General features: G+C 34.8%; 3 protein-coding genes across 3 annotated transcripts; all 3 read left to right on the top strand.

Moving 5' to 3' along the window:
- Positions 1–5078: 5078 nt before the first annotated feature.
- On the top strand, positions 5079–33427 carry LOC112491790 (disease resistance protein RPV1-like). The gene is made up of 8 exons (XM_060815090.1): positions 5079–5569; positions 6434–7143; positions 20024–20491; positions 20666–21102; positions 30804–31060; positions 31282–31576; positions 32128–32651; positions 33088–33427. The coding sequence occupies exons 1-8, from the start codon at positions 5079–5081 to the stop codon at positions 33425–33427; spliced, it is 3522 nt and encodes a 1173-aa protein (XP_060671073.1).
- A 1771-nt stretch (positions 33428–35198) lies between these two features.
- LOC125422734 (uncharacterized) lies at positions 35199–38493 on the top strand. Its single transcript, XM_048474857.2, has 6 exons — positions 35199–35412; positions 35524–35698; positions 35866–36007; positions 36894–37095; positions 37225–37541; positions 37789–38493. The coding sequence occupies exons 1-6, from the start codon at positions 35199–35201 to the stop codon at positions 38491–38493; spliced, it is 1755 nt and encodes a 584-aa protein (XP_048330814.2).
- A 139-nt stretch (positions 38494–38632) lies between these two features.
- Positions 38633–43674, top strand: LOC107419516 (disease resistance protein RRS1). The gene is made up of 2 exons (XM_016028257.1): positions 38633–38765; positions 43316–43674. The coding sequence occupies exons 1-2, from the start codon at positions 38633–38635 to the stop codon at positions 43672–43674; spliced, it is 492 nt and encodes a 163-aa protein (XP_015883743.1).
- The last annotated feature ends 7495 nt before the right edge of the window (positions 43675–51169 follow it).

Below are 51169 nucleotides of genomic sequence, written 5' to 3'. Positions count from 1 at the left end.
TTATTAATTATTGTTATGGTTTCAGGTTCATTATAGTTACAAAGTAATTGGATTTGGCATAGGTTGATGGTGTTTTAATTGTTATTTTCATTGTAGTTGGTTTGGAGGACCTTTTGGGAGTAGACGTTTATTTTTGTTCATTTTTTTTTTTTTTATGGAGAAGTTTAAGATATTATTTATTAATGATGTTTTGAGATTTTTTATGTTCTACATTATAAATTTTATTAAGTATTTTAAGTAAGATTTTTATCATATTTTGAGTATATAGACTTGGGTTGTGACACTGCAGTGGCATTTTGTTATTATGTCCTATTTGTTTTTTAATAGACTAGGTCAGTTCCATGGACTCCTGGTACTTCGGTGACTACACCTCTTGCAACTCCGGCTTCATCTCTATCCTTGAAATTTTAACATATTAGACACACGTTGTAGATGGATGTTGATAATTGTGTTTGCGGTCCTGATATGTTCAGCAGTTAGGCAAAGCTAATATATTTGCTGATGGCTTACATGGTGAAGCAGATATAGTTTCTCGAGGAAAGTGCTTAATCATTGAGGGAGAAAAGTTTTAAGTTTTCAAAAGGATGGCGAAAATACAAGTAAATCTACATCTATATTCTGAATTGTTTGAGTTTATGAAGGATTAAAAACTTTCTCTTTCTGGTTATGGTAAAGGACCGAGACGAGGGATATGATGGGATCCATGAGAAGTTGCATTTGCAAGTTCTCCAGCAAATTCTTTATGGGGAATAAAGAACAAGATTGCATATGCGTGCTGTGATAAGACTTGTAAATAAGGATATACAGGTTGTTTAGGAATTTATTCCATAAGGTTATGTCTGCTTTTGTAGGCTCTTCAAAGATGTTAGAGAATGTTGGATGTCATCTCATGATGTTTAGGAATCCTGAGAAGCTACCTTTATGTGTGGGATCCACATACCATGGGATTAAGACGAGCTCATGATCGATCAAACACTGATCGAAGTCTTCCATCCTTGTCAGAATTTAGACAGATTTGCTCGTAATTTTCCACTAATTAAGAGAGGAGTTGTTGAGTAGACAGATGGAGATGCAGAATCTAGTTATAGATAAATGGGATTGACGATCATTGGGGATCAAAATAGCAGAAATAGAGAATATGCTAGGAAAGCAACCTCCTTCAGCAGACCCAAACTTGATATGGAGAAAGGAAGAGTCACAATGAAAGATAAAAAAACAATAATAGTACTTTAAAAATTAAAATATTGAAAACAAACAGAAAAGGTATTATTGGGCATAGAGTGATACAAGAAAGCAATAAGGTTTTGATGGGTCTTTGTCAGAAATATGAACATACAAAGATGAATATACAAATCATAATGATATATTTCTCCAATTTTTTTTTTTTTTCAAGACAATATGAGTGATGTAAAAACATGGTGAATTTGGTTGGTCGTTGCTCCCGGGAAATCACTCGTGTTCGGCGAGACTCATTGTAATAATTTATTGGATAATTCTAACTAGTATTCCTTACACTATATGGTGAATTTCATTCAGGTCATCAAATTGTTTTTTAAAATTTTAATTAATTGATTTATTAGTTAATTTATATTTTATATTGATCTTTTTAATGGGATTGGGATGGAAAGCTCACCGTTAGTCTCTACACCGAAGTGGCATGGGCTCCGTTAATAAGATCTTTTTATTTATTTATTTATTTATAATCCTAAATTTATTATAACTGGGTGGTTGGGGAATGACACACATATCAAGGTTTAAATTTGTTTCAAACAGTGAACAAATGAACGAAGTAAAAAAAATATGTAGAAATTAATTTTATGCACTAGGGAAAACAATATAAAAGTTGTTTTTCGTACATATGACAAAAAATACTAGCTTAAACATTTGAAAATAAAAATTGGTACGTGTTATGAATAAAGTTTACTAAAATACCCAAACGAATATGATTTATTATGTACAAATATTTTTAAAAAAATTTCTTCCCGAAAATAATTATATGAGAAATTTTAAATATTATTATACAATAACAAATTATTAAGATAAATAATAAAATCAATACAAATTTTAAAAAGTCTAAATATTCAAAAATATGAAAAGAACATTTTTTTTCGTAATTATTCACGAAATCAAAAACATTTTTCATGTAATAAATGAAAACAAAAAAATAGGAAACAAATTTTAATACTTCTTTACACTTTTATTTTTTGAAAATAATAAAATAAATTTAAAAAATTGGCCATAAGTAATAAATAAATAGACTAGTAAAGTAATTTTTTTTTTTGGGGGGGATATGATAGTGAAGTATGATTTAAATATTAGATTTATTGTTCATTTTAATTTAGAACTCATAAAAATAATTTTTTTATTTTATTTATTGAAAAATAGATTAAGACGTATTATTTGAAATCGATAAAATTTATCAATACATACCCAAAACAAAATTACACATAATCCTAAGCCTACAAGTACTATATATATATATATATATTAACTTCATTTCGTAACAAAAATAGATACTTCTCTATTTATTTAATATTTATTCATATTTTTATAAAAATATATTTTAAAATTTTTTCAAAGTATAATATTTAAACTTTCTAAGACAATTTGTATTGGAAATAAATTATTTAATATAATGTATTTTTACAATGATACATGAAACATATATTGGTATTTTTATGATATTTAATTTATCGTGTATGACAAATTTTATCTTTTTCTCTATTTTATAATAAGAAACATTTTTTTTTCATATATATGCATACATATTTTTCAAAATTTACAATTAACAGTATTTAACTATATTAACTATCGAAGAAATGAAGGAAAAAAACTAAAATATTTTTATTATGATTAAATTTATATATATATATATATATATATATATATATTTTTTTTTTTTTCTAGTTCCTTTACTTATTGCTTTTTTCTTTTTTTTTTATATAGGTGGATTAATATTTCTGTTACTTTTTTACTATTTATTTAGATTTTTTTGGCATTTAAAAAGTAAACTTATAAAATATCATATATGGTCATATGAAATGACCAGTCATACCCTTGGCTAACAGAGCAAATGATATGAACAGTCCACTTTCTTTTGCCAAATGGACGAAAATTAAAAATTAAAAATTAAAAAAAAAAAAAAAAAGAGAGAGAGACTAACAACGGACTTTTAATTGTATCGGAGGATCAAAATGAGAGGGAAAAAAAAAACAAAATGGTTCACGGATTAGATTCACTTAGAGACTAACAACAAAAATTATCCTAATTTATTTGTTAAACATTTTTTAAAACATAAAATTGCAATATTAATCTCTCATTTATTTTTTGCATAAAAAAATATAAACATTTTTTTCCATTTTCGTTCTCTTTTACTAATTCTCTGAATTATCCTTTCTTTAAAAAAAAAAAGAAAAGGAAAAATTATAATTAGTTAAAAAAATAACGAAAAGTATAAGTATAAATATATAAAGCAAATAAAAGAGTGAAAATTAGAAAATAATGTAATTTTAACAAGTTATGCAAAAGAAAAGGGAAAATTTACCAAATACTTGGCAATTGGCCAAGGTAATTTGGAATGATTTGCATGTAGAAAAAAATAATACTTAAAGTTATTAAAATATTTATCAAAATTATTAATTAAAAAATATGATAAAATTTAATTAGTTTATTCTGTAATGTATTTATTCATTTTAAAATATAATTATTTATATTTAAATTACATAAATATATTGATCAATAATATCTTAATATATATCGTATGGTAAATAAATTTAATAAATATTTTTGCACCTATATTATCACTTGGTAGAAAAATCATTTTGTATGATTTTAAAATACTGAAAATATTTCACATATCTTCAAAGAGGATACGAAAACAAAATTTACCAGAATAAGAAGACCCAACACCCTAAAATTTAAAGCAGAAAGTTCATAGCGGCCTCAAACTGAAAACTAAGGTTCCCAAACACTGTTCACAAACAATGCCTTCAAATATATATATATATATATATATATATATATATCTGGTGATTTTGAAGGTCGATTCGAGATATTCAGAAAATCATAATTGAAAAAAAGAAAATTTTCAGAATGTCGGTGTAAATGGAAGACGACTCTTACCCTGAGAAATAGTAGAGAAATAAGAACGAAATCCAGCTCCATAAAACTTAAACGCTTTCACTTATTGCTTCTGAGCAGCTTGTAATTTTGTGGTCCAAAGACAAAGAAGAAACAGGGGAAGGCATAGAGTCAGTGTATTAGAAGAGAGAAAAAAGAAGAGCCAGAGAGAGTTTGCAAAGTGATAGTAGTTCAACGAGATTCGTTGTAATAATTTATTTGTTAAAACTTAAATTTCCTAGAAAATTAAAAGTAAAACAAATCTCTCTTTCGTTTTTATTTTTATTTTATTTTTTTTCATATAAAAGATTACCACTTCTCTGTTAGAGCATTTCTCTGTTTTCATTCTCTTTTTCTAATTTTTTGAATGTAAGTCAATTTTTTTAAAAAGAGAAAATACAAATATACAAAAATTTTAATAACATATTACATCTAGAATAAAAATTTCAAAATGTAGCTACTGCCTCCGCGTTGGCTCTGCTATGTATGTGGCTTCTTTTATCTCTTTTCTAGAACTATTGTTGGAAAAGTCAGGGTCACATATATTTTCATCAGCAAGAGGATCAAAATTCCTGAAAACCGGCTCATTACGTGTCAGAACCGTGTTAATTTTAGAACTTTTTCTTTTTTCCCCCCCTAAACAATACAAATGTGAATATAACTTAAAAAAGATTCAAACCATGATGACGACAATTTAGTACAGGTAAGAAACATTATATTAAAAGAAAGCCGTATAAACAGACGATATTATATTATTTGCTAGTTAAACAAAAGCAATAAATCCAACAGGTGGTCTACTTTTGTTGGACGATGATGAGAAAAGAAATTCACTTTGCATCTTCATGGAACGTACCAAAAGTTTGCTGCTATGTATATATATATATATATATGTGTGTGTGTGTGTGTGTGTGTGTGTATCTATGTGCATAATATATGAAACTGAATTGCAATAGCTCATTATGGCTCTCTTTGCTTCTACCTCTTCTTCCAGTGTCACTGAAAAGCAACATGATGTTTTCTTGAGTTTCAGAGGCATAGATACTCGCAACAGTTTCACAGGCCATCTTTACAGTGCTTTGCAGAACAAGGGAATTAAGACTTTCATCGACAGGGAGGAGCTCGGTAGGGGGGAAAACATTTCTTCATCACTTATCAAGGCAATTACAGAATCAAAAATCTGCATCATCGTCTTCTCCAAAAACTACGCATCTTCAACATGGTGTTTGGATGAACTACTTAAGATCCTTGAGTGCCGAGAATCACTGGGACAATTGGTTTGGCCAGTGTTTTTCAATGTTAAGCCCTCGGAAGTAAGAAATTGTGCGGGCAGTTATGAAGAAGCAATGGCTAGATATGAACAAACTTTGAGTCATGACAAGGAAAAGCTGTGCAAGTGGAAGGTTGCTCTGAATAAAGCTTCCAATCTATCTGGATGGCATTTAGCCCATGGGTATGTATACCTTCTTGTATTTTTATGCACTTTACAACCTCAAAATATATAAATTATACTTGTTTATATATAGGGAAATTTTATCCTCCACGAATGTAGCCCAAGATATTCCAGAGCAAACCATGCATATCCTTTTCAAAATACGTATTGATCCATTTCAAAATACTGGTTGAAATTTATTGAGATGCATATTTTCAAAAGGATACGTGTGTTTCATTTAAAATATTCTAGACTCTACAGCCTAGGAGAATAGAGCTCTCTCTCTCTCTCTCTCTCTCTCTCTCTATATATATATATATATATATAAATGGTGTCGTATGTAAGCCAGCTCACACTTTCATCTCACTAATTAGCCATACATTAAACTGGTTGTCATTGCATATTAAATAAGCGTAAACCTTCCCTTGTGTTGCATTTGTTAATGGATTAAACAAATAGCATGTGATTGCTTCAGCAATTTTTTATCCCAAAGCTAGTACTTGTCACAAATAATTGAGTAATATCATACCACCATTTTGTTTACCAGCTTTATTAGCAAATGATATTGCAACATATTAATCATTAAAAAATTAATATATAACTAATTATGAATAAGTAAAAGTTGGTAAACAAGTTGGTATTTATTGTTGTTAATCTATGAATGCAAATTGTAATCCCATTTTAAACTTTTTAGAGGCTTTATCTTTAAATATCTCACAATTAGCATAACAGTTTTACATCAGTGAAAATTTTCAAACATCAGGAATTCATTAATAACCCAACATGCGGAAAAATTCATGTATATATTTTTGAGTTAATAATTCTATCTTCTAGTATATAGTCTAGTGTATCAAGTATGTTAAATGGTATTTTTCAAGTGGGCAGGGATGAATCTCAACTAATCAAAACAATTGTTAAATCCGCGTTGAGAAAATTAAATCGTACACCTCTACATGTTGCCAAATACCCAGTAGGGATGGAAGATCGTTTACATGAATTGAGTCCAATAATAGATGTTGGAAAGAACAATGTGAGAATCATAGGGATCTACGGAATTGGTGGTATAGGAAAGACCACCATTGCTAAAGCTATTTACAACAAATTCGCAGATGAATTTGAATGTTCCAGCTTCCTTGCAGATGTTAAAGAAATATCAAAGCAGCATCTGGGTCTTGCTCATTTACAAGAAATGCTTCTGTTTGACATATTGGGAAACAAAAATTTGAAGATTGGAAATATTCACAGAGGAGTCAACATCATAAAGGAAAGACTTTGCCACAAAAGAGTTCTTCTAGTTCTTGATGATGTTGATGAACTAGATCAATTGGAGAAATTAGCAGGAGGGCTCGAGTGGTTTGGCTCGGGAAGTAGAATCATAATAACTACTAGAAACAAGCAAATTCTAACCTCTCATGGAGCTGATGAAATATATGAGGTCCAAAGGTTGGACAATCAAACAGCTATTGAACTTTTAAGTTGGAATGCTTTTAAGAAAAAACAACCCGTAGAAGATTACCTTTTGCTCTCAAATTGTCTCGTAGATCTCGCAGGTGGAATTCCATTAGATATAGAGATATTGGGTACCTTCCTAAGCGGTAAGAAAAAACATCAATGGCAAATTATGATACATAATTTGGAAAAGAAACCCAACAAGAAGTTATATGAAATACTCCATCATGCTTTCCAAAACGATGACGAGTGCTCAATTTTCCTTGATACCGCACGTTTGATTGTAAAAAATGCGACCATTTGTTTGGCTACATTTTTTAAAAATATTGCCAAAAGTATTATTTACTGTATTTTTTTAAATTTGCTGTTGAATTTCCTCATTTTTAATAAAATTATTGCACCCATTTAATACATCATTTTTAAATGTGCCATAAAATTTCAACATTTTCTTTTTCCATATGTCATTGATTAACATTATTTTAATTAATATTCACACAAAAAAATCTTTAATTTTAGATTACAACATTTTATATTTAAGTCATTAAATCTTGATTTAAGTAGTAAAACTATTGAAAATATAAGTAGTAAAACTATTGGAAATTTATGTTTTGATTTACGTTCAAAGCCTCAGGTGAAAATCCACCCACCCCGCCCCAAAAATTCTTAGGAAATGAAAGAAAAAATAATAAATTGAAATGAATTAAAAATAAATACTGACTTTAGAAATGTAAGTTTAGGCCCCTGTGTAGCCTGTTGGTCCTAATTGTAGGTCCATAGCCTGGCCCTAAAAGCTTTGGGCTCAGACTCTGAACTGAATTTTAAGAAATGGAGAAAAAACAGAATGTCTATCCCTCATCCAAAATGAAGAAGAATGCTCACCTTTGTCATTATTAACAATTTTGGTCATACTACATTTATCTCAACCAATAAATTACCCATTATACCATTCATTCAACAAGTAAGCTGCTGTTGGAACATCTCTCCCAATTGTTCAATCTAAGCTCTGGTTACTTTGATAGGACGAAGTATCATAAGATCTGTTATAAATGGTGAATTGGTAGGTCTTGTCCTTCCTCGAGTTGTCGGCTTTTCTTCTCCATTCATGATTTATATCGCTAACAGGAGTAGAAAGATTGAAGAACATAGAACATGTTATGTGAACAAACCCACATGAAGCCGAAGCGACTTAATGATTGAAATTGAACAATCTGTTTCAAAAACCTGATTTTAACCTATTCCCTCTTAGAGATGGGTTTGAATTTGGCTATTGGTTGAATTCAAAACCTGAGGCTTTTTATTTCTTTAAACTGGGTATATATGGTTACAATTTACATAGGAAGTAAGATCAAAATATATAGCAATATAGATTTTCTCTGAACTCCTTTATATTGTTCGAAATTCATACAAAATGTTCGATATCCCACAGCTATTTCGTCGAGGACCTCTACCATGGAATGAAATACGATTGGACGGGACCCTTTACTATAGGACTATTGTTCCAAAATCTCAGACAAAGTTTCGTTATATTTGGCACCCTTTTCGTTTCCCAAATGCTTGGTACATACCCCTCCTCATTTGGGTGGGGGCACCTACTATGGGGCAGGGTACATACTGCTACAAAATCTCAAATAGAGTGTTTTAATGTTTTAATATCCCTCTCCATTATGGCGGGTCCCCTGACTGTGAGATGGGGTACAATCCCAGCTCAAGTTCCCATCTTTTCTTCAACCTCTGGTTTATCACCCACGTTTATTTTTTCAAAGATAATTTTAAAAAATGGAGAAATAATATTAATTATTATATTGATGGTGTAATTTTATAATTGCATTTAATAGTTGCAAAAAATCATTGTATATGTTTTTGATTTTGTCTTTTTTTATGTATGAATTAAGAATTAAAAATTAAAAGTAAGAATTAAGAATTAAAAATTAAAAGTCTTTTCATTTTAATTATTTCTATAGTCTGTGTGGAAACAAAAATGTGAAGATGTTGATGAACCCCTTTTGTGAGATGGCTTTGCACATATTTAAAAGCAACCCATTTCACCAGTTTGTTTACGAACACAGCATTAAGTCCCATCCCCATGCTTCCAAGGATCTGGATCAATTTTTTTTTTTAAAAAAAAAAAAAACAACAATCTCTAGAGGAAATTCAAAATGGCAAAAATTCAAAATATCACATCTACATACCTAATTCGAGCAGTGCTTTGATCATCATCAAACTTAATGCCATCGTTTTCATGATTCTTAATTCTTTGCTCCAATCCAACACTACTCCACCCCTCCTTCACTCTTGTTTCTCTAATGGGTCACTAATATGTTTTGATTTTTAGAAACGAAGTTTCAGACAGAAGAGATAAAGAAATAAACTTCAAGGGAATATAACTGGTAATGTATTAGATAGTGTAAATAAAGCGCGGGTAGACGAGTGTGGTAGCTCAGTTGGTATAAGCATCACCGTCTACGTTTCCTATACTGGATTTGAGTCTACAGGAGAACAAAAGGTGTCTGGGTGCAAATTCAAAAAAAATAAAAAAATAAAAAATGAAGCGTGGGCAAAATTGTTGAAAATAAGAGATGTGATTATTTTTCTTCATTTTGGATGAGAGGTGGACATTTTTGGTTTTTCACATTAAGATTTTTTCTTTTTTTTTTTTTTTTTTTTTGGACAATGTAACACCCCGTCCCGAACCATGTTGGAATTTTTGCATGTTGACCGTTGACCGAAGGGGTCAAAAGTTGACTTTTTGATCCGGTTGGAATTCTAGGTTGACTGAGGTACCGTTACGGAGTACACGTTGGCACGAGTTCGTAGACTGGTAGCACGTTAAAAACGGAGCTACGGTTTGAAAGTTTTGAGCAAAACAAGTTGAGGTCCAAACTGTCCAAGGGGTGCCGGAGTTGACTTTTTATTCATGCAAGGTTGAGTGTTGACTCATGCATGGTTGTGAAGTGCTCGTTGATACGAGTCCATAGACTAGCGGCACGTCCGATTTGGACATGTGGTTTGAAAGTTATGGATCTGTAAAGTTTTTCAAATACTGTATTATTTTAATGTTATTTTACACGCATAACGATGTGCCACGTGTGACTCAATGAAGGTGGCCATGTGTCACCATGGTGAAATGCCACATGTCAACCATGTATAAAATCTAATTATTTTTATTATTATTTTAAATAATAATATTTTTTATTTAATTATTTTTATTTTTCATTTTCCTTTTTCTTTTTCTTTTTCTTTTCTATTTCCCCACGTGGGAAAACACCCTTTTCTTTTTTTCTTTTTCTTTTTCTTTTTTTCCTTTTCTTCCTTCTCTTCCCCGACCCATCAACAAAAAACGCAGAATTTCTCTTCTTCCTTTCTCTCTCATTTGACTCTCTCACCCTCTCCCTGTTTGACCGGTGTTTCGTCGGATTTCAATCCCCAGAATGCTACACGCGCCGGCCACCAAGGAAGCCTGCCACCTCGCGACCTTGGCCACCAAGTTTCCCGGCCAGTCGCCGCCGGACGCGCCCAGATCGGACCGGCGAAGTCACGGCGGCGAGGTGGAATTTTTCCGGCGATTCTGGCCGTTTCCGACCAACCCAGCCCGTCCCATACCTCTATCCCACTATTTTTGACCCCTCTGAGTCTATTTCCGGGGTTAGATTGCCCAAATTCCCCACCGTTTGAAAGATCCCTCAAGATCAAAACTGGCCGAAGCTTTCCGGCCAAATTTCGGCCACCTCCGGCCGAATTGGGGTCGATGGAGACCGGATTTGTGATCCTTGTTCCACGAGCTTCGATTCGGTATATCATTCGCCTATTTTGGTTAACGTTTGCATTTAAGCCTCCGGGTACCGGGTATTATTTACCCGAATAAAATATTAATTTATTTGACTGTCTGTGAATTTTGTTCTAGGAGCACCGGTGAGTCGTAGAATTGATCCCGTGGTGGATCATGGGTTAATTGCGTGCTCCAGGTGAGTGACCCACCTTCAAATTAATTTTGGAGAATTTAATTTGTGAATATAATATGTGTGTGATTTAAATATTTGGAATTTAAATTCTATGTGCCAAATATTTATTCAATTTATTGTGGAATTATTTATGAATTTATTGGATTTAAGAAAATGTGAATTTTATAAAATTATGCCATGTGAAATTATTTTATGGATTTGAGGATTTTGAAATTGGTGTGGTTTTAATAGTAAAATGGGCACGATTTGATTTTCAAATATTTCAAAGAAAATATTTGGTTATGTTGGTGATTTCCATTTTTACAAATATGCCCATGGAATATTATGAGATTTGATTATGATATTTCGAGAAATTATTTATGCTATTGGGAAAATGTGGATATTTGAATTGATGGATTTGGGAGTTGGTGGATTTGAAAATCATGGAATTTATGGTATTAATTATAAAGAAATTGTGGAGAATTTCCCAGTTCAAGCGGATGGATTATGCCCGCTATGCTTATGAAAAATGTGAAATTTTTTTTATAATTTAAATTTGCGGATTTTATGATTTTTAGATGCACCGTGCACGTACTGGTGTTCTGATTATATGTGATATGATATATGTGATATGGATATTGTGCACACGGATATGATTAGCGCGCAAGTGGGTGTGAGTAGCGCGCAGGTGATATTATGAGGGTGTCCTGTGGATGCCATCGGAGAGGGTGGCCACCCCCCTTTGGCCGGGACACCAGGTTAGCAGCGGTGCAGTGGGACGCCATGCGACCGTATGCCGGTTTCTTTCTATAACCTCCTGTTTGGCGGTACCTCGGGACGCTGGGTACTGTTGGCGCCACTGGTATATAGTGGGTGCATCAACTGATTTTTAGAACCGTGTTTTAAAAATAAAATGTTTTAAAACTGTATTGGAGTTAAAAGTAATTATTACTGTTCGGATATTTATTTGATGTCTTGGTTTTCGGGGAATATGAATAAAGGGTTTTGTGATAATGTTTTAAAAGGGGAACCTTTCCAACTGAGAGAATTGTAAGGGTTTTGAGAGAAAATATTATTTCCAAATAATTATTATTTATGTACCTATTACCGTGGTATTATATTGTATAGTAGTAGGGTCGCTCACTGAGATGATTAGCATCTTACACTCTTAAATTCCGTTCCTCTAGGTACCAAGTTGTCGGCGTTCACTCGGAGCGGACTTGACCTTCCTCGCTGTTTTAGTTCGGCAGTACCCGTTTATTCTTTTATTGCAGTTGTAATATTTCTTCACTCTTGTTGTATTTATCTTGCACTGGATTACTGTATTTTTATTTTTGAAGTGCTGCAATTTGCGGAACCAATTTATAGTCTGTGGGAGGAATAAGGGGATGTTGTTAGAAGTGTGTTTTCAGTGCAGGTAATTTGTGGTAAGTAAATCCCTTAAGGGAGGCTCTGCCGGATTTTCTGTTGGAGGGTTCGGTAGGGTTTCCCTGGGATCAGGGCTTGTCTAGGGTTCCGGGGAAGGAATTCTGGACGAGTCCTGACAGACAACGCTATCTCAGTTGGGAAAAACCTAATTTGACAAAAATCTTTAATTTAGTTTGGAGTTTCGCCTCTGGATTTCGATCTCCCTTTATTTTCCATCCAATTTTACTCCATTTTCCTTTGTCTGATTCTATTTCCTAGAATCCCAGTAAATAATTTTTTTCTCAAATTCATTGCTTTTATTTATTTTATGGTTGATTTCTAAATTTTTACTTGCTTTGCATTTGTTTTTTTCAATATTTTTTAAGTTTTTTGTATTTATTATTTTATCTCACAATTTTTAACCTTTTTTTTTTTTTATTGCATTGCATGTTCCCAAATCTGGGTAAGGTTTTATATGCAAATTTGATTTTAGGAAAAAAAAAAAGAAAAAAAGAAAAAAAAAAAAAGACATTCACAAGATGAAACATATTTGAATTCTGGATGTAGGATTGAAAAGAAAAAACTATTAACGAAAAATGAAAAACCATACTATTCTGATGTAGGATAGAGAGAGATAGTGACATTGCAATAATAAAGAAAACGAACTAAAATTTATTAAAAAAAAATCTCGTTTTAAGATTATCTTATTTTTCTACTCGTTTTAAAATTTATTAAACGAATTGTCAGCAAGTCATTTTAGTGGTTCGATAAATTAATTTTTATAGCAATCAATTTTCAAGGGTATAAATGTAATTTAAAATGCCATATAGGGATAAACAACTAACTGATCTTAGAGTCAAAAAGCAAGGGGTGCAGTTGATTTTCCTCAAATTTAAGTGATCTTTTTGTATTTAATCCTAATAATTAATACATTTTATTTTGAAAAAAATACCAAACATTGTAAATTTAAAAAGTATACGGCCAATTTTTGGACAAATGGATTTGATAATTGTTTTTAACAAATAATTGGATAAACCTTATCCAGTGGTTGAAAACTATTTTATACTAAATAGATTGCTTTTTAAAAAAACTGATTTTTTAGTAAAGATAAATATCCATTAATCATTATATAAAGAAAAATCAAAAGGTATGATTATTTATTAAAAATATTTATCAAAATCTCTTTACACAATGAACACTCGTCATATATATATATATATATATAAATACACACTACATAAAACAAAATTGAAATATGAATAGTTAAATTGCAATTTTATAATAAAAAGGCGTATAGACAAAAACTACTAAAAAGAAAGGCTGTTTTAAATTGCTAAAAAGTCATCATATTCCTCCAAAAGAACAAAAATCACTTCTCCGAAGAACTAGAATAATCTCCCAAAAATCTAAATAATAATAATAATAATAACAATATTATTATTATTATTATTATTATTATTATTATTATTATAAAAAAGAGAAAATGGTCCCTTGTGAGAATGGAATAGTTGAAAAAAGCAATTGATTGGCTGTTATAAAAAGGAAACTCTGTTGGATAGTGGCTTTTGCCAATGGCTAGATTATAAGAGGTTTAACATTCGGTTGAAATCTCTACTATCAATTTTTGTTGCCCACAAGAATTTTAATCGGAAAGAAAATTCCATGAAGTTTTTATGATTATTAGTTTTGCCAAAAAACATTCCGAAACATTATCTAATCTTGACTACCAATTTCCATAGAGAGTTATGTGGAGTGGTATTTGATTTATAAACAATTTGTGAAAAAAAAAAATATATATATATATATATATATTTATATTTATATATATTTATATATATTTTTGGATTAATTGGTATTGTATGAATTATGAATATTTTAGATATTAAAAATATTATATAAAGTTATATTATAGTTTTTATATGTTTAAATATTAATGTGTAAAGAATAATATTGTATAAAGTTTTTTTGGAATTGTGAAAAAAACTCTTTTGATAATTTTTGATTTTTTACTTTTCAACAAATTAAATGAGAAAAAATATAAACGTATCAAGCAAATAAAAGATTTTTAAAAAAATAGTTCTTTTAATTAGTCCAACTCTGGATTTGTTAATCGATTTGTAGTCAAAAAGTAAAATGCCATTCCACCATTTAATGACCATTTAACCCATCAGATTAGCGACATCGATTTTAAACACAACAAGGTTAAATGTTCTTTTATAACAATGATAATGGATTTTATTTTTTCCATGTTCAATATATCAAAGTCTTTCTTTTGCATTGATTATAATTTGTTAATGGGCAGAGATGAATCTCAATTGATCCAAAGAATCGTTGAAGCCACATTGAGCAAATCAAATCGTACACTCCTACTGTTGGATATTATATGAAAAAGTGTTTAAAATGAAGGCTTAAATTTGAGGAGATTAAAAAAATACTTGTTTGGTAAAAGAAAAGAGGGTGGCCGAGACGAATTAAAATTGAAGAGAAAAGCTAAAAAATACAGAAGGAATGAACGTTATAATTTCTTTATTTTCCAAAATTAATACAAAACAAGAGTACAAGCCTATATATAGGCTAACAGAGGCAGTTCCAAAGTAACTACCGCCATATGCATGCTTTGCTGTTTTCTTTTCTATGGTAGTAAAAATACAACTCATGAGGACACATGTCAATCTATCAATTATCTAATCAATACATATAAAGCTAGCTTACATGTGGCAACTTGCTATGGCTTTAGCAAACAATTTTGACTCCCTTTCATTAATTGCTATCATCAATTGCAACATTAATTGCAACATAAGTGTAATTTCTTGAATCTTCACCACTCAACCGACTTTGTCAAATTACAAATTATTGTTATTATTATTATTTTATTTTTTTAACACCTTCTTTTAATTTGTAATTTTGACAAAGCTCTTCAAGTATTCTAGCTTTTCTGTTGTTGTTAGTTTTGTAAAAATATCTATCAGTTGCTCAGATGTGTTGATAAATTCAAGTTTAATTTTCAACCAAATATCTGATGAAGTGATGTCGAATTTCTATGTGCTTTGACCTTTTGTGGAACACTGGATTTTTGTCATTGCTATTGCTGACATATTATTGCATCTGATAATTGTTGGAGCAGTTTCCTTATATTGTATATCTAATAAAAGTCTTCTAAGCCATACTGCTTCACTTGCTACATCTGTAGCTGATATATATTCTACTTCTGCCGAAGATAATGACATGATTTTTTGTTTCTTTGATAACCAAGAAATTGGTTTTGTACCTAAGCAAAATAAATATCCTGAGGTGCTTTTGTGGTCATCTATGGAGCCTACCCAATCACTGTCTGTATATCCGATGAGCTTATTATCTGCTTCTTTGGCATACTTAATTCCAAGCTTTCTGGTACCCTGTAGATAGTGAAGGATCCTCTTTGCTGCAGTGTGGTGATTTTTACTTGGCTCGTGCATGAATCTGGAAACATAACTAACAGCAAAGACAATATTTGGCCTGATATTTGTTAGATAAATGAGGCATCCAACTAAGCTTCTGTAATTTGTTGCATCAGCTTTTTCTGCACCATCATCCTCACGCAACTTCTCATTTAACGCCATTGGGATAGACACCGGTTTACAGTTGTCTATGTGAAACCGTTTGAGAAGATCATTTAAATATTTTTCTTGAGAAATAAATATTTCTCCTTTTGCTTGTTGAACTTGGATGCGAAGAAAATATTTCATTAGGCCAAAATCTGTCATATCATATTCTTTCATCATTGCACTTTTGAATTCTTCTACCATTTTTGGATTAGTTCCAGTATAAATCAAATCATCAACATATAAGTAGACAATGAGAATATCTTGCATACCTTCTTTTTTGACTTATAAAGAGGGCTCACTTGGACTCCATTGAAACCCATTTTGTCTGAAGTATGAATCAATTTTGCTATTCCAAGCTCATGGTGCTTGCTTTAACCCATATAATGCCTTCTTTAATCGTAAGACTTTGTTTTCTTTTCCTCGATGGTTTAACCCAAAGGTTGTTCCGCATATACTTTGTCTTTGAGTTCTTTATTAAGGAATGTTGATTTGACGTCTAATTGATCAACAGGTACCTCCATTTGAGCAGCTAATGCGAGAACTATTCTAATATTTTCCATTCGAGCAACTGGTGTGAGTGTCTCATTGAAGTCGACTCCTGGCTGTTATGAATAGCCTTTGGCGACTAGCCATGCTTTGTACTTTTGAATTGTTCTATCTTCTTTGTACTTGGTTTTGTAGACTCATTTGAATCCAATAACATCTTTACCTTTAGGTAGATTCATAAGTTCCCATGTATCATTCTTTTCAATTGCTACAATTTCTTCATCCATTGCTTTAATCCAAATATCTTCTTTTCCTGCTTCTTCAAAATTTTGATTCTCACATGCAAAAAATGCCATATTATTATATTCATAAATATCTACGAGTGAGTGTACCTTTCTTGGTGATGATTCATCATCTGAAGATATATCCATTATTTAGATTGTGCTTGGAGATTCTTGATGACTTGTACTTGGACCAGCATCTTAAATTGGTTGAGAATCTGACTTATCCTGAATAGGAATTTCTTCAAATATTTTTGCTCCTGTTTTGGAAGTGTTTGCCCAATTCCACACTGTAGATTCGTCAAAGATAACATCTCTAGAAATTATCAGCTTAGTTGTTTTTGGATTGTACAGCCGGTAACCTTTTGACTCACTGCTGTATCCAAGAAATATATATTTCTCTCCTTTTTCATCAAATTTTTCTCTATATTGTGAGGGGACATATGCGTAAATTACGCATTCAAATACTTTTAAGAGTTGTACATGGGCCTTTTGTTTGTGCCATGCTTCATATGGAGTCTTATTTAGGACAACTCTTGTTGGAGATCTATTCAAAGTGTAGACGGTAGTGTTGATGGCTTCTGTCAAGTAGTTATTTGGAAGGCCTTTCTCCTTTAGCATACTTTTGGACATTTCTGCAATTGTTCTATTTTTTCGCTCACCTACACCATTTTCCTATGGGGTATGCCGAACTGTGATCTGTCTTTGAATTCCATTTTTCTTGCAATACTCTATAAATGGTTTAGACATGAATTCTCCTCCATGATCTGTTTGAAGAGTCTTCAGTGGCTTTCTATAACGGCCCAGTCCACCCGCATCAAGATATTGTCCTCTTTGGCCCAGGGTTCACTCCCTCTCTCCCCCCTGGCCTCAAGGTTTTGTCAAAACGCGTCTTGAAGGGAGATGTGTCCACAGCCTTATAGAGACCGCTTCGTGCCCCTCTCCAACCGATGTAGGATGTTACACTTTCCAACTTGCTTCTCTACAAGCGCCTTGAATTCTTGAAATACCTAAAAAGCTTCTGACTGTTCTTTTAGAAAATATACCCACATCATTCGGGTGTAATCATCAACAAATAGAAGGAAATATCTTTTTTCATTCAGCAATGGAGTTCGAGTTGGTCCAAAAATATCAGAATGTACCAATTCTAATGGTGCCTTTGCACTCCAAGTATTTTTGGGAAATGACAATCTATGCATTTTTCCATATATGCATCCTTTACAGACTCTATCTATGTGGGCAATAGGAGGTAGGCCTAAAACCATATTTTTGTCTTTTAATAATTTTAGACCATTATAATTTAAATGCCTATATCTTAAATGCCATAAGTATGACTCATCCAATTTTTGACTTTGAAAAGCTAATTCTTCATCACATGGCATAATAAGAGGAAAAACATTATTTTGATTCATTTTTATTTTTACCACCATGATGTTTTTATTTTTATCGATAATTGTACTTTCTTCTCCATCAAAAATTACATAATAATTTTTTCGAAGTAACTAGCCAACACTTAAGAGATTTGATGTTAAGCTAGGAACATAAAGCACATGATGGACAAGTTTAGAATTACCTCCTTTAAAGTTTACTGCTATTACTCATTTTCCTTTGACTTCATGTGACTTTCCATCTCCAAGCTTTATTTTGGATAAAAAGTTTTTATCCATCTTCACAAAGAGTTGTGGATCACTTGTCATATGACTATTGCATCCATTATCCAAAAACCATGTGTGTTTTGATTCTTGTTTAACAGACATACATGAATAAAATACTTGACTATCTTCAACCTTTTCAGAATAATTAACTTCATTCATTTCTGGCATGTCTTTATACCAACAATCTCTTTGTGAATGATTAGAAATCTTACATTTTGTACATTTAAAATGATAATCTTTTGATTGATGCCCTGGTTTTTTGCAGATAATGCAATAAGATTTAGAATTATCCCGGAAATTTCTTTACTCATAATTGTTTCTTCCTCCTTTGCCTCGGCCTTGATTACCACATTCTCTTCTAAAGGAACCTCCTCTTTTTGTTGATTTGCTTGTTGAGGTTGCCGAATTCCTTTCTTTGATGTTACAATTTGATTTGAATGCTTGCTCCACAGGTTGGTTAGAAAACCTGCTCATTCTTTTTTCATGTGCTTTAAGAGAGCCAAATAGTTTATCCAAAGAGTATGTTTTCAAATTTTTGGATTCTTCTATGGCTGCAACAATATGCTCGAATTTTGCTGGCAAACATCTTAATATTTTTTCTACAATTTTTTTATCATCAATAGTCTTCTAATTTGGTTAATAATTCCTGAAACTCTAGAAGAAAATTCTTGGATATTTTCATTTTCTTTCATTGCTAAATTATTGAAATCTCTCTAAAGAGTTTGAAGTTTAATAGATATTACCTTTCCATGGCCTCCAAATTGTTGTTTTAGAATTTCCCATGCACCTTTAGATTTTGTTGCATTTGATAATCTAGGAAAGATACTTTTGGTTACCCTTTGTTGAATGAAAAAAAGTGCTCGTGCATCTTTTTGGATGTTTTGCTTGTACTCCTTCTTTGCTGCTTTTGTCCACGACTGTAGTTGCTCGAGGATTTGCAGGCTCATCATAGCCTTCTTCAATTATATCCCATAAATCTTGTGAGATAAAAAGGGTTTTCATTTGGATGCATGAAAAATCATAATTCTCATAGGTAAAGATGGGAATTAGATTTTGGGCATAACTAAAGGTTGATTGGTTATTGGCTGCCATGGGTATTTTACAAAGGGGGCAAGAACGAGGCTCTGATACCAAATTTGTTGGATATTATATGAAAAAGTGTTTAAAATGAAGGCTTAAATTTGAGGAGATTAAAAAAATACTTGTTTGGTAAAAGAAAAGAGGGTGGCCGAGACTAATTAAAATTGAAGGAAGAAAAGAGCTAAAAAAATATAGAAGGAATGCATGTTATAATTTCTTTATTTTCCAAAATTAATGCAAAACAAGAGTACAAGCCTATATATAAGCTAAAAGAGGCAGTCCCAAAGTAACTACCGCCATATGCATGCTTTGCTGTTTTCTTTTCTATACTAGAAAGAATATAACTCATGAGGACACATGTCAATCTATCAATTATCTAATCAATACATATAAAGCTAGCTTACATGTGGCAAGTTGCTATGGCTTTAGTAAACAATTTTGACTCCCTTTCATTAATTGCTATCATCAATTGCAACATTAATTGCAACATAAATTAATTTCTTGAATCTTCACCACTAAACCGACTTTGCCAAATTACAAATTATTATTATTATTATTTTATTTTTTTAACACCTACATGTTGCCAAATACCCAGTTGGAATTCAATCCCATCTACAGAAGTTGCATCCATTAATAAATGTTCCAAAGAAGGACAAAGTTCGATTCATAGGGATATGTGGAAGTGGTGGAATAGGAAAGACCACTATTGCTAAAGCCTGTTTCAACAAATTTACTGATGAATTTGAAGGTTCTAGCTTCCTTGCCAATGTCAAAGAAACAGCAAAGAACCACTCTAGTTTAGTTAAACAACAAGAAATACCTTTGTTTGACATGTTAGTGGACAAAAATTTAAAGGTTGGCAATACTTATAGAGGTATCAATATTATAAGGGAAAGGCTGTGTCATAAAAGAGTATTTCTCATTCTTGACGATGTTGGTAAACTCAATCAGTTAAAGACATTAGCAGGAGGGCATGAGTGGTTTACCAACATTCTTGACGATGTTGGTAAACTCAATCAGTTGAAGACATTAGCAGGAGGGCATGAATGGCTTGGTTTAGGAAGTAGAATCATCATAACTACTAGAAACAAGCACTTATTAACCACTTAGGAAGCTGATGGAACATACAATGTCTAGGGATTGGGTTATCCGAGAGCTCTTGAACTCTTCAGAAGGAATGCTTTCAAAAGAAATGAACCTATTGAAGAATACCTTCCACTCTCATATCTCATTTTAGGTTATGCTAATGGCCTTCCCTTGGCTCTAGAAGTATTGGGTTCCTTTCTGTGTGGAAGGGGAAAAAATCAATGGCAAAACCTTGTACATAATTTGGAAAACAAACCCCACGAGGACATATATGACATACTTAAAATAAGCTATGATGCTTTAAATGATGAACAGAAGGCTATTTTCCTTGATATTGCATGTTTCTTTGTTGGAGAGGACAAAGATTATGCTACCTTATTAATTGGAAGTTGTAATTTGTGTCCAATCACTGGGATTGAAGTCCTCATCGATATGTCTCTCCTCACGATAGAGAGCAACAAGCTGAGAATGCATCACTTAATAGAAGAAATGGGTCAGGAAATTGTCCACCAAGAATCCCCTGAAGTTGGTAAACGCAATAGATTATGGTCTGCATATGATATTTTTCATGTCCTCTCAGAAAACACAGTAAGAATCATAATCTAAAAGCTTTTTTTTTTTTTTTGGGTGATAATTTAAAATTTGACTTTTATTGAAATGCTATATGTTTTTCATATGATTAATTAGACCATGTTCTTCTCCTTGTTGATTTCTAATATATATATGGTCCTCCTTCTGAACCATATCTAGGGAACAAATTTAATTGAAGGAATTATGATGAAGTTGTCTAAACAGCGAACTCTATACTTGAATGCTAAACCATTCGAAAAAATGAAACGGCTCCGACTACCTAAACTTAATTGCAATGTAGTCTTTTCTACTGACATTCCATACCTTTCTAATCAGTTAAGGTTAGTTCATTTACCTAGATACCTGTTTCCTACTCCTTCGTTTGATTCTTTTCCAAACCAACTTGTCATATTCAACATCCTTGGTGGCCATATTCGGCATTTGTGGAAACTAATAAAGGTACAACTATTATGTATAAACTATCCTTGATATCAAATTAATTACATTTTATATGCATATATAATTTCTTATATCTTTTTGCTTGCAGAGTATGGAAAACTTGAGAGTTATGAACTTCAGTCACTGTTAATTTTTAAGAGTAATTCCTGACCTGTCAAGAGTCCCAAATCTTGAGAGTTTACATCTTGATAGTTGTACAAGTCTAGTTGAGATCCATGAGTCTGTTGGGTCTCTTACTAAGCTGGTTGTATTGGACCTTCGATACTGCATCAAGCTTAGGATTTTCCCAAGTAAATTGGATTTGAGATCTTTTAGAACTTTAAATTTCTGATCCTGCTCAAGATTCCAGAGCTTCCCCAGAATTACTGACGAAATGGAATATTTAACTAGCATAGATATAACTGGCACAGCTATAAAAGAGTTGCCTACCAAATTTGAGCTTTTAGTTGGGATGGGGGAGTACAAAGGCATAACCTTTCCTGAAAAGCGTATTCTTATTCTAGTGATAAATATAAGTTTGAGCATCTTGAGCTACTTGATATACAGTTCTAATATTACATACCTACTGTCCGCAGTTTCAATTTTGGCAAACCATTGGCAATTCTTGATCATGAAATATCGCTTGATCTACACTCACTAAGAGAAGCCATATCTAACTGAGATGAAAGTTGTGGCGGACTAGAGCCCCTTTATACTATTCTTCGATATCGTCATGTAACACCCCGTCCCAAATCACATTGGAATTCGTGCACGTTGACCGAGGTTGACCGTTGACCGAGTGGGTCAAAAGTTGACTTTTTGTTCCAGTTGAAATTTCTAGTTGACCATGGTACCATGGCGAAGTGCATGATGCCCCGAGTTCGTAGACTAGTAGCACGTCGAAAACGGAGCTACGGTTTGAAAGTTATGGGCAAAATAAGTCGAGGTGCAAACTGTCCAAAAGGTGCCGGAAGTTGACTTTTTGTTGTTGTGTAATTTCGTTTTCACTCTTGTATGGTTGTAAAGTACTCGTCGATACGAGTTCATAGACTAGCGGCACGCTTAATTTGGACATCTAGTTAAAACGTTATGGACGTTTTAAGTTCACCGGATACCGTAATATTTTATTATATCCGGCTTAAGTGCACAGTAATGCCATGTGTCGCCACCTGATTGGTCCATGTGGATGAACAGTGTCACCCACGGTGGCTTTTATTTGGCAAAAACGCTGGGAAGGAGAGAGAAAGAGAGAGAGGAGAGAGAGAGAGAGAGAGAGATGACCGGCCGTCGGAATCGTCCAATTTTCTGGCCGATCCTTGCTACATGCACCGGCCAGACTGGAGCGCCTTCCCATTTCTGGCCAAACCCTGAAATTTCACTACCGTCGGTCGCTGGACGCGCCCAGATCGAGCCGGCGAAGCTCGACGGTGATTTTCCCCTCCACCGTCGGCCATCGCCGTTTAACGCCTTTCTGGCCATTTTCAGGCCACACGCCCCAGCCACCCCTCACCACCTCCTCATTTCTGGCCAACCCACCAAATTTCAAGGCCACCAGACCTCCGACGCGCCGGGATCGGAGCGTTTTCCGGCGAGGCACCGAAAATCTTCAAACCCCGATCTCTCCGCCGTCAGGCCTCCGTTTGCCTCACCGCCGGTTCCATTGGAATCCTCTCCCCTCAATCTACAAAACTGCCAAAAATCTCAGCCAAAAATCTCCGTTACTTTCCGGCGACGGTTGCCGGTGACCGCGACGGCTCGCCGGAAGTCACTGTTCCGGCGAGTACCCAGTTGCACCGCCGGTTCCTGTCCACTGATTCTGACCTCCTGAATCCAAATCCGGCATCCTTTTCCTCCAATTCGCGATGGTTTGGGAGAATTGAGGAGTCAAATCCCGAAAACTTTCCGGCGAGATTCCGGCCACCTCGGGTTCGATCTCCGGAAAGTAAGACCGAATCCGTGATCCTCATCACTCAAGCTTCGATTCGGCATATCACTCGTAATTTTTAGTTGTCGTTTGTGTTCGCTCCCCGGGTACCCATTTGGGAGTTACCTGATTAAAATATTAATATATTTGGTTGGTGTACTGTGGATGTTTTAGGTGCGCGTGCAAGTAGTGGAGTTGATCCTGTGGAGGATCTTAGCTGATATACGCGCTTAAGGTGAGTGACGCACCTTTAAAATATTTTGGGGCAATTAATTATTCTGTTGTGATTTAATTTTAATTATTATGCATGAGCAAGGTATTTTCAGTATTAAATTGTATGTGGTTTTAAATATTATTTTTGGGCATAATTGGTTTAAATATTTTATGAAAATATTTGTTTAAAGTGGTGGTTTAATTTTTATAATTATGCCCATGGTATTTTATTTGTTGAACCTCGTATTACGAGAAAAATTATGATTTTATTGGTTATCGATGTTTTCGTACCGGTTTGTTAAATGAAAATATGTGGGATGGTAAGTGTGAAAATTTGATATATTTCCCATGATAATTTTGGAAAGAACGATACGGTTGATTTGATAATTATTTTAGACGCATTCATACAGTATTAGTGTTCTGGTGTATGTATATGTGGTTAGCGCGCAAGTATTATGTCTCCCGTGAGCTGCCATTGGACCGTGGGCAGGCAAGTTTGATATTGGCCACAGCCGCCCCCCTCCTTGGCCGGGATGACGGTTTCAGCAGCGGTACTGTCGGGACGCCGAAGTGCCGTTTGCAAGTTTCTCTCTTTAATCTCCCCGCCAGTCGGTGCTCAGGAAGCTGGGTATCGGAGGGCATCACCGGTATATGGTGTGGTGCGTCAAGTGTAAGTTTTCAAATAAAATTTCAAACCCTAAAGGTGTTCAAAAATTATTTATTATAATTTATTACATTTTATTTATATTTGGGGTATATATTTAGTTATTGTGTATTAAATTGTTTGATCCCTTGATTTTCGGGAAATACGAATATCGGGTTTTGTGAAAATGTTTTAAAAAGGGAACATTTCCAACAGAATGATTAGTGAGAGTTTTGAGGGAAATTATTATTTCCAACTGCTATTATTTATTTACCTATTTAATTGCCGGTATTACTTAAATTCCCTTATTTGTTATATTATTATTGTTAATATTAAAGGTGTTCAGCAGTTAGGGTCACTCACTGAGACGATTAGCATCTCACGTTTTTAAATTCCGTTCCCTTAGGTGCAAGGGGTGGTAGATGTTCTTCCGGGACGAACCAATTCTCCGCCGCTATCGTGTTTCGAGAAGTACTTTTGTACTCGTTCATTTCAGTTGTATTATTTCTTTCTTCTTTGTTGTATTTTTTATTGAATAGCACTTTATGAAGCTCTGTATACTATTCTGGACACTTATGTTTTAATTATGCACTGGATTGCTGTTATTGTTGTGAAGTGCTGTAAATTTGTGGAATCAATTTGTAGTATTGTGGGAGGAATAAGGGGATGAATATAGAAGTGTGTTTTCAGTGCAGGTAATTTTTGGTAAGTCTTACCCTTAGGGGAGATGCTGTCGGATTTTCCGTTGGAAGGTTCGGTGGTATTTCCCTGGGATCAGGGCTTGTCTAGGGTTCCGGGAAGGAATTCTGGACGGGTCCTGACAGTCATATATGTAAAGTGGATTTCATCATGTCCCCTAACAGCTTTTTAGAGCTGAAATGGCTTGATCTATCTAAACGCAAGTTTGTCGATCTTAGTCCTTAATGAAATTGATAGAAGTTGTGATGCACATCTCCAGAAATAGCCTAAAGCTTATTGCTAAATTACCGCCTAAGTCCATAGAGCATATAATGGAGCCGAGAAGATGCTTTATAGATATAATAGAAAACTTGTGTGGATGCTTGTTGGCTACATGTTATGATTTATGGATATAATAGAAGCGTGAGAGAGTAAGAGAAGTGAGAGTGAGTTTTCTTGGAGCAAAAGCAAGAAAAGCTCTGTTCTTCCATATATGCCAGTATGTGCTGGTGTGTGCTTGTAAGTTGTTTTGCTAGATAATGGATATCTTCTTCCTTGTTTTCCCATGGATGTAGATTGCCTCACTGACAATTGAACAATGATAAAATCTTGTGCTTCTTTGTCTATTTTCGCCATTTCTTCTCATTTGTCTTGGTCATTATGATTTGTGCTACTGAGTTTAAATTTAACCTTCTACAAATTGGAGTATTTTAGAACATTGAATTTCATGTGCTGCTCAAGACTCCAGAGCCTCCCCAGAATTCCTAGAATATGGAATATTTAACTAGCATAGATATAACTGGCACAGTTATAAAAGAGTTGACTTCCAAATTCAAGCTTTTAGTTGGGATGGGGGAGTTCAGAGGCATAACCTTTTCTGAAAAGCTTATTCTTATTCCAGGTAGTAAATACAGGTTAATGCATCTTGGGCCACTTGATGGATCTCCTGATAACACTATCAATTTTTGCACCAATTGGCAATTCTTGATCATGAAATTTTACTTGATCTAGGCTTACTAAGCGAACCCATATCTAACTGGGATGAAAGGTACGGCAGACTAGAGCTCCTTGATACTGTTCTTAGATTTTGTCATCTATCTAAAGTGGATTTCATCATGTACCCTAGTACCCTTTTTCAGCTGCAATGGTTAGATCTATCTAAACACAAGTTTGTCGGGCTTCCATCCTTAATGGAATCGACGGAATCTGAAGTTGAAGTTGTGATGCACACCTCCGGAAACAACCAGAAGCTAATTGCTAATTTACCGCCTAAGTCCATAAAGCATATAGACCTGCAGACAGGACGCTTTATAGATATAATAGAAAATTTGTGTGGATGCTAGTTGGCTACATGTCATGGTTTATGGATATAATATAAGCGTAAGAAAGCAAGAGGAGTAAGAGTGAGTATTTTTGGTATGTGCTGGTGTGTGCTTGTAAGTTATTTTGCTAGATAATGAATATCTTCTTCCCTGTTTGGCCATGGATGTAGATTGTCTTATTGTCAATTGAACTACGTTAAAATCTTGTGCTTCGTTGTCTATTTTTGCTATTTCTTCTCATTTGTCTTTGTTATTATGATTTGTGTTGCTGACTTTAAATTTAACTTTCTACATATTGTGTAAAGTCTCACAGACTACGCATAGCAATTTTTGATAGACCCAATACATCAGTGGATAGTTACAATTGCCATCCTAGCTGTGATTAAGACCAACAACCGACTGCTAAAGTTCATGTGGGTCCTACAGGGGGACCCGGTCTAACAAGCCTCTGGCCCAAATGATGAAAGATAAAAGGACAAGGCCACTAGCATAACCCTAATAAGAAAGAATTCTATTATTATCATAATTTTTTTTTAATATGGCAGATTAAAGGTCGAACCATGTCCATTTGCTTAGATCCATTAGAAAGTCTTTTCACCTTTCGATGGTCCAAGTTGACTAGCTGCAAAATAAAGATGGATCTTCATGGAAGTAGCCTATAAATTACCATTTAGTTTATTGCCTTTGCTAAGATTTTGAAACGAAGCTTGGCAAAAGCTAAACTTTAATTAGTCTTGGCAAAAATACATCCTGTACAATAGCCGAATTTTTTATGGATCGCTTGCTTGACTACGTACGACGACGGTTTCACTGAATAATTTTCTGTTTTCCATCTTTTAAAAAGGATGAGAAACTTCCCCAAAAAAAAAAAAAAAAAAAAAAAAAAGGGAATATGCCTTTTATCTCTCTTCTAGAATGATCTTGTTAGAAAAGTCAGGGTCACATAAATTTTTATCAGCTGGAAGAAATAAAATTCCAGAAAACTGGGTCACTACGTGTGGGATCCATGTTAATTTCGGGATTTTTTATTATTATTATTCATAATATAAAGTTATCAATGTTGATTTTCCTTACAATTAATACAGATATAAAAATATGTGCATCGAGTGTCCAATCATGATGAAGAGAGATTAATAATCAACGTTGACTTTTCTACAAACAGATCTGAATTGGTGAATGTGAAGAGATGGATAAAATATAGGGAGGGAAAGCATCTTATTGGAATAAGCACTCTCTAGCCCCAAAAAAACAAAAAAAAAAAAAAAAACAAAAAAATAGAAGGAAAAAAAAAAAAAAAAAAAAAAACGACGTAGCAAAAAGAATATAAAGAAATTAAACAGATTTGTTTGAGTTGGTCATAATGCAAGTCTCTACCTGATTTTTGTTGTCCGAGTCCAAATATTCCCCTGTCCATCGTCACAGAAGTTACCAAATAAAATAGGGTATCCAGCATTTACCAAATAAATAAATAAATCAATAGAATATTTAGCATTTATGCCTCTCAATTATTATGTTTTTGTATTTTGTTGTCTGAAACTTTTTTTATTAACATTTTGATCTTTAAATTTTAATTTAATCTTTTTTTTTTTTTTTAATTTTTAACAATTTTAGGCATTCATATACACAATGCATTTTATCGAACATACAAATATTTTTTAGGGTTGTTTAATTGTAATTTTATTACTTTATTGTTGTAACAAGGACACTAAACCGTTTGAAAAGTAGATAAAAAATAGTTTAAAGATCATAAATGTATCAAAACTCGAATTTTAGCGAACAAAATGAAAAAAAAATAAAAATAGGGATCAAAGTGCAAAAGTTTAACAATAAAGGTTCTAAAAACCCTATATAAACATCATTGACTTTAGCATCTCCATTGAAGTAGGCGATTCCAATCTATGTTTGTCATCTGATTATTGCATTTAGTAATCCATAAAAAGCTGAGAAAGCTGAATTAATTACTTGAGCTTGGTAGGGCTTACTTGCTTCCTTCCACCTCTTTCCCTCTTCCTCTTTTTCTAGTAGCCATGGAGAAAGACAGCATGATGTTTTCTTGAGCTTCAGAGGTACAGATACGCGGGACAATTTCACAAGCCATCTTTATAGAGCCTTGCAGCAAAAAGGAATTCAAACTTTCATTGACAATGAAGAGCTGAGGAGGGGAGAAGAAATTTCAACCTCACTCATCACGGCTATCAAACAATCAAAGATATCAATCATCATCTTCTCCAAAAACTATGCATCTTCGTCGTGGTGTTTGGATGAGCTAGTGGAGATCTTTAAATGTCGAGAATCACTTCGACAGCTTGTTTGGCCAACATTTTTATATGTGGATCCTTCTGATGTAAGAAATCACAGGGGCAATTTTGAAGAAGCATTAGCTCAATATGAAGAAAGTTCCGATAATAAGAAGAAGGAAAAGCTACCAGAGTGGAAGATTGCTTTGATAACGCTACCAATTTATCCGGATGGCATTTAGACAATGGGAATGTAAATTTCTTATCAACTCACCTTAATCCATCCATCAAATTGCATTAGTTAATGAATTCTAGTTAAAACTAAGGTAAATTTCAATATATGCTCATCCATTTACATTTGTTTTCTATTGTTATTGTTACTATTCTTATATTAGATGATATTGGCTTACTTGGTAAGCTATTCACACTTATATTTTGAAGATTGGAGATTTGCGATAGTATAGTGAGAAAGGGAAGAAATTATTGTGAATTATTAATATTGTTATTTGCTTTATTATTATTATTTGTTGAAATCTATTTTCCTTTTTATACATATATGTCACATGTGAGAAAATATATTATAGCTTAAATTACATAATGACTAAAATATCCATTTTATCCTCATAAAATAGAATCACATGAATATTTGTGAAAGTAAAATTCTATATTTAGGATCTATTTGATATAACTGATAAAAATAGAGCTTTAGTCTTTAAAGATTTATATAATAGATCTTTTTAAAAAATAGCTTTTATTAAAAAAAAAATAATAACTATTTGGTTGTAAATAAAAAAAAAAAAACATTACATTATATGCTCAATGAGTTTCTATATAAGCTAAAAAAGCTACATTAAACGCTTGTTGAGTTTTTATATATGCTAAAAAAAATTTTTCTAGAAAAACATAAAATTTAGACTTCTCTAAAACAGTTTTAAAAAGCTGTTTTTTTTTTTTTTTTTTCACAAGTACTTGTTAACTTTTATCAAACATCTTTATTTTTTAATAAAAGAGCTTTTGGCCTTCAAATAGAGCTTTTGACCTAAAAAAAAAAAAAAAAAAGCTCTGCCAAACAGACACTTATATCAATTAGTTTTTCATCAAGATATCCAAATGCACTTTTTATCATAATCTCTCTTATCAGCTCGTACATATATTTAAGGGTTAAGATTTAAAAATGTTTTGGTAATCTAAATAAATTGGGTAATACAGTAAAACCCTAGAAGGGTAAAGTAACCTTGTCTGAACTCATTTAAACCTAAAAAACAATTATACATCTCAACCTTTGAAGTAATCCAAAGGCTGAAAATTGAAATCCTGATGAAAAAACAATCAGAACTTCTTAATAGAAGAATTCTCCTTATATTTTAAAGGTATAATAATATTTGATAAAACAAAATTGAAAATCAAATATTATAACTAGTTTTGGTTATTATAACTACTTAATATAGAGATGGGGTAAGGTGATTTTGTATTTTACCCTATATTATATTTGATCAAAATATGCCGTTAATCATATTTTAAATAACAAAAAGATTAATCTGTTTATATGCATGGGGTGTTGTATATATGTTTTAGTACACAGTCAGATATTTAAGAGATTGTACTCTTGGTTATAATTAAAATTGTATTTATAGTCGCAAAAAGTTAAATCCTTTTATGTAGCTGTCAAATAAATTGGCTCAATTGATATGTTTTTTACACTCTCATGTATGAGATACAGTGGGTAGAAACATCCTATTCTTCTCTTTTGAATTATTAATTATTGTAATGATAAAAAAAAATAAAAAATAAAAAATAAAACGTCCTTTATGTAGATATTACTTTTGATTAGAAAACTTTATGCTTCTAAGCATGTGACATGTTGAAACAAAAAATAATTTTATTTTGTAGTGTTGTTTTTTTTTTTTTGGTAAATAATTTTATTTTGTAGTGTTGTGTTGTGTGTTCACCATAATAATTAATTTATTTTCTCATATATCTATCTAAAGTTTTCCTCTTGCCGCCTTGTGGGTATTTCTTAACGGGAAGAGATGAATCTCAATTGATCCAAAGAATTGTTGAAGCTGCACTAAGCAAATTGAATCGTACACTTCTACATGTTTCCAAATACCCTGTTGGAATTGAATCCCATCTGCATAAGCTGGCTTCATTAATAAATGTTGGAGAGAAGGATGTGTGATTCATAGGCATCCATGGAATTGGTGGGATAGGAAAAACAACTATTGCTAAAGCTGCTTTTAATAGCTTTGCTTATGAATTTGAAGGTTCCAGCTTCCTTTGCAGATGTTAGAGAAACATCCAAGCAACATTTCGGTTTTGTTCAATTGCAAGAAGTGCTTTTTTTTGACATGCTTGGGGATAGAAATTTGAAGGTTGGGAATATTCATAGAGGTATCAACATCATAAAGGAAAGGCTTTGCAACAAACGAGTACTTCTCATTCTTAACGATGTTGATGAACTAGATCAATTGGAGACATTAGCAGAGGACATGACTAGTTTGGCTCCGGAAATAGAATCATTGTAACCACTAGAAATAAACACTTGCTAACCACTCATGAAGTTAAGAGAACATATGAGGTCCCGGAATTGAATTATCGGAGAGCTGTTGAACTCTTTAGTTGGAATGCTTTTAAGAGAGAGAAACCTGTTGAAGATTACCACACACTCTCACATTGTATCGTACGTTATGCTAGTGGCCTTCCATTAGCTCTTGTAATATTGGGCTCCTTCCTGTGTGGTAGGAAAGAAGACCAATGGCACAGTGCAATACATAATTTGGAAAAGAAGCCGGACAAGAAATTATATGAAATACTTAAAATAAGTTATGATGCTTTACAGGATGATGAGAAGACTCTTTTCCTTGATATTGCATGTTTCTTTGTTGGTGAGGACAAAGATTATGCCACCCAAGTGCTTGGGAGTAGTAATTTCCGCCCAATCATTGGAATCGGAATTCTTTCGGATATGTCTCTCATAAATGTAGAGCACAATAAGCTAAGAATCCATAACTTGATGCAAGAAATGGGTAAAGAAATTGTCTGCTAGGAATCCCCTAAAGCTGGAAAACGTAGTAGATTATGGTCTCTAGATGATGTTTTTCGCATTTTCTCAGAAAACACTGTAAGACTCATCTAAAAAGCTCCTTTGCAATAACTTCTAACATAATGTTGTTAGATATTGTGTTTTTTATATAACCAGACTGTTTTACTCCCCTCCAAATATTTAGGGAACAAATTCGATCGAAGAAATTATGCTGAAGTTTCCTGAAAAGAGAACACTATACTTGAATGCTACATCATTCAAAAAAATGAAAAGGCTTCGACTACTTATATTTACTAATGTAGTCCTTTCCGGTGCCATTAAGTACCTTCCTAATGAGTTAAGGCTAACTGATTTGACGGGATACCAGTTCCCCACATTATCCTTCAATTCTGGTCTAAAACAACTTGCTATACTCAACATGCCTAATAGCCATATCCATCAACTTGACAAATGATTCGAGGTAAATTGTTCACCATAATTACATTGCCATGTTCCAGAATAGCTAGCTAATTTACATTTTTCCCCTTTTTATCTTCTGTTTACAGAATTTTGAAAGATTGAAAATTTTGAACTTAAGTCACTCGAAATTATTAAGAAAAATCCCTGACCTATCAACGGCACCCAATCTCGAGAGCTTATATGTCAATAATTGTACAAGTTTAGCTGAGATTCATGTGTTTGTTGGATTTCTTACTAAGTTGGTTACAATAGATGCTCGATGTTGCAGCAATCTCAAGACTGTTCCAAGTAATCTGGGGCCCAAATATTTTAGAACATTAAATTTTGAAGGCTGCTTGCAATTCCAAATGTTTCCCAACATTGTTGAGAAAACTGAATTTATAACAAGCCTAGATTTATCAGGCACAACAATAAAACAGTTGCCTTGCTCAATTGATCATATAGTTGCTCTTAGGGAGTTATGCTTATCTGCTTGTAAAAAGCTTGTGCACATTCCATCTACCATTTATAAGCTAGCGTTTCTTGACGTCCTTGTTCTTAATGGTTTCTCAAATTTCTCTATGGTCCCAAACTATGTCCAAGAAATACACGGTGCATTTGAGCTCAGAAGGTTAAATCTTCAAAATTGTAATATATCAAACGTGGATTTCTTGGAACTCCTTTTAGTATTTCTTTACTTGAATGGTTGGATCTATCTGGTAACAAGTTTGTAAGTCTTCCCTCCATTAGCAAGCTTTCTAAGCTTTCGGATCTTAGTTTAGCTAATTGCAACGACTTCAGGAAATTCTAGAGCTTCCAGAACGTTAAATTAATTTAAAACCAAGCCACTGCAAGTCATTGGTTGAGACTCCATGGAAGATAATGGCCAAGATCATTTCCAATGACACGGTCAGTCTCTGTCTCTAGTTTTCTGTGTTTGTGTATATATATATATATAGTTGTGGCAAGTATTCCATGGTTATATATACTTATATATGTATGTGTATATATATATATATATGTATGTGTGTGTGTGTGTTTAACTAATGATTTCCTTTAAGTTGCAGGGATTCTTTAGGGATTCAGAAGTTGAAGCTACACTTCCAGGATATGATATTCCATACTGGTTTAGCCATAAGTCTGCAACGGGAAAACGTAACCTTTAATGTGCCTTCAAATATGTCAACGAAAATAGCCGCAGTGATCATTTGTGTTGTCTCTGAATCTATCTGCAAACAAAGAATGGAATTGTCGTTTCAACTACTTGATAAAAGTGATTCTTGTGGGGGGTGTCTAAGAAGAGGGAACATTTTTGTAGAACCAGGGAATATGTTGCTTACTTATCTCCCTGCTAGCACCCTTCTTTCCGAGTGCTTGCCATATTCTCCATTCAAGGATACCAATTAGTGTTATTGAAAGAATACAACACATTAACAAAATCAAGGTTTAGAGCATGGGGATGGCTAGTGCTTGTGGGATTCACATACAATTGGAGGGATGTGAGATCATGATTGAAGGAAAGCCGATTAAAGTCTCTGACTCTATTTCACATATTATTGACAGAACCTTTGATGATTTTGCTAATGGAGGCATGCAATTCAGTTGGAGTTCAAGGCAGAAAAGGGAACGTGTATCTGCCAGTACCAACATATTTGAAACAGAGTACTTGGAAGAAGAAGAGGAACTGGACGACCATCAAAACAGAGGACATGGGAGAAGAACTGGCTAGAAAAAATATGTCTCGTGGCTAAATTGTTCTAAAAAATACTGGTAAAATTATAATCTGAGGCAATTTTTAAAAAGATTAGCATTAAATTACATCATTATTCAAATTTGTCATAAATTTGTTATTATTCAAACTCATGGTGGCATTCAATTCAGTTGGACTTAAAAGCAGAAAAGGGAATATGAATTGGCTGGGACCACATGTCTGAAACAGAGGACTCAGAAGAGGAGGAAGAACTTGCCAACATCTATCAACTGAGTGAATGTTGAAGAACTCACAGTAAGTCTTGTTGCTATGTTTTAAAGATGGTTTGATGATTGTGTTTGTGGTTATGAATATATTTAGGTTACTTGCTTTGCCTTTGGGGAACTAAATATCTTATTTCCAATGGTTTCTATGGTGAAAGTAGATGCAGTAAAATCGAGGAAAGTGCTTAATCATTGAGGGAGAAAAGTTCAAAAGCTTTCAAAAGGATGCAGAAGGTACAAGTACCAGCATAATATATTTGTATTTTTGAATTGTTCGAGTTCAACAAGGATTAACATCAAATTTCATTTTTCCGGCAATGGTGAAGGATAGATTAAACTCAAATCTGTCAAACAATATGAAAGCGGTGATGAAGGAAGATGCATGATGGAAGATAAAGAAAAATATTAACTGGGGCAGATAGCTAGCATATAGTGGGATACAAGAAAGTAAGTAACAAGGTTATGGTGGAGTTTTGCACCAAATCTAAACATACAGAAACGAATATATGTATAAATCATAATCATAGGTTTCTTATCTTACATTTCTAGAAAATGTAACTGATGTGTTTCAATTTTCTGTACAATTAAAGTCATGTACTTGTCCAGTGAAGGGATAACTGACATCTAATATTTATTGCCTTTATCCATCCATAATCTTGGCAAAGCCAAATTGTTCCCTAAAACCTGAGAACAAATGTATTACATTTTGTATGGCTCACTTTCTTGCCTCTACTTCTTCAGATGCCTATGTTGGTTACAATAGACGCTCATACTGCAACAATCTGAGAACGGTGTCTAAATATTTTAGAAAATTGGATTTTCAAGGCTGCTCAAGACTCAAAATTCCTAACGTTGTTGAGAAAATAGAATTTTTAACAAGCCTAGATTTATGTGGCACTGCAATAAAAGTTTTGCATTCCCTAATTGATCTTATAGTTGCGTTTCAGAAGTTGTACTTATCCATGTGTAAAGAGCTTGTGCACGTTCCAAGTAGCATTTATAAGCTAAAGTTCCTAGGTTTCCTTGATCTTAAATGGTTGCAAAAATCTCTCTAAATTTCCAAACTATAAACAAAAAAATACATAGCACAGCTAAGCTCAGCAATAGCATATTGAATCTTACCAATTGTAATATATCAGAAGAGGACTTTCTTGTTACTCCTTTTAGTTTTCCCTTGCTTCAACGGTTCAATTTATCAGGTAACATGTTTGTCAATCTTTCCTCCAGTCTGAAGCTTTCTAAGCTCTTAGACCTTACTTTAGCTGATTGTCAACTAAAGGAAATTCCTGAGCTTCCAAAAAGTCAAATTATTTTAATTGCAAGTCACTGCAAATCATTTGTCAGCACTCCATGGAAGATAATGGCAAAGAACATTTCATGTGGCACAGCCACTCCCTCTCTATGTATAAATGTCACAAGTACATATACAATGGTTATGTGTATGTGTGTGTGTGTGTGTGTCAAACTAACGATTTCCATTAAGTTGTGAGGCTTCTTGAGGGACTCAGAAGTTGAAGTTAATCTTTCAGGATCTGATATTCCACACTGGTTTAGCCATAAGTCTGCTAACAGAATCCATAACCTTCAACATGCCTTGGAATATGTCAAAGAAAATGGCTGCAGTGACATTTGTGCAGTCTCTAGATCAGGGAGGAAACAAATAATGGGTTGTCATTTGAACTACTTCAGGAAAATGATTCTCATGTAGGGTCTTAGAAGAGAGAGCATTTTGATAGAACCAAGGAATATGTGGCTTATTTATCTCCCTGCTCGCACCCATCTTTCTGAGTGCTTGCTATATTCTCATTCAAGGATACTAAAACAAGTCTCCTAAAAAAATTAAAACATGTTAAGCTTTCATTCTTGGGCAGGAGGGAGAAGCATAATTATGACAGAGAAGTACCCATCTCTAGTTGTGGGGTTCATTTACTATGGGATCAACATGAGAACATGGTAGCACAAAACCTGAACGAAAAGTCTCCAATCCTATTTCACAAAGTTTGCAGTGAACCTGTATCTGCCAGGACCAACATATTTGGATCAGAGGACTAGGAAGAGGAAGAAGTGGCCAACATATCTGAAACAGAGGACATGGAAGAGAAATACATTACCAGTCTAAATTTGGTCTCTGTATCTTTTAGAACATTGGCATTTCAAGGATGTTCAAAGCTCCAATACATTCATAACATTTGTAGAAAAGAGAATACATAACGAGTCTAAATTTATACTGTTATACAACAGTTGCCTTCCTCAATTTGACTTCAAGTGCTACAGTATCGTTTTTAAAAGACTCATTCCAACTAGCATTTATGATCACCTAAAATTTCAACTACTCATTCTCGATGGTTGCTCAAAACTCTCCAAGTTTCCCCTTATGAACTCTTAAACTGCCCAAATTTCCTTACTCAAGCACTTCAAACATTTCGCAGTTCTATATTTCCTATATTGAAATCCCTTCATCTTAAAAATTGTAATATATTTGAAGTGGACTTTGTAATGACTCCTCATGGTTTTCCCTGAACTGAAGGAATTATGTTGAAGTTGCCTGAACAGAGAACTCTATACTTGAATGCTACATCACTCAAAAAAATGAAAAGGCTACGGCTACTTATATTTGCTAATGTAGTCCTTTCTACTGCGATTGGATACCTTCCTAATGAGTTAAGGTTAATTGATTTGCCTGGATACCAGTTTCCTACTTTGCCATTCAATTCTGGTCCAAAACAACTTGTTATACTCAACATGCCTCATAATCATATCCATTAACTTGACAAAGGATTCAAGGTACAATTATTATGTAAATAGTTCACTACACTTACATGTCATGTTGTTAAATAGCTAGCTAATTTTTATATATCTTTTTCTATTTTTTTCCCCTCATTTTCACTTTTGTATGCAGAATTTTGAAAAATTGAAAGTTTTGAACCTTAGTCACTCCATATTCTTAAGAAAAATTCCTGACCTATCAACAACGTCAAATCTTGAGAGCTTACATGTCGACCATTGTACAAGTTTAACTGATATCCATGATTCTGTTGGATTTCTTACTAAGTTGGTTATATTAGACGCTCAACACTGCAGCAATCTCAGCACTGTCCTAAGTAATCTGGTCTCCAAATATTTTACAACATTAGGATTTCAAGGCCGCTCCAGACTCTAAATCTTTCCCAACCTGGTTGAGAAAATAAAATGTATAACAAGTCTAGATTTATCTGGTACTTCCATAAAAGAGTTGCCTTCCTCCATTGATCATATAGTTGGACTTCATGAGTTGCACTTATCAGCTTCTAGAAAGCTTGTGCATATTCCATCAAGCATTTATAAGCCAGTGTTTCTTGACATCTTTAATCTTACTAGTTGCACAAGTCTCTCTGAGTTTCCAAACTATGTCCAAGAAATACATGGCAATTTTGAGCTCAGCGAGTTATATCTTCAAAATTCTAATATGTCAAAAGAGGATTTTCTTGTTACTCCTTTTAGTTTTCCCCTGCTTCAACATTTGGATCTATCGGGTAACAAGTTTGCCACTCTTCCCTCTGCCCGCAAGGTTTCTAAGCTTTCATATCTTAGATTAGCTAATTGTAAACTACTTGGGGAAATTCCGGAGCTTCCAGAATGTCAAATTAATTTAGAAGCAAGTGATTGAAAATCATCGGTCGAAACTTCATGGAAGACAATGACCAAGATAATTTCCAATGACAAGGTCAGTCTATCTCTATTTATAAATGTGACAATTATAGCATTGTTAGAATATCCATATGTCTGTTAAACTAATGATTTCCATTAAGTTGCAGGGATTCTTGAGGGACTCAGAAATTAAAGTTACACTTCCAGGATCTGATATTCCAGACTGGTTTAGCCATAAGTCAATAACGGAATCAGCAACCTTTGACATGCCTCGGAATATGTCAAAGAAAATATCTGCAGTGATCATTTGTGTTGTCTCAAGATCAATGAGGGAGCAAATAATAGGAATGTCATTTGAACTACTTCACAAAAGTGATTCTCGTGTAGGGTCTCTTAGAAGAGGAAACTTTTTGATAGAACTAGGGAATATGTGGCTTATTTATCTCTCAGCTAGCACCCTTCTTTCCAAATGCTTGCCATACTCTCCATTCAAGGATACCAAAAAAAGTGTCCTAAAAAAGATAAATCTTGTATACAAAATCAAGGTATCATTCATGGGCAGAAGCGATAAATATGACTATGATTACGATAGAGAAGTACCCATCTCTATTTGTTGTGGGATGCATGTACTATGGGATCAAGATGAATTAATGATTGAACAAAAGCGGATCAAAGTGTCTGAGCCTATTTCACATATTATTGAGAGAACCTATGATGATTTTGCTAATGGAGGCATCCAATTCAGTTGGAGTTCACAGCAGAAAGGGGCAGGTCTACCCAGCAGGAAGAACAGGTTTGAAAAGGAGGACTTGGAAGAGGAAGAAGAAGTGGCCAACATTTCTGAAACAGAGAAGATTATTGACAACCTTTGACGATTTTGCTAATGAAGGAAACCAATTCAGTTGGAATTAACAGCAGAAAAGTACAAGTGTATCTGCCAGGACCAACATATTCGAAATAGAGGACTCAGAAGAGAAAGAAAAAGTGACCAACATTTCTGAAACAGCGGAAATGGAAGTAGAAGTGACTTCTTCTGAAGAACTAGCTAACATTTTTGAAACAAAGGACATCGAAGAGGATGAAGAACTAGCCAACATATCTGAAACGAAGGACATGGAAGAACTCACTACCAAAAAAATGTCTTGTTGCCGCATTTGTTTAAAAAAAAAAAAATATACTGGTAAAAATTATTATTTGAAGCATTTTTTTAAAAAATTTGTCTTTAAATTACGTCATTATACAAATTTGTCATAAAACTGCATTGGGAAATTGTGATTATATCCTATTTCATTACAAGTTTTTTAATAGACTATTTCAGATCCATAGGGGATTTATGTCAGTTCCATGACTCTTGCAACTCTGACTTTATGTTTACTTTTGAAAATTTGACATATTACACACACGTTTCTAGATGGCTATTGATAATTGTGCATGTGGTCATAATATGTTCGGTAGTTGCTTTGCCTTTGATGAACTAATATATTTGCAGATGGCTTTTATGTTGAAACAGATATAGTGCCTTGAGGAAAGTGCTTGATCATTGAAGGAGAAAAGTTTAAAATTTTCAAAAGGATGCTGAAAATACATGTAAGTCTACATCTATTTTGACATCTCTGAACTGTTTGAGTTTAAGAAGGATCAAAATCAAATTTCTCTCTTTGGTTATGGTGAAGGACAATTTCTCTAGCTTGAAACATTCATTGGTATGATAATAGAGAAGAAGACAGCATATGCATCCTGTGATAAGACTCTTATGAATGAGAATACATAGGTTATTTAAGGATTTTTTCCATGAGATTCTGTCTGCTTATGGACAGTTTTTGCTGGCAAGTTTCCAATAATTAAGAGAAGAGTTGCTGAGTGCACTAGTCATGGAGAACCAGAATCATCCGATAATAGGAAGAGGCATTTTCAACCTTTGGGGACAAAAATAGCAGAAACAGAGAATATGCTACAAAAGCAACCTACTTCGACAAAACCAGAAAAGTGACAAAATCAGAAGGAAGATGCATGATTAAAGATAAAGGAAAAGGTTCACTGGACAGATAGAAGATAATGTTATAAGAAAAGTAACAAAGTTATATGGTGGAGTTTTGTCTGAAATCTGAACATACAAAGATGAATGTGTGTATGAATCATAATGATATGTTTGTTTATTGTTACCTTACCTTTCTAGAAAATATAACTGATGCTTTTTAAATTTTCTGGACAATTCAATTCAGGTTTTTGTTCCTGACTCGATAACCATTGTCAAAGCTACTGTTTCATAATGATCCTAAGTTCGACTCCCCAAGACACCCAAAACAAAAAGGGTCATGTTTTTGTGCAGAAAAGTCATAATTATCACAAACATAGTGAGCATAGCAAGGCTTTTCGATTAATATTTCTATGATTTTCAGTTACAGAAACTACCACATTTAAAAAATTGGAAAGAAAAAAATAATGCTTAAATCTTCAAGAGGCCTAAAGACAGTTTACCTGAATAAAAGACCCGCCACCGGAAATTTGAAGCATAAATCCAGCCTCAAACTGAAAACTCAATGTTGCCACCATTGACAGCTTCAAATGCCCTTTTTTTTCTTTTTTTCTTTTTTTCTTTTTTTTTTTTCTTGGGGTACCCAATTGACATATTTCGCTGCACCATCTTTTAAACTTCTCCATTACAAGCTAACACAACCTGAGCCTGCATTCTTCTTAGAAGAAAGCCTGCAAAAACGTTGGTGGTTTTTTTGAAGATTAGTTAGAAATATTGACAAAATCATAAAACAAAAGGAAAATTTCCAGAATGTGGGTTTAAGTAAAGACAGCTCTCAGCACATCCAGAAGAAATACTACAAAAGCCCAGTTCCCAAAAATTTTAAAGCTTTCTCTTTCTGATTCGAAGAGCTTTGGGATATTATGGTCGAAGAAGAAAAAAATCGAATCAGGGCTAGGCAAAAAGTTATAAAGCCAAGGGGGAGTTTGGTACTGGCTTTTAGTTTTTCCCCCAGAGGAAAAACATTTTGGATTTTTTTCATCAGATAAACAGTAGCTTTTTTCGTTTTCATTCTCTTCTTTCTAAAATTTCCAAAATTTTTGTTCAAAAACATTTTTAAAACAAATTAAATAACATGGATGATGAGCCGTTCTGTATAGCAGTGGAAACCACGCAGCGATTAAAAAACCACTATTTTTTCTGTCATTTCAAATTTCAAAAAAAAAATAATAATGAGAATAATAATAATAATAATAATAATAATAAAAAAGCCACGAATGAGAAGCATGGGCAAAATTAAGTAAGGAGACTTCAGTCACTAAACTATTGCACCAACCTAAACCATCAATGAGAGAACAGTGCACATTCATAAAATAAAAAATAAATAAAAACTCATCAGTGAACCATCCACCCTTTTTCCATTTCAATTAAACATAAAACGAGCGGCAATTTTGGTCTTTTCATCAATCAGTGGTACCATTCCATATCTTGTATCCATGTTGCCACTACATTAAATGTTGACATTGATGGGCATCTTCGTGGAAGTTACCTTACCATAAACATACATCCATATCATATGCATCTACATCATATTTTTTACTGGAAAATTAAAGAAAAATGGCTCACCAGCTTCCCTCTACCTCTTCCTCTAGTAACCGTGGAAGAGCAACAACACAACAACATGATGTTTTCTTGAGTTTCAGAGGTGAAGATACGCGCAACAATTTCACTGGCCATCTGTACAAAGCTTTGCAACAAAAGGGGATTCAGACTTTCATTGACAATGAAGAGCTAAACAGAGGAGAAGAAATATCACCATGACTTATCAAGGCAATAAGAGGATCAAAGATATCAATTATTATCTTCTCTAAAAACTATGCATCTTCGTCATGGTGTTTGGATGAACTGGTGGAGATCATCGAGTGTTGGGAATCATTTCAACAACCAGTTTGGCCAATCTCTTTATATGTGGATCCTTCTGAAGTAAGACACCACACGGGCAGTTATGGAGAAGCATTAGCTCAACATGTAATAAATTCTGCAAACAAGAAGGAAAAGTTGCCCAATGGAAGTTTGCTTTGAGAAAAGCTTCCAATCTCTCTTGATGGCATTTAGACAAAGGGTATGTAAATTCCTTATTATCTAACTCTCACCTTAATCCGTCCACTAAATGTAGATTGCATTTGTTGATCAATTTTGTAGTCAAAAGGTAAAATGCCATTCCACCATTTAATGACGATTTAACCCATCATACTAGCCACATCAATTTTAACCACAACAAGGTTAATGTTCTTTTATAATAATGATAATCGACTTTTTTCCCCATGTTCAATATATTAAACTCTTCCTTTTGCACTGATTATAATTTGTTAATGGGCAGAAATGAATCTCAATTGATCCAAAGAATCGTTGAAGCCACATTGAGCAAATCAAATCGTGCATTCTTGCATGTTGCCAAATACCCAGTTGGAATTGAATCCCATTTACAAAAGTTGCATCCATTAATAAATGTTGCAGAGAAGGACAAAATTCGATTCATAGGGATATGTGGAAGTGGTGGAATAGGAAAGACCACTATTGCTAAAGCCTGATTCAACAAATTTGCTGATGAATTTGAAGGTTCTAGCTTCCTTGCAAATGTTAAAGAAACATCAAAGAACCACTCTAGTTTACTTAAACTACAAGAAACACTTTTGTTTGACATGTTAGTGGACAAAAATTTAAAGGTTGGCAATACTCGTAAAGGTATCAACATTATAAGGGAAAGGCTGTGTCATAAAAGAGTACTTCTCATTCTTGACGATGTTGATGAGCTCCATCAGTTGGAGACCTTAGCAGGAGGGCATGAGTAGTTCGATGTAGGAAGTAAAATCATCATAACTACTAGAGACAAGCACTTACTAACTACTTGTGAAGCTAATGGAATATACGAAGTCTAGATATTGGATTATCCGAGAGCTTTTGCACTCTTCTGTAACAACCCAAACCACCCGTATGTGGATATTGTCCGCTTTGAGCCCAGCCCACACGATTTGTCAAAATGCATCCTAATGGTTAGGGGTCCCACCCTTCACCTGTCAATCCCACTGGCCCGGATCTCCTAGGCCCAACTGAGATATTGTCCGCTTTGGAAGCTAGGTGGTGAGTCCAATCCTATCCCTCACGGTTTTATTTCCCTCATGGGAATGCGTCCACAAAGGAAAGGTATCCACACGCTTATAAGCCATGCTTTGTTCCCCTTTCCAATGGATGTGGAACTTCACAATCCTTCCCCCTTGGGGCCTAGCATCCTCACTGGCACACCTATCCGGGTACTGGCTTCGATACCAATTGTAACAGCCTAGACCACCCATATGTGGATATTGTCCACTTTAGGCCTAACCTGCACGGTTTTGTCAAAACGCGTCCTAATGGTTAGGGATCCCACTTCTCACCTGACAGTCCCACTGGCTCAGGCCTCCAAGGCCTAACCGAGATATTATCTACTTTGGAAGCTAGGTGGTGAGTCTAATCCTACCCCTCATAGTTTTATTTCTTTTGTGGGAATACGTCCACAAGGAAAAAGTATCTACACGCTTATAAGTCATGCTTTGTTCCCCTTTCCAACCGATGTGGGATGTCACACTTCAGTTGGAATGCTTTTGAAAGAAATTAACCTACTGAAGAATGCCTTGAGCTCTTAGATCTCATTTTATGCTATGCTAATGGTCTTTCTTTAGCCCTTGAAGTATTAGGCTTCTTCCTGTGTGCAAGGGAAAAAGTCAATGGCAAAGTTTTATATGACATACTTAAAATAAGCTATGATGCTTTAAATGATGAAGAGAAGGCTATTTTCCTTGATATTGCATGTTTCTTTGTTGGAAAGGACAAAGATTATGCTACCCAAGTAATTGGATGTAGTAATTTATGCCCAGACATTGGGATTGAAGTTCTCATCGATATGCCTCTTGTCATGATAGAGAGCAACAAGCTGAGAATGCATCACTTGATCAAGAAATACGTAAGCAAATTGTCCACCAAGAATCCCCTGAAGTTGGTAAATGCAGTAGATTATATTTTCATCGTGGTGCTTGGATGAATTAGTGGAGATCTTTAAATGTCAAGAATCACTTCGACAACTGGTTTGGCCAATATTTTTATATATGGATCCTTCCTGATGTAAGAAATGACAAGGGTAGTTTTGGAGAATGTAACACCCCGTCCCAAACCACATCGGAATTCGTGCACGTTGACCGAGGTTGACCATTGATCGAGCGGGTCAAAGTTGACTTTTTCTTCCAGTTGAAATTTCGAGTTGACCAGGGTACCGTGGCGAAGTGCATGATGCCCCAAGTTTGTAGACTAGTAGCACGTCGAAAACGGAGCTACGGTTTGAAAGTTATGGGCAAAACAAGTCGAGGTGCAAACTATCCAGAAGGTGCCGGGAGTTGACTTTTTATCATTGTATAATTTTTCTTTGACTTTTGTATGTATGTAAAGTACTCATCGATACGAGTCCATAGACTAGCGGCACGCTTAAATCGGAGATCTGGCTAAAAAGTTATAGACGTGTGAAGTTTGCCGGATACCGTAAAATTTTAATATATCTGGCTTAAGTGCATAGTAATGCCATGTGTCGTCACCTGATTGGTCCACGTGGGTGAACAGTGTCACCACTGTGGCTTTTATTTGGCAAAAATCTCGGGGAGGAGAGAGAAAGAGAGAGAGAGAGAGAGAGATGATTGGCCGCCGAAATCGACAAATTTTCCGGCCGACCCTTGCTACATGCGTCGGCTAGATGGGAGCGCCTCCCCATTTCCGACCAAACCCCAAAATTTCACGACCGCGGGCCCCCGGACGCGCCCAGATCGAGCCGGCAAAGCTCGGCGGCGATTTTCCCCTCCACCGCCGGCCAACGCCGTTTGACCCCTTTCCGGCCATTTTAAGGCCACACGCACCAGCCACCCCTCACCACCTCCTCATTTCCGGCCAGCCCACCAAATTTCACGGCCATGGGACCTCCGACGCGCCGGGATCGGAGCGTTTTCCGACGAGGCACCGAAAACCTTCAAACTCCGATTTCTTCACCGTTCGGCCTCCGTTTGCCCTACCGCCGGTCCCGTTGGAACCCTCTCCCCTTGATCTATAAAACCCCCAAAAATCTCAGCCAACGGCCACCGCACGCGCCGCCGCCGGCGACGGTTGCTGGTAACCGCTGCGGCTCGTCGGAAATCACTGTTCCGGCGAGTACCCAGTTGCACTGCCGGTCCCTCTCCACTGATTCTGACCCCCTGAATCCAAATCTGGGGTCCTTTTCCTCCAATTCGTAATGGATTGAGAGGATCAAAGAGTTGAATCCCAAAAGCTTTCCGGCGAGATTCCGGCCACCACCGGTCCGATCTCCGGGAAGTAAGACCGGATTTGTAATCCTCGTCGCTCAAGCTTCGATTCGGTATATTACTCGTCAACTTTGGTTGTCGTTTGTGTTCGCTCCCCGGGTACCCATTTGGGAGTTATCCGATTAAAATATTAATATATTTGGTTTTGTGTATTGTGGATGTTTTAGGTGCACGTGCGAGTAGTGGAGTCGATCCTGTAGTGGATCTTGATTGAGATACGTGCTTAAGGTGAGTGACCCACCTTCAAATTAATTTCGGGAATTAAATTTGTGAATATTATGTGTGATTTGAATATTTGAAAATTATATTTTATGTGTCAAATATTTAATTGATTATTGTGGAAATTATTGGTGGATTTATTTTGATTAAAGAAAATATGCATCATATAAATTTATGCTGTGCGAAAATTATTTTATGGTCTTGAGGATTTTGGAATTCAATTATATATGAAATTCTTGTGGTTTTAACATTAATTTGGGCATGATTTGATTTTCAAATATTTCAAGGAAAATATTTGTTTATGTTGGTGACTTCAATTTTTATAAGTATGCCCATGAATGTTATGTGATTTAATTTATTATATTTCAAAAATATTTATGCTATTGGAAAAAATTTGAGTAATTAAATTGGTGGATTTGGGAGTTGGTGGATTTGAAAATCATGGAATTTATGACGTAGATTATAAAGAAATTGTGGAGAATTTCTGAGTTTAATTGGTTGGAATAAACCCGGTATGTTTATGGAAAATTTGAAATTTGAGATGTATTGATTTATGATTTTAGACGCACCATACACGTACTGGTGTTCTGTTTATATGTGATATGGTTAGTGTGCACACGGATGAGATTAGCGCGCAGGTGATTTTATGGGGTTGTCCTGTGGTTGCCATCGGATGAGGGTAGGCCGCCCCTCCATGGCCGGGACACCTGTTTGCAGCGGCGCGGTGGGATGCCACGCAACCGTATGCCGGTTTCTCTCTATAACCTCCTGTCTGGCAGTACCTTGGGACGCTGGGTACTGTTGGCGCCACTGGTATATAGTGGGTGCATCAAGTGATTTTCAGAATTGGGATTTTAAAATAAATATTTTGAAATTGTATTGGAATTAAAAATATAATTACCAATGCTTTTGGTATTTATTCGAATGGGGATTTTAAATTGGCTTAATTTTCCCTTTACTTAAGTATTCAATAAAGTAATTTCTTTTAATTATAAATTTTGGATGCTTGACTTATTATATTTTATTTGATATTTAGTTGAATAAATTGATGTCTTGGTTTTCGGGGAATACGAATAAAGGGTTTTGTGAAAAGGTTTTAAAAGGGAAACTTTTCCAACCGAGAGAATTGTAAGGGTTTTGAGAGAAATTATTATTTCCAATTAATTATTATTTATCTACTTTATTACCGTAGTATTATAATTGTATAGTAGATAGGGTCACTCACTGAGATGATTAGCATCTCATATTTTTAAAATTACGTTCCTCTAGGTACCAGGTTTGTCGGTATTCATCCGGAGCGGACTTGATCTTCATCACTGTCTTAGTTCGAGAAGAACCTTTGCCTTCTTTTACTGTAATTGTAATACTTCTTTCACTCTTGTTGTATTCTATGTTTAATAGTAATTCATGAAGCTCTGTATACTGTATTGGACACTTATGTATTAATTATGCATTGGATTACTGTTGTTCATTTGAAGTGCTATATATTTGTGGAATCAACTTGTAGTATTGTGGGAGGAATAAGGGGACGATATAGAAGTGTGTTTTCAGTGCAGGAAATTTGTGGTAAGTCTATCCCTTAGGGGAGATTCTGCCGGATTTTCCATTGGAGGGTCCGGTAGGGTTTTCCTGGGATCAGGGCTTGTCTAGGGTTCTGGTGAGGAATTTTGGACGGGTCCTGACAGAGAAGCATTAACTCAATATGAAGAATGTTTCGATAAGAAAAAGAAGGAAAAGCTACCAGAGTGGAAGATTGCTTTGAATAAAGCTGCCAATTTATCCGGATGGCATTTAGACAATGGGTATGTAAATTGCTTATCAACTCACCTTAATCCATCCATCATATTGCATTTGTTAATTAATTCTAGTCAAAACTAGGGTAAATTTCAATATATGCTCTTAGCAAGCTGTTTAAACTGTCACATCTTAGTTTAGCTGATTGTCAACAACTTCAAGAAATTCTAGAGCTTCCAGAAAGCCAAATTAATTTAAAAGCAACCCACAGCAAGTCATTGATTGAGACTCCATGGAAGATAATGGCTAACATCATTTCCAATGACACAGTCAGTCTCTGTCTCTCTCGCCCTTTCTCCATCTGTATATATATATATATATATGTGTGTGTGTGTGTGTGTGTGTGTTTGCATGTTTGTGTTAAACTAATGATTTCCATCAAGTTGCAGGGATTCTTTAGGGACTCAGAAATTGAAGCTACACTTCCAAGATTTGATATTCCATCCTGGTTTAGCCATAAGTCTGCAACGGAAATGTAACACCCCGACCAAAACCACATCGGAATTCGTGCACATTGATCGAGGTTGACTGTTGATCGAGTGGGTCAAAAGTTGACTTTTTGTTCCAGTTGAAATTTCTAGTTGACCATGGTACCGTGGTGAAGTGCATGATGCCTCGAGTTCGTAGACTAGTAGCACGTCGAAAACGGAGCTACGGTTTGAAAGTTATGGGCAAAACAAGTCGAGGTGCAAACTGTTCAAAAGGTGCTGGGAGTTGACTTTTTATCGTTGTATAATTTTGTTTTGACTTTTATATGATTGTAAAGTACTCGTCGATACGAGTTCATAGACTAGCGGCACGCTTAAATTGGATATCTGGTTAAAAAGTTATGGACGTATGAAGTTCGCCGGATAGCGTAAAATTTTATTATATCTGGCTTAAGTGCATAGTAACACCACGTGTTGTCATCTGATTGGTCCACATGGGTGAACAGTGTCACCCACGGTGGCTTTTATTTGGCAAAAACGACAGAGAGGAGAGAGAAAGAGAGAGAGGAGAGAGAGAGCGAGAGAGAGAAACGACCGGCCGCTGGAATCTTCAAATTTTCCGGCCGATCCTTGCTACACGCGTCGGCTAGATGGGAGCGCCTCTCCATTCCCGACCAAACCCTGAAATTTCACGACCGCCGGTCGCCGGACGCGCCCAGATCGAGCCGGCGAAGCTCGACGGCGATTTTCCCCTCCACCACCGGCCACTTTCAAGCCACACACGCCTGACCAGTCTCTCACCCTTGCGAATTCCAGCCAGACCACCAAATTTCACGGCCACCGGACTCCGATGCGCCGGGATCGGAGTATTTTCCAGCGAGGCACCGAAAACCTTCAAACCCCAATCTCTTCGCCGTCTGGCCTCCATTTGCCTCACCGCCGGTCCCGTTGGAACCCTCTCCCCTCGATCTACAAAACCCCCAAAAATCTCAGCCATCGGCCACCAGACGCGCCGCCGCCAGCGACGGTTGCCAGTGACCATGGCGGCTCGCCGGAAATCACTGTTCCGGCGAGTACCCAGTTGCACCGCCGGTCCCTGTCCACTAATTCCGACCTCCTGAATCCAAATCCGGTGTCCTTTTCCTCCAATTCGCGATGGTTTGGGAGAATCGAGGAGTTGAATCCCGAAAGTTTTCCGGCGAGATTCCGGCCACCTCGGGTCCGATCTCTAGGAAGTAAGACCGAATCCATGATCCTCGTCACTCAAGCTTCGATTTGGTATATTACTCGTCAATTTTAGTTGTCGTTTGTGTTCGCTCCCCGGTACCCATTTGGGAGTTATCCGATTAAAATATTAATATATTTGGTTGGTGTACTGTGGATGTTATAGGTGCACGTGTGGGTAGTGGAGTTGATCCTACGGAGGATCTTAGCTGATATATGCGCTCAAGGTGAGTGAGCCAGCTTTAAAAATATTTTGGGGCAATTAATTATATTTAATTGGTGTTTAATTGATATTTGGAATTCTGCTCATGTGGTGCAATTTAATTATAATTGTGGAAATTTATTATTTTGCTGTGATTTAATTTTATTTATTACGCATGAGCAAGGTATTTTCAGTAATAAATCGTATGTGGTTTTAATATTGTTTTCGGACATAATTGGTTTAAATATTTTAAGGAAATTATTTGTTTAATTGGTGGTTTAATTTTTATAATTATGCCCGTGGTATATTATTTGTTGGACCTCGTGTTAAGAGAAAACTTATTTTTATATTGTTATCGATGTTTTCGTACCAGGTATGTTAAAGGAAAATATGTGGGATGGTAAATGTGAAAATTGGTATATTTTCCACGGTGATTTTGGAAAATCGGTACGGTAATAAGAAATTTAATAATTATTTTAGACGCACTCATACAGTATTGGTGTTCCAGTGTATATGTGATTAGCGCGCAAGTTATTATGTCTCCCGTGAGTTGCCATTGGACCGAGGGCAGGCAAGTTTGATATTGGCCATACCCGCCCCCCTCCTTGGCTGGGATGACGGTTTTAGCAGCGGTACTGTCGGGATGCCGAAGTGCCATTTGCAAGTTTCTCACTTTAACCCCCCACAAGTCGGTGCTCGGGACACTGGGTATCGGAAGGCATCACTGGTATATGGTGTGGTGCGTCAAGTATAAATTTTTGGATGGAAATTTCAAACCCCAAAGTATTCAAAATTATTTATCATATTTTGTTACATTTTAATTATATTTGGGGTATTTATTTATTTATTTATTTATTGTTTATTAAATTATTGATTCCTTGGTTTTCGGGAATTACGAATATCGGGTTTTGTGAAAATGTTTTAAAAAGGAAACATTTCCAACGGAGTGAATAGTGAGAGTTTTGAGAGAAATTATTACTTTCCATTATTGTTATTTATTTATCTATTTAATTGCCGGTATTAATTAAATTCCTTTATTTGTTATATTATTAATATTAAAAGTGTTTAGTAGATAGGGTCACTCACTGAGATGATTAGCATCTCACGTTTTTAAATTCTGTTCCCTTAGGTGCAAGGGGTGGTAGACGTTCTTCCGGAGCGAACCAAATCTCCGCCGCTATCGTAGTTCGAGAAGTACCTTTGTACTCGTTTATTTCAATTGTAATAATTCTTTCATCTTTGTTGTATTCTATGCTTAATAGTACTTCATGAAGCTCTGTATACTATTCTAGACACTTATGTATTATTTATGCACTAGATTACTGTTATTCCTGTGAAGTGCTGTAAAATTGTGGAATCAATTTGTAGTATGTGTGAGGAATAAGGGGATGAATATAGAAGTGTGTTTTCAGTGCAGGAAATTTGTGGTAAGTCCAACCCTTAGAGGAGGTTCTGCAAGATTTTCCGTTGGAGGGTCTGGTAGGGTTTCCCTGGGATCAGGGCTTGTCTAGGGTTCCGATGAGGAATTTTGGACGAGTCTTGATAGGAAACCCTAACCTTTAAAGTGCCTTCAAATATGTCAACGAAAATCGCTGCAGTGATCATTTGTGTTGTCTCTACATCAAGTAGGAAACAAAAAATGGAGTTGTCATTCCAACTACTTGATAAAAGTAATGCTTGTGTGGGGTCTTTAAGAAGAGGGAACATTTTGGTAGAACTGGGGAATATGTTGCTTATTTATCTCCTTGCTAGCACCCTTCTTTCCGAGTGCTTACCATATTCTCCATTCAAGGATACCAAAATTAATGTTATTGAAAGAATACAACATGTTAACAAAATCAAGGTTCGGAGCACAATGATGTCTACTGCTTGTGGGATTCACATACTATGGGATGGAGATAAGATCATGATTGAAGGAAAGCCGATCAAAGTCTCTAACTCTATTTCACACATTATTGAGAGAACCTTTGATGATTTTGCTAATGGAGGCATGCAATTCAGTTGGAGTTCAAGGTAGAAGCAGAAAAGGGAAGTATCTGCACAGTTAGAATCGGACGATTCACGATACAGATTGGACGATTCGTATCGTTTTTCATGTAAAACAATTCAAAACATTTATTTGAATCGATTTAAAGGTGAATCATACGTTTCCTCAATTGAATCGTACGATTTGAACGAATCGCTGATTCACCGTTTCAAATTTTCTTTGCTTTTTTCCCTGTTTTTCAATTGACTTTAATCCTTCAAATGCAAAATACCTTCGAAAAAAATCTATTTAAGAAGTGGAGACTGGAGAGGAAGACAGTAATAATCGGAGAAGATGGAGAA

Source organism: Ziziphus jujuba, chromosome 2 (assembly GCF_031755915.1).
Source record: "Ziziphus jujuba cultivar Dongzao chromosome 2, ASM3175591v1".
NCBI classification, from domain to species: Eukaryota; Viridiplantae; Streptophyta; class Magnoliopsida; order Rosales; family Rhamnaceae; genus Ziziphus; species Ziziphus jujuba.
Note: the sequence above shows the minus strand (reverse complement) of the source record. Positions and strands in the feature narration are given on the sequence as shown.

Bases quoted from the DNA above. Each gene is read 5' to 3' on its own strand.
- LOC112491790 (XM_060815090.1), top strand. From the start codon at position 5,079: ATGGCTCTCTTTGCTTCTACCTCTTCTTCCAGTGTCACTGAAAAGCAA. The intron at 21,103-30,803 runs GTAAGAATCATA...ATGAATTTGAAG, and splicing joins ATGTCCTCTCAGAAAACACA to GTTCCAGCTTCCTTTGCAGA. The intron at 31,577-32,127 runs GTCTGCTAGGAA...TTCTGTTTACAG, and splicing joins AAGAAATGGGTAAAGAAATT to AATTTTGAAAGATTGAAAAT.
- LOC125422734 (XM_048474857.2), top strand. From the start codon at position 35,199: ATGTTTGTCAATCTTTCCTCCAGTCTGAAGCTTTCTAAGCTCTTAGAC. The intron at 35,413-35,523 runs GTACATATACAA...TTAATCTTTCAG, and splicing joins TCTATGTATAAATGTCACAA to GATCTGATATTCCACACTGG. The intron at 36,008-36,893 runs GTATCTGCCAGG...TTTTGTATGCAG, and splicing joins ACAAAGTTTGCAGTGAACCT to AATTTTGAAAAATTGAAAGT.
- LOC107419516 (XM_016028257.1), top strand. From the start codon at position 38,633: ATGGAAGTAGAAGTGACTTCTTCTGAAGAACTAGCTAACATTTTTGAA. The intron at 38,766-43,315 runs GTTGCCGCATTT...GTCTTTCTTTAG, and splicing joins CACTACCAAAAAAATGTCTT to CCCTTGAAGTATTAGGCTTC.